This window comes from Dermochelys coriacea, chromosome 3 (assembly GCF_009764565.3).
Source record: "Dermochelys coriacea isolate rDerCor1 chromosome 3, rDerCor1.pri.v4, whole genome shotgun sequence".
Classification (NCBI taxonomy): domain Eukaryota; kingdom Metazoa; phylum Chordata; order Testudines; family Dermochelyidae; genus Dermochelys; species Dermochelys coriacea.
The window spans coordinates 23,464,646-23,536,734 of NC_050070.1; the positions used below are offsets into that span (position 1 = coordinate 23,464,646).

The 72,089-nt window shown below is 41.3% G+C and overlaps 1 long non-coding RNA gene across 1 annotated transcript; it reads right to left on the reverse strand.

The window, feature by feature from the left end:
• Positions 1-27,403: 27,403 nt before the first annotated feature.
• Positions 27,404-45,085, reverse strand: LOC122459620. The gene is made up of 3 exons (XR_006280425.1): positions 44,969-45,085; positions 35,768-35,773; positions 27,404-27,414 (listed from the first exon to the last, which is right to left on the reverse strand). It is a non-coding gene; the product is annotated as an uncharacterized LOC122459620 (long non-coding RNA).
• Positions 45,086-72,089: the final 27,004 nt, after the last annotated feature.

Here is a 72,089-nt window from a genome sequence, read left to right on the forward strand (position 1 = left end):
ACAGCTGTTTGGCAGCAGGAAGCACTGGGAGGTAGGTGGAGGAGTGGGGATGAGGCATGCCTGGGTAGGGGTTGAGGGCTGGGGGGAGTCGGAGCATATGGCGGACTGCAGGAAATAGCTCTGTGGGCTGCATGCAGCCCACATGCCGCGTGTTTGAGACCCCTGAACTAAAGAGACATAGCCTTAGATGAAATTGGGCCCAGACCTCCTTTCCCAGGCAGATATACCCTTGTTTGGTGTAAGATGGAAGGCAAGGCTGCTCCTGGACATTGTAAATGGGAGAGAGCCCAAAGGCAAGAGAGAGTTCAGGACCCAGTCTAGAGAAGGAGACAGCTCAGAAGAAGAGCAGAGCTGGGTCGACAGTTTCAGGGAGGGGATACCCCTGAGATAAGAATTCCCTAGTGAGCAGTTTCACTAATTGTTTCCTTATTTGTCCACCTCTCAAAGTAATGTCAATAATGTGCATTATTTCTCTGGAATTTAAGGAATTTCCTGCTCTACTGTGCTATGAACTTGCAGGTACGATAACTGACAATGTGGATGCAACTTCCTGTGTGACAGCGATCAATAACCCAATTATCCCGCTACGTTAAATTTAAAACCATGCATCGATGTTTCACGACTGGTGGGTTTCTACATCTTAGAAGACAAGGGCAAGAGGGCTGGGACTAAAAGCACTAAATCTTTAATTAAAGAACTCCTAGTGATGCCTACTAAGTTTATAAATAACAAAACATTTATCAATGCCTTTTATGAAAGCTTTTATCTCTTCTTGCTCTCATCAGACTGTATTAGATGATGACAGTGTTTACGATTTATGCTTCAGATTTTTTTCATGACCAAATGCCGCAGATGCTATTATCAGTAGAATCTTATATGATTTAAATCTTGGGTCTTTTTGCTGCTTCAGCAATATTTTAAACCACTTTTACAAGTAATACTGGATTAGTATGAGAGATGAGGGCTGCCTATTGGAGCTGCTTCCAAGTAAAAAAAAATTGGAGGGGGGAGGGGGTTCCTGAAGAGGGATAGTGTTTACAAAAAATACAATTACAATTACAAAAGTTACAAATCCTAAGTTATTGGTTACTCTATTTGTTAACTGTTACTCAAATATCTGTGACCAGATTTCTGCTCACCTTAAAATATGTATTAAGAAGATAATGGTCTTGATTCTCCACTCTGTCCGAGCTCTGCTTACACTGAGTGGAAGGCAGGGACCCACGATTCAGAGCTTCTCAGCCTTACTGCAAACAGGGCTGAAGAGGGGCAGCCCTTATGTCATTGGTGTAAGGTCTTTCACTTACATCAATGGAGGACTGGGGGTAGTGGAGCTCTCCTCTGCCATGCACCCTCCCTCCCTGTTTTTAACCCATGTTACAATCCCTCCTTCTTACACTGGGAGTAGGGAAGCAGCTGGTGGAGGAACTGTCTCCAATAGCTTTCTACGAGCAGATAGAACAGGAGTACTTGTGGCACTTTAGAGACTAACAAATATGCTCAAATAAATTTGTTAGTCTGTAAGGTGCCACAAGTACTCCTGTTCTTTTTGCGGATACAGACTAACACAGCTGCTACTCTGAAACCTACCAGCAGATAGATTCTCTATGCAGGCAGAATTCTCTACCAGCTATTGCCAAACAGTTAAGGCCTGCTTTGTGCTGCTTATGCCATGCAAAATGGCTGCAAGTGACTGGAGAATCAGGCGCAATATATGTGGCCATAGAGGGGACTGCCCCTGCAAACACTCCTGTAACAATATCATCAGTGCCCTACCTCTGAGTGGATACAGTAGGTAAACCTGCTGCTGTCATTGTTTCAGTGACATTGCTGATGTTTTAACACTTCAGATACACACCTTGTTGCCTCTTGAAACTCTGGGAACTGAAAAGAAAGTTGCTTGTCTTGCAATAAGTATTTTCTCCTGTCCCTAAGTCCCCAGCTTTAATGGGAACATCCACATGATGTTCCCTGAATCTTTTAATTACCTTTATTTTTGCTCCTTGCCATAGCTTTGTTTTATTGGATTTCTCCAGAAGAACAGAAATAATATAAATACCTTCTCATCAATACAACCTTCTTTCTCTCCTCCTAACAACAACCCATTTATTTTTTGAAGAAGACGATGTAACTTCAAACTCCTCCAATCTGAACAACAAAAAATACAACTGAAAATTAGACTTATTCAGCCAGCTGCAGCAGATTAATTTTAAGAGTTCATTTTGCTGTACCTTTATATGATTTCTCAACTCTGTCCAACTCCTCTCCAATGTGGATCTTCATGTTGTTGATCATGTAAGTTAAGATTTAGCTTAGTTTATAAAATAATTATAAAATAGACCAAGTGGAACTGACCCTTTCATTCAGCTCTGATTATATCTGGCAGAGAAAAAGAAGATTTTATTTTACTGAAGTCTGTGAATTCAGTATTATTTCAAATGTAGCCAAGGCAATAACAAACCAGCTGAGACATCAGACTAAACTCACTGAATCCAGATTTTTTTTATTTTTTCTGAAAGAGTAAGCATTATAGCTGATGCTTCTTTACTATACCATGTTAAACTCCCAGTAACCTCTGAGGGAGTAAAATATATCTTTTTTTTCAATTATAAATTCAAAAATATCTGTCTTGGATAGACATGAAGAAATACCAGTGAACAATACAGAGGAGAATATGTAGAGACTCATTAATGAATTCTTTCCATGACTTTTTGGGGTCAAAACCAAAAAGAATTAATCAGAATAATGAGCAAAGGGAATATGTAAAGAGATTTTTCTTTGTGGTTTTTTTTCTTTGTTAATAGTTTTCAATGTGAATTTGTTTTTCACTTTCTTTTTTGTTTTTATTTTTCTCCCCAATCACTGCATTTCATCCGGGGATTTTGAAATAACTATGAACTATTAGAACTACTCCTAGGAAATCATTGAGCCAATTAAATTATTATTTATTATTTGTATTTCAGTCGCCTCGAGAAGCTGTGGTCATAGAGCAGAACCCTACTGTGCTAAAAGCTGTACAAACAGAACAAATACTGTCTCTGCTCCAAAGATCTTACAGTCTAAGCGTAAGATTAGAGGCCATTAGAGGTAGATACAGATAGCTAGGGGAGCACAAGGAAACAATAAGCCAACATTTGATGGCATGGTAGCCAGTGGTCTCAGCACACTAGCTGCCTAGCCATTGTCAAGTTTTGTGTAGGTATCACAGCAAAGGAGAATTTTCAGGAGGAATTTAGAAGAGGACTATGGGGTGGCCTTGTGGGTTATAGTAAGGACCTTCCCCCAAACATGAGAGGCAGCAAGCGAGAGATCCTGAAGGTGCTTGTTTGAAAATCTAATGAGTGTATGATTGAAGACTGGCACCATTGGCCTGAGGTGGGAGTTGACATCATGACAGGTAGTGTGGGGACAGGCTGTGTAAGGCTTTGAAGGCGAGTATCTTCTATTTCATACACTGGAGAAAAGGGACTCAATGAGAAATGCAGAGAGGTGGCATGGTCAAAGTGAAGGAGAAAGGATGGTCCTGTGGTTAGGGTAATACCTAGTACCTTGTACAATTCTCTGCTCCACTACAGAATTCCTATGTGACATCAGACAAGTCACTTAGCATCTCTGTGCCTCAGTTCCTCGACTGTAAAATGGGGATAATAGCACTTCCCTACCTCACAGCTAATTGTGAGAATAAATACATTGGAGATTGTGAGGCACTCAGGTACTACCATGATGGCAGCCATACAAGTATCTTAGGGCTTGTCTACATGGTGCCCTACATGGTGGCTGGGCTTTAAATTGTAATGAGCACCAGAGTGGCATGCACTAATTGGCCCACGTGGACTCTGCTGGCACACACTAAAAGTTCTCTGGTTTGCATTAATGTTGTACACTTTGAAATGGGACTATGTCACTGTGCACTAAGGGATCTTTAGTGCACATCTATAGGGTCCACATGGGCCAGTTAGTAAGCAACATGCTGATGCACATTATAATTTACACCCCAACTGATGTGGACTAAAGTACATGCAGACAAGCCCTTAGATAGAAAGCAACAAGTTAAGGAAATAATCTTTGCAGCAGCATTATGAATGAGTATGAGTAGGTCTAGATTACATTAGTCAAGGTCAGAAAAGAGGATTCTGCAGTAATTGAGATGTAAGATGATAACAGCCCAGAGAAGAGTCTGAAGAAGTTGTGTGGATGGATAGGAAAGGTATTAACTTAGAGATGTTATGTAGAAAGAATCAGCAGGATTAGGCACAGCCTACAGAGAGAAGCAAGCTGAAGATGACACCTAGGTTACAAGCTTGAGTGACAAGGAAGATGAGAGTGTATCCACAGTGATTGAGAAAGAAGAGAGAGGGGGAAGTCGTGGAGAGAGAGAGATTAGGAATTTAGTTTTTGTTTTGTTTAGGAGTTTAAGCTGACAGCTAGTAGAGATGTAGATCTGGGAGCAGTCAGCATACAGATATACTTGAATTTGTCTTTGCAATTGAAATTACTCAGAGGCAAGGTGTAGAGGGAGAAGAGAAGGGACCAATGGTGGAATCCCATGCACCCCCACCCCATAAAGATGTGGGCAGGCAGAGGAGTTGGATCTTCCAAATGACATGCTGAAAGAACAATTAGACAGGTCGGAGGACTAGAAAAGGGTTGAGTCACAGACGTTAATGAAGGAGAAGATCTGAAGAAGAGCATGGTTGATGGTGTCAAAAGCCGCTGACAGGTCAAGGAGGATGAGGGTGGAGTACTGATTCTGAGCTTTAGCCAGGAAGAGGTCATTAGAAACTCTGAGATCTGTCTCAGTGGAGTGCAAGGTGTGGAAGCTGTGATGGATCTAGTAAGAAACAGGAGGAGAGCAACTCCACATAGTGTTTCTAGATAGTGTAGACAATGAGTTTAAAGGTGGCAGGGAGGTCTCCATAATAGAGGGTGGTTGTCGAGGCACGTCAGATGAAGAAATACAAGTTTATGAGAGCCAGAAGTTCCAGGGATAGCTGTGATCCTTCTAGAAATAGTGTGGGCTTTCCAAAGACAGTTGGATAGGAGTGCATATGAAACGTAGTGACATTAGTGCTATGCAAACCTTTCTCTCTCCTTAACAAATTTTTCCCTACATGTCTTGATTGAAGAAAAACAGGGAAAGGATACGTTTGAAAAAAGAAAGAGTAGTGGCTGCCTGGAACAGCTGGAGCATTTCTGAAATGCAGTTCTCTTATTTGCCACCTTTCTTATGTTTCAGTCAGGGGCGGATTAACTCTCCACTGGGCCCGGGGCTATTAGATTTTGTGAGGCCCCTGTATAGAAGTCTTTTTCCTAATTTAAAACAAAATTATCACAATTATGGCATTGAGACTATTAACGCTATAATAAACTTGTCTTTTAATTAACATAAAGCCATTCTGTGATTACATTTCAGTCTTAAAACATGTAGAATATAGTTGAGTTCATTCAAAATAGCCTACTTCTTACCTTAGAACAACTGTTATATTAGTTTCTTTCTGGAAGGGAGTTTGGGTGCAGAAGAGGGCTCCAGGCTGGGGCATAGTGTTGGGGTGCAGGAGAGGGTGAGGGGTGCAGGCTCTGGCTGGGAGGGGCTTACCACAGGTGGCTCCAGGCCAGTGGTACAGCAGGGCTCAGGCAGGCTACCTGCATGCGTGGTCCCACACTGCTCCCAGAAGCAGCCGGCTGCTGGCACGTCTCTGTGTGCCCCTGGGGGGAGGGCAATAGCATGTCTCCATGTGCTGTCTGCACCTGCAAACACCACCCCTGCAGCTCCCATTGGCTGGTTTCCGGCCAATGGAAGCTGTGGGGACAGTGCTGGAGTGTGCTGGCAGTGTGTGGAGCCACCTCCCCCTCCACCGGGCACCATAGAGACGTGCTAGTAGCCGGTTGCTTCTGGGAGCAGCGTGGGGCCACAGCATGCAGGCAGCCTGCATGAGCCCTGCTGCTCTGCTGGACTTTTAGTGGCCCGGAGATTGTGATCAACTGGCAGAGGCTCCAGGATCGATCAATCGATGGGTTGGTGAACTGTATATAATTATGGATTTATTTTTATTTTTGCAGGGGCCCCCTTAGCCAGAGGCCCTGGATTGCAGCCTCTAAAGCTCCTGCGTTGATCTGGCCCTGGTTTCAGTGGGAAAAGAATATTTTTATTAAAGCTCTAATATTTTTATTGAACAAAATCTGCACAAAGCCCTGCTCGTGGGAGTATGAGAGTAATGGGGATTTAAGGGATCTGTCTGAATGCCAGTTTGTGATGTTAAACCCTAATGCACTCTTATCTAAGGCATGATCCAATACTGTGTCTTGCCTTGGGTTCTCTTTATATACCACCCTCCCTTCAAATAAATCTTTTAGACGAAAATACACAGAACATTAAAATTATGTTACATTATTTTGTTTTATAGTGTTATGGCAGGAACTGGCCGGTTGCACTGTTACACATAGTCCTCCAAGTTCTTTCTGTTTGCATGTGAGCAAATCTTCAGACTAGGGAAGACATGCTCTGTTGTTAGCTTCCGGTTACATGAGGTTCTGCTTAAAGGTAACTCCTGAAGAGGGAATTGCGCAAGCAGCAAAAATTTGTTCTCTGCGTTGGTATCTGATTACCATCCATTTTTGAGGCAGATGTGCTCCCTGGGAACTGGGCATTGGCATTGGACTAATATTCCTAAAAGAAAGGATTGCCTGCCTGCTGACTGACCACCTCTGCTCAAGGACTGGTGTACACTTGTAAACCAAGTTAAACTTCATAAGTACCCAGGCTCCGTTACTGATTTCTCATCATCTGGGAAGCTGATCTGTAAGGCCCTGTATATCTGCTACCACTTGACAGAATACAACAATATAAATTTTGTCTATAAATACTATTATAAGTGTATTGTACATAAAGAACATTGCATAGGAAACTTATCTGTCGATTTAAGAAATAACTAGAGGTATAATTCAAATAACTTCTACCATGAGTTTGCTGAATTAGAAACTGAGCTCCAATTCAGCCTGCTGCTATTCTTTTATTGTGCACTGTTTATGTATATTTGTGCAGAGAAAGCTTTATTCATATGTTTCAGCAAAGCAAATTTCAGGCCAGTAACTGAGATTCATTTATTCAAGAAAACAAAATTCATTTTGTGATTAAACACACCTAATCCTGTGACATATTTAAATTGTACACTATTTGTGCTATTTTAATATAGTTAGCAGTAGCTTTCTTATTGGATGCATTTTTTTACATTTGCTCTTTAGGTAATAAAGTGTACAGAATTTAAGATTAAAATCATCACTGAAAAATGGGAGTAAAATACGGTAACATCTTATGTAATCGTATCTTACATACAGCTGTTTCAAATTACTTTACTACTTCATTGATGTGTCCAGAAGTCTTTTCTTGCAGTTTAGACAGGTGGGGGCTTTTAAACATTCACAGTTTAGCAAATTGCAGATGAATTGGTCCATAAGGGTAGTTTAAAAACATGCCTCACAAGGTATATTGCTGAAATTATAGCGTGAAAAAAAACCATTGATGCTGGAGGAAACCTTGACCTAATGGAATGAGCATTGAAACTACTGTAACAGTAGTCACATTATGAAGTCAAAACCTTAACACCTTTCACCCCTCTGCCCCCTTTTCATTGAGGTTCTGTTTTAGGTAAAACAGACAGTGCTAAGAAATGTTGATGCCTATTTGACCACTTAAGATGTTTCTTTAAACAGTAATTCAGACCTTGTCTTCATGGCTGAAGAGTGTATTTTTTGTATCTCAGTAACTAATGTGTAAGAGCAATCTTGAGGCAAAACACAGTGAAGAAAAGACACTCTAGTTTTACTGCATTGTAAACTAGACAAGGTCAGCACTATACCCTCACCTGGGGTTGAGCTCACCTCATTTACCTTGTGGTAAAACTAGAATTGCCTTATCATCACTGTGTTTTTCCCTCAGGATGATTCATGTATGTCAGTTATCCTGAGGTAAAATATGCACTTTTTTTTTTTTAGCAGTGAAGACTAGCCTCCGAAGAAGCAGTGACTTCACATGCCTCCAACCGTCATGTATTGCTGGCTTGCCCACTAAAATTCTACAGCATCATTTTTATAATTTTCTATACTTAGGGCATGTCTACACCTACCTCCAGAGTGATCCACCAGGGGTCGATTTATCATGTCTAGTGAGAAATCGACCACCAAGCGCTTTCCCGTCAACTCAAGTACTCCACCGGAGCGAGAAGCATAGGCGGAATCGACAGGGGAGTGGCAGCAGTCAACCTACCACAGTGAAGACACTGCGGTAAGTAGCTCTAAGTATGTCAACTTCAGCTACATTATTTTCGTAGCTGAAGTTGCGTAACTTAGACTGACTTAGCTTACCCCCCGCAACTGCCGCATAGTATAGGCCAGGACTTCAGCTAAGAGATCTAAAGTGATTGACCATTGTCTTCAACACTTTATCATCCAATCAAGTCAGGCTACCATTTGTGACTTTTCCATGATATGGTTGTGTGAAAACATTTACAATCAACATAGTAAACTATTAAATAGGCATGGGCATATAATATATAAAATTTGGCTTTTCATTACAGCTGATTGAAATGTTTTGAGTAAAAAGCTTCTTTGTCAGAAACGTTTTTTCAAAAACTGAAATTTTGTGGAAAATTGGTGACATGGTTGAAATTCTTAGTTTTAGGCAAAACTGTATTTAATTTTATTAAATTATTGACATCTGTATCACCATTATTAATATAATGAAAGCTGAATTTTGGTAAATAAAAAAATGTCACTGCAACGATCGGTGTTTTCACAATGGTTTTGATTAAAAGTTTGATCATTTTTTTAAATAATAAAATGTGCCCTGTTTGAATTCTTTCACATGAAAACAACTTCAACATTTTTCACAGAACTTGTTTTTGATTTTTCAACCAGATCTTCTTTTCACTGATGTACAGGGCAAACAGATTAAAAGAATTATATTTTACTGCAGTGCACTATTTTACTAAAGTTGCTTTAATACTTCTTATAGGTCCTGGATTAAGCTTCTAAACACCAGCCAGATATAGCATTGGTAGCAGAAATTCAAGTTCCCATGTTCCTAGTCAAAATGTCTCAATGCAGATACGCCAGTGTCATCTCTAAGGGCGAGCAGGTAATGCAGTCCCTATTCCCATTAAATCCTTAAACTTTTTTATTGATTATGGCCCCATTTCAACGCAACACATAAATGTTGACACTTGTGGGATGACTATTAATTATTTGTATTAAAATATTATCTAGAGGCCCCAACTAAGATCAGGCCCTCACTATGCTAGGTATTGTGCAAACACATAGAAAGAGACAGCCCGTGCCCCAAAGAATTTACAATCTAAATTGACAAGACAGACAAACGGTGTGAAAAAGGAAGTAGCATCCACATTTCACAGGTGAGGACAGAGGCACAGAGGTTAAGTGATCTTCTTAGGGCCATACAGAAATCCTGTAGCAGAACCTGGAAATAAATCCAGTCCAGTGTGTTAACAACAAGGCCATCCTCCCTATTAAATACTACGTACTAACTGTCGGTAAAATATAATGTTTGCTTTTCTACCTATTCATCTGCTAGCCAAGTGAGTTTGAGTTATTCATAAGACAATTATATTCCATTGTTTTTTTACATACAGAAAAAGTCTCCCAGGTTTACTATGGGACTCCTACCTTCAGACCAGCCTAGAATTTGTAATATAAAAAATAAGGTTTCTGGAAGAGATAGAAGCCTGATATACACTAGAAAATTAGGTCAGCATAACTACGTCGCTCATGGATGTGAAAAATGCACACCCCTGACAGCATAATTAAGCCGAGCTACCTCCATAGAGATCATGCTAGGCTGAGGGAATTCTTCCATCTAGCTATGGCTTCTCAAGGACGTGCATTGCCTAAGTCACTGGGAAAATCCTTCCAGTTGGTATAGGTTGTATCTATTCTAAAGTGCTACAGTGGTGCAGCTATGCCATTGGAGTGTTTTAAGTGTAGACAAGTTCAGAGACAAGCTTTTGAGTTATACAGAGTTTTTCTTCAGGTCTAAGAAAGGTAATCAGAGTGTCACAGCTGAAAGCAAGGTGGAACAGATTGTTAAGCATAGGAGTTGGCATGCTGCAAGGGACCATTTAGTTAACGGTCCACTTCATTTTGAATGATCCCTTGCAAAATGTGTTGATTCAATAGAAATATTACCTTACCCACTTACTCTCTCATATCCTGAGCCCCACATTGCTACAACAACATTGCAAATAATAAAAAGGATTTCAGGCACATGCACATACAATGTCTTTCTACTACTTTGAATATTTGTAGTGATTCTTTGATATTCCCCACAATATGTGTGGGAAATATTTCTCAAACCTGTACACTTTCAAACTGGTTGAAGCATTGCAAGTGTGACCAATGTATTGTACACCCAACTACTTGTGCCCACATCTGCCATATCAACCACTTAAAATATCTATGGTTTGTTTGAACCTTGGTGAGAGTGGTTAGTGCAGAATAAAAGCATCATTGCAGTGAATATCTCCCCAGTATGGAGTAAGGATATTTCAGATCTTATCTGTTGGTTGATGTTGCTGTTTGGGGGGTGGGAGGGAAGAGTCTTCCCAGATTCATGGCTGCTGTTGACCACCACTGAAATATACTGTTCCTAAGCATTCTGAAATTGTACTTGGCAGAGTGATGCATGATCTAAAACAGGCTGACAAGAGCAGGGTCATGTTCACATTACCACAGATATGTGAAGCAGTGGTTTTAGGGCTGATTACATGCCCATCACAGTGCATTTGGAAGCCTTCCAGACTTCTGCCAGCTTTGCCAAACTAAATAGTAGCAGTGGGAAACACACTGAACCTATGTCTGAGAGGTTTTGAAAAAGGGAGTTTACATGACCTATGGCAGCATTTGTAATACAGTTAAATGGCTGACTTACCCTTAAGTATGAGTACAGGATTCATGTTTTTGCATGTTTGTGATGATCTACAGTATTCTGTTCAGTATAGGGCAATGGCTGCACACACTTACCATACTGTACTGAACTTGATGCTCAATGAATTCTTGCATGATAAACATTGGATATAATTAAGATGTCCTGACACTTTTCACTAGCGATTCCTGATTCAAAAGCAGGGGGGAAATCAAGCTAAGCAGGAGGTTGCAATATGTTACAGATCCATGTTATCTCTGTTTGTGTCTTCTGAAGAAAATGCTGCAATCACACAGTTAGTTATTTTGTTAGTTTATGAGTTGTCTAAAAACTCCAGAACCAAAGGGTTGGATGAAAGTGAAGAATATGTAATTGGCAACATTGATCTATATCTCTTAAATGCAGAAATCTTAAATCAGGGACCTGATTTACCATTGTGTGATGCAAGTTTTATGCTGATGAAGGTCCACTGACCTAAATTCATTAGAGCCGAATGGGTAAAAAACTGGAGTCACACAGCCTGTCTTCCAATATCTGATTCTATCATGTCTTCTTTCTCCTGAGTTTCTAGGTTAAGAACTACCGCTTGGGAACCAACTATCTTTTAGATATAAAAGGCATGAGAAAAATATTACTGTAACAGTAATAGCTATATTGAGATAATCAGAAATAAAGATATCAGTAGATTCTCATTTACATTAAGACCACTTTTACACCACTCTGGCAGTGTAAAGGGTCCTTAATATCAGTGGAAAATACATTTGTACCCACTTTGAGGCCCCTTTACACTTCCTAAGTGGAGGCCTTAGTGTAACTGAGAATCAAGCCCCAGTGTGTCTCATGCCAGTTTTTGGTTCTGTGGACTACAGAGATATTTTGATGCTGGACTTTTTGTCTTCCCCATAGAGTATGAGAAGATTGTTCTCAGTCTGATTTTCTACTATTGGAAAAGGATTTTATTTGATTCAAGGTCTTTTTAGTTTATAGGTGCATCTTTTACTGAGAACCAGCAATGGCAAGCTGTGGGAAAATGTTGTTTTCTATGTGTATAGTCACCAGTCACACTATATTCACTAGCACAGCTATTCTGTTGGCGGCATGGGTATAGGCCAAAGAAACTTTCTAAGTACAGCCATCTTCTTATTTTAAAAGGGTCCAATCATTTAAAATATACCAAATTATATCTCTGCTTGTCTTAGGCAGACACAGAAGATAAGGATGGCTTGCAAGGCAATGTGGACAGCTAAATTTATGAAGACCACTTTCTCACTGTAGAACATCTGGTTGAGGATTCTGCCAAGAATACATTGTTGGCTGGCTAGCTAGTAATTACAAGCAAACATGCTGTACCTGTATGTCAAATATAAACCAGCTGTTTGTGCACCACTGCTGCTTCATCTGCTGAACATACCAGAGGCCAATTGTTTGACTTACAGTGAGATGGAGTGATCGGTGATCTAGAGAAATGAGTGCACTAAAATCCTGCTATTCAGCTGTACCTTCTACTAAAGGTCTTTCGATGGGAAAACACACAATCTGTTGTGCTATCACTTACTTATAGTGATTTTGAAAGAGTGAAGAATCAAACCACACAAATTTGTAAGACACATTTAGCACAGTTAACTGTAATCCAAAATCAGCTTTTCTAAGGCTCATGGAAAGCATGAATCTATGGTAGTGCTTACAACAATCACAATTTTAATAATCAGCACTGCATTTGTTGCTATTAGCCAGTACTGTTTTAACGTGGTCTGAGCTCTTCAGGGCCGCAGTGTAAATCCTGTTGTGACCTTTAACTCTGCAGGACAATGGGCTCACAGAGCTCTCACCAGAGCAGAGGACAAAGTTGCAGTGTTGCAGGGTTCTCAAGCTGAAACCCTTAAAAGAGCTCTCATCCTGTAGGGCTTTTGAGCCATGCAGGAACAGAGCTTCAAGACAAAAGTATTTTTCCCATCTTCTCTGAACTTAATCAGCTCATCAGTTTCTGCTCAGACTTTCCAAACTAATAAAATAAATACATTGTCCAGCAGAGACCAAATATGGCAAATTTCAGCCTCAAAGATCAGAACTGCTAGTGGCTGCAAATAAAGGGTTAGAATGGAAAGCGTTATTCAGCCTTAACTACTGCGGTTGCTGTTGCTATAATACAGGGAATAGATACACAATATAAATAGCTTTGTTCATCTTAAGGGAAGCAGTCTAACGTTCTGTCAAGCTCTGCTAGTGCTAACCTTGACTGATTACTCTAACAGCCAGAGTTTTTACTATCTCTATATAATATCTTTATAATGGGACCCCCATTGATTTCAAAGGATTTTGGATTAAGTCCTACATGTCTTAATCTATAAAGCCTTCACTGCTTCCCTTGGGAGATGATAGTTCAATCAAACTGATCTCATTGTCAGAAAATTTCTTTTCTTTTCCCAAATGTTTCTCTTAAAATTTCCTCTCTTAAGTTTGTCTTTTTACTCCCGTTATATTCCTCTAAATAATTCTCCCCCATGTAAATGTTTGCCCTTGGAATGCACCAGGTCCCCTCCTTAGCCACTGCTTTCCCTGAGCTATACCTGTTTAGGTTTATTAATCTTTTTAGGTACCCTTTCTCCCCCTTGATTTTCAGATTGTGCCTCTCCACACTACCAGGTTTCAGCCAGAGTTGGAACTAGAGTTGTTGAAATACCATGAGTATTTATGGTCTGTCTGGAAGTTCCTGAAATACTGTGAGAAAGCCCATTCTTGTGAGATTTCCAGCCCCGCATTTCTGAGTCCTGAGATTCAGCTAAGATTTGGCTAAGTATCCAAACTTTTTAGTGATGTTTAGCCAGTCTTTTGAGGTTCACTCATCACCATTAGAAACATATACCTCATGTAATCCGTGCATCACCCTAGTGCTCTGCACCCTCCACTTGATCCTCATCATATGCTGCCTCCAATTCAAGGCCATGTTCCTAATCTCAAAGTCTTTAATGAGATGGGATCAGGGTAACCCATTGCTTGTGACCCTCAAGACCTTTCCTACTTTCCAAAGAGAAATAGAAACTGGATCTGTCCAGACTACGGGGAGTTGGAGACAGGGTGATTTTGATGCTGGTCCCTAAGCTGCTAGGCTGTAGAACAGCCTTCCTCAGAACTCAGAAAGTAATCTGGAGGAGGAACTCAGAAAGTAATCTGTTCCTTGGGAGCCCACTGCAAAACTCAGCTTTCAACAAAAGCCGACCCGCAATGACAGGAGTTATGGAGATAATTAAATTATGCCCTCCCATCTCACCTCTACACCTAAGCAACTGAATCTCAGAAATGTGAAAGCTGAGCCCCTGTTTAAATCTGATGCCCTCTTAGTATCTCATTGCCTTAATACTATAGTGATTGGCACTCTATAAATACCAAACAGTCTGACAGTTAATAATGCATAAGGCACTTGTCTTAACAAGTAGGTCCTTGGAGGCAAAAGTACACCATGGAAGATAGACCTATACATTTCTACCATGATCAACTGCTTCAGGAAAAGATTTTTCAAAACTAAACTGCAGACCCATGCGCCATCATCACTGTGCCAGCCCCCTGCTGTGATCTCTGTTGGCTCTTTTCCACTCAGCTGTTATCAGCATTCTTTGACAAATAGGCACAGTTAGCAGCCTAAATGTCTTATGCTGTCCTGCTTATTTTTGGCAGCTTTTCTCCATGTTGAAGAGAGACAGGGAATTTTAACATATCAAGTATCTTTTTGCATCGTATTCTAGTGCAGTGCATTGTAAATACTTCAGTTTCTAAAGTTGATTCTGAAGAATTAATACTCGTATTCCTGGCCTGTGCATACGGGTGATATGTTCCCTCAGACACTGCTTTTCAGTAAGATAGATTGTATTCTACAAAGCAAATGACCTGAGCAGAAATGTAAAGTCTGGGTCTAATGTGGGGTTTTGCAGGAGTTTGCAATCGTATAATGTATTGTTCATATGATTGAAAAAGCATCCTAAGGATCTTGAATCTTCGATGCTGAAGGGTGGACCTGGACAAGTTTGGAGGTTCACTTCATATAAGTGAACACAGAGGTTTAGATACTCGCAGTATCTATCTGCTCAGTCCCCTTCAGTCTTTTAAATAAGTGGCCTGTAAATCTCATGTGGACAAGATTTAAGTGAGATTTCTGGTACACATTGATGTTAGCTTGATAAGTCTTGTTCTTAGTCTCTCATCCCCATCCCATCGCTTCACATTCCTCCCGAGCCTCTGACTTTGATTTAGGACTTCCCTGCATCTGGGTTTTGGGGGGAGGCCGGGGTTCCAACCTCAAACCTTCTGATGTTCAAGCCAGAGTCTGCACCTCCCCTCCCCTAATCTGGATACATGGAATCTACTTCCTTCCGCTCAGACTTCATTCCTCCCAGGCAAAACAGGAATCAACCATTTTAGCAGCAACATCCCACATTCTAGGAACTTATGCAGAGCCCTTTGTGGGCTCAGGATCCATGCAGGGGAGGTTGCAGGGACTACCTTGTGTTACTTGTTACGTAGAGCCCCTCCATTGAGGGATTATCCCTTTAAGTGGGATGAGGGTTGTCAGGACTGCTGCAGACAGGAGTCCCTTATAATTCAACTCTATTGGAGCGGAACTGTCAGAAAACCAGGAAGAAAAGGAGTACTTGTGGCACCTTAGAGACTAACAAATTTATTAGAGCATAAGCTTTCGTGAGCTACAGCTCACTTCATCGGATGCATTTGAAGTGAGCTGTAGCTCACGAAAGCTTATGCTCTAATAAATTTGTTAGTCTCTAAGGTGCCACAAGTACTCCTTTTCTTTTTGCGAATACAGACTAACACGGCTGCTACTCTGAAACCTGAGAAAACCAGGAGAGGAGGATCAGCATAGAGGTGCAGGGCATCAGTGTGGATAGCCTGGGACCCACTCTGATCTTCAAAATGAATTCAAAGACCTCTACGAGGCTGCCTGCCCCTCTCTTTATTCCATGGAGGGGAGCTCTGCACCCTGTTAGCACTGCCGAAGCGATTCCTCAATGGAGGCTACCTCTTAACCTCCTCCCATGGATTTGACCTTGGCCTGTCTTTGCTGCCTGTCTATGCTAGCTTCATACTCCACTGCTGCACTGTATTACAACCCAGGTTAGTATTCCAGATCAACACTACTTGTCCATGCAACATTTTGCCGCTTCTGCTTGCCTTCCGCTTTACTTCTGCTGGCCACTATAGTTTAGTTGACGTGCTGGGACTCGGTGAGTGAATGTTGAGTTAAACTCCCCCTGGTGGCTAGAGGAGTCCAGGAACAGCCCAGCAGAACTTGAGCGGAACAGAAGCATTAATAGGCCAGCTCCAATGGGATATTTGAAACTCACAAACTTTAAGAAGGTTCAGAATTTCCAGAAGTGAATTCCCATTGCCATAAATCATTCAGTGACATAGGTTCAAGGTCTGATTTAAATGATGTTTTCCTTCTACTTTTCAGCGGTTGCCAATGTTTCTTTACTTATAAATGAACATTTCTCTGGTTTTGCATTTATATGGAGAAAATCTAAAAGAGAAATTTCCTATATGCCTCTGAAATTATTATAAGATCACACAAAGTGGAGAGAATCTCAAAAACAAAAACAAAGATCAAAGCTTAGTTTGCAACCTTGTAGTCATCTATACCATTTGCAATTCATTTATCATTATTATTTGCATTGCACTAATGCCTAAAACACTCAGTCAGAAGTGGGGTCCAGCCTGCTAAGCAGTGTGCAAGCATCTGAGAAGTCATAGTCCCTAGCCTGATGTGCTCATACTTTGAAACGAGATGCAACAAATGAGTGTAACAAACAACAATGAGGAGTCAGAGGTAATGGTAATAAGGTCATGCAATTACATAGAAAAGCTATGGGTAGAACTTGCTGGTTCCAAGTTACCCCTGCTGCGTGTTGTTAGCATGCTGCAGACATACCACATGTAACGGGGAAGATTCTCTCCTGAGCTCAGAGCTCAGCTCAGTACAGAAGAAAGATAGAGGCATCAGGGAATACATCTCTGATGATACTTAGGGCTAGTTTCACCACTGGAATAGGGCTTAATGGATACTGTGCCAGTAGAAGACTGGTGTAATGTAATAAAGCTCCTCCATACCCCTCATGCCCTTATCATGCCCACTACTCTGTAACAGGGGGTGGAGGAGATGCCCTGCAAGGCAGTGACAGATGCAGGACATTTCCACTTCAACAGGGGACTGCTCTGCTGTGCCATTTGTAGCTTGGTTATGGTTCCTTATGTTGCTGAAGTGGTGGAAAGGAGCTGCATCCGGGCTTGTGAACCTGGTCCACTAGATGTTTCAGAGATATTCCCCAATCTTAAAATGGGGAAAACTGCTAGAGCTGATAATAACTATAGAACTAGAAATAACTTTTTAAGTGAGCCAAGTGCAAACAATCATAGTACCCCTCCTTCCCACCAACACACAGACTTTTCACGTCTGCAACAAACTGCACTGCACCTCCAACATATAACCAACCACACTGCACACACCAAATTCCTCTACATCCTGTTCAGACACCCAGCAACTCTGACTGCCCCTGGAATCTTTCTGTATACATACACATGTAATGGTAAAGTCTCTTATATGTGTAGCTATCTGTTTTGTTCTGCCATCCATATGAGCATCTTCCACATAATACAATACATTAGCAATAGCAAAGCTGTTAGTGGACTTCATGGCATCTTAGGCTCTTCTCCCTTATTGGGTTATAGAAATCTCTGCTTGGAGTACGGTTTATTGAGGGGGTAGGATAGTCATTATATTCATGAAAGTCATTATAGTCATGCTAAAAATGTTAACAAGAGAAAGTGTCGCAGAGTTTCCCAAAGATGGTCACACTCTAGATTCATCTAATCTCCCATAGAAGTTAACTCCATAGCCAGATCCCTTTAATTGAGAATACTTTGTCCTTTGCTTTCACATGCTTCATTCTGGGCTTTGCAATCTAAATTGTCTCTGAGGAGCACAACTATCTTGGCAGTTCATAGATGGAGATGCAGTCTCAAATGTAGCTGGGACCTGATTCAATAGCTTTGAAGACACGTAGATTACAGTTGGGAAATGGCAGAGAAGTATGAATTCTTTACAGAAAACAAACCTGGAAGATAAATAAGATTGATAGGTTTGTTTTGATTCAACAAAACTGGAACTGACCCTGAATCTAATAGGCAGCCTCATTCAAGATAATTACAAAATCTATTTACATATTGCCCAGTGTATCATGCTATTTATATGCTTTCCTTGTTAGAAATACTTCATTTCTTATAATGGCAAATCAGTTAGGCCTGAAAATGTAATGCAAATTGAAAACCAGCATTCATGTTCTACTTTCCTACTGTGTATTATAAAGAAATATTAAAGCTTTTCCCAATAAGTTAGACCATTTAAAACAAAAAAGCTGTACTCCATTATCGATGATAAGCCATGCTCTTTTGACCAAAAAAAAAAACCACCTAATGTCATAGATTGTTCAACACTAGTGCAATAATTCTTAACAAACTGAGCACTGGCAGTCTTAATCAAAAACTGATTACTTTGATCAAATGAAAGCTTCTCAAAAAAGTTTTTAAAATTAAATATTCACATTTATATTCCCTCTGAATGCTAAAATCATTTTAGTAGCACATTCCTATTTCATGAACTTTAATGAAATAAAAACACAAATAAGCACTTTACTCAAAATGGGGAGAGGAAAAAAAAAGACTTCCACGCTGCTAATGGTTTCCAGTGAGGAATGAATATATTGCCCTACATTTTTTTAATAGTGAACAGTTTAATACGCAGTTGAAAGATGTATTATGGAAGCTAGTGGGAGATGTACATTTTAGGCCGGATGACTTTAGGCTCTTATTAAAATTTGCATAATTTATAGCAGAGGAAAGACCCTGTTGATCATCAATTACTATGTAGTCATGCCTTGCCTTGTATTTGTCCAAACATTCTTCTGAATTATCTGACTGTTAAACTATTTGGTGTCAAAATGTTGCTGGATTGGTACTTAGAGGTTTTCATGCTTCGTGCTTACCTTTGGTCTGTAGTTTCTACATACATAAATATATCATGCTATATTGAAAACAGAGCCTTTATCTGCACAAGGGGCTTGGGGAGTAACTTTCCCTTGGTCTATAGGAGAAGAAAAATCATTGTTTTCCCTTTGATTTAGAGATTTGATTTATAAAGGTTTACTTTAAAAGCTTCTGTTTCAAATGTGCTAACTTAAAAAGTTTTTATGTACTGCCCAGATTTACTTACCCATTTTTAGGCTTTGATTTATAAACCGTGCACTCTCTGACTCAGCAGGAATATTTGATTTAGGACAACATATTGAAGGTAACTTTAAAAAAAAAGCCAACTATTTAGTTGAGTGCAGCCTCAATTAAGCTACAAACAGGGAAATTTCAAAAAAGAGATCTTTTATCCTGTTTCCTTTATCATACGGTTTAATATTGTGCATTATAGAAAATCATAGTGAAGAAGACTGAAAATCATTGACTAATGTTTTGAAAAAAGCCTAACTTAGAATCCTATGTTTCAGAGTAGCAGCCGTGTTAGTCTGTATTCGCAAAAAGAAAAGGAGTACTGGTGGCACCTTAGAGACTAACAAATTTATTAGAGCATAAGCTTTCGTGAGCTACAGCATCCGATGAAGTGAGCTGTAGCTCACGAAAGCTTATGCTCTAATAAATTTGTTAGTCTCTAAGGTGCCACCAGTACTCCTTTTCTTTTTTAGAATCCTATGTCTCCTTGAAAGTCAATAGGATTAGACTTCTATGTCACTTCAGCACTTTTGAAAACTGTACCCTTTGTTGTAATGCCTGTAGCCATACTACCAAATTGACACGTGGTTCAAGTGATCATGAGCTAATTCATTTCAAACTGAATGGAAGGATTAACAAAAATAAATCTACAACTAGGGTTTTTGATTTCAAAAGGACTGACTTTCAAAAATTAAGGAAATTAGTTAGGGAAGTGGATTGGACTGAAGAACTTATGGATCTGAAGGTAGAGGAGGCCTGGGATTACTTTAAATCAAAGCTGCAGAAGCTATTGGAAGCCTGCATCCCAAGAAAGGGGAAAAAATTCATAGGAAGGAGTTGTAGACCAAGCTGGATGAGCAAGCATCTTAGGGAGGTGATTAAGAAGAAGCAGAAAGCATACAGGGAGTGGAAGATGGGAGGGATCAGCAAGGAAAGTTACCTTATTGAGGTCAGATCATGTAGGGATAAAGTGAGACAGGCTAAAAGTCAAGTCGAGTTGGACCTTGCAAAGGCAATTAAAACCAATAGTAAAAGGTTCTATAGCCATATAAATAAGAAGAAAACTAAGAAAGAAGAAGTGGGGCCACTAAACACTGAGGATGGAGTGGAGGTTAAAGATAATCTAGGCATGGCCCAATATCTAAACAAATACTTTGCCTCCGTCTTTAATAAGGCTAAAGAGGATCTTAGGGATAATGGTAGCATGACAAATGGGAATGAGGATATGGAGGTAGATATTACCATATCTGAGGTAGAAGCGAAACTCAAACAGCTTAATGGGACTAAATCGGGGGGCCCAGATAATCTTCATCCAAGAATATTAAAGGAATTGGCACCTGAAATTGCAAGCCCATTAGCAAGAATTATTAATGAATCTGTAAACTCAGGAGTAGTACCTAATAATTGGAGAATTGCTAATATAATTCCTATTTTTAAGAAAGGAAAAAAAAGTGATCCGGGTAACTACAGGCCTGTTAATTTGACATCTGTAGTATGCAAGGTCTTGGAAAAATTTTGAAGGAGAAAATAGTTAAGGACATTGAAGTCAATGGTAAATGGGACAAAATACAACATGGTTTTACAAAAGGTAGATTGTGCCAAACCAACCTGATCTCCTTCTTTGAGAAAGTAACAGATTTTTTAGACAAAGGAAACGCAGTGTATCTAATTTACCTAGATTTCAGTAAGGCGTTTGATACCATGCCACATGAGGAATTATTAGTTAAATTGGAGAAGATGGGGATCAATATGAACATCGAAAGGTGGATAAGGAATTGGTTAAAGGGGAGACTACAACGGGTCCTACTGAAAGGTGAACTGTCAGGCTGGAGGGAGGTTACCAGTGAAGTTCCTCAGGGATCAGTTTTGGGACCAATCTTATTTAATCTTTTTATTACTGACCTCGACACAAAAAGTGGGAGTGTGCTAATAAAGTTTGCAGATGATACAAAGCTGGGAGGTATTGCCAATTTAGAGAAGGACCAGGATATCATACAGGAGGATCTGGATGACGTTGTAAACTGGAGTAATTGTAATAGGATGAAATTTAATAGTGAGAAGTGTAAGGTTATGCATTTAGGGATTAATAACAAGAATTTTAGTTATAAGCTGGGGACACATCAATTTGAAGTAATGGAAGAGGAGAAGGACCTTGGAATATTGGTTGATCATAGGATGACTATGAGCCATCAATGTGATATGGCTGTGAAAAAAGCTAATGTGGTCTTGGGATGCATCAGGAGAGGTATTTCCAGTAGGGATAAGGAGGTTTTAGTACCGTTATACAAGGCACTGGTGAGACCTCACCTGGAATACTGTGTGCAGTTCTGGTCTCCCATGTTTAAAAAGGATGAATTCAAACTGGAACAGGTACAGAGAAGGGCTACTAGGATGATCCGAGGAATGGAAAACTTGTCTTATGAAAGCACACTCAAGGAGCTTAGCTTGTTTAGCCTAACTAAAAGAAGGTTGAGGGGAGATATGATTGCTCTCTATAAATATATCAGCGGGATAAATACCGGAGAGGGAGAGGAATTATTTAAGCTCAGTACCAATATGGACACAAGAACAAATGGATATAAACTGGCTACCAGGAAGTTTAGACTTGAAATTAGACTAAGGTTTCTAACCATCAGAGGAGTCAACTTTTGGAATAGCCTTCCAAGGGAAGCAGTGGGGGCAAAAGATCTATCTGGCTTTAAGATTAAACTCGATAAGTTTATGGAGGAGATGGTATGATGGGATAATGTGATTTTGGTAATTAATTGATCTTTAAATATTCATAGTAAATAGGCCTAATGGCCTGTGATGGGATATTAGATGGGTGGGATCTGAGTTACCCAGGAAAGAATTTTCTGTAGTATCTGGCTGGTGAATCTTGCCCATATGCTCAGGGTTTAGCTGATCGCCATATTTGGGGTCTGGAAGGAATTTTCCTCCAGGGCAGATTGGAAGAGGCCCTGGAGGTTTTTCGCCTTCCTCTGTAGCATGGGGCATGGTTCACTTGAGGGAGGATTCTCTGCTCCTTGAAATCTTTAAACCACAATTTGAGGACTTCAATAGCTCAGAGATAGGTGAGGTTTTTCGCAGAAGTGGGTGGGTGAGATTCTGTGGTCTGCGTTGTGCAGGAGGTCAGACTAGATGATCAGAATGGCCCCTTCTGACCTTAGTATCTATGAATCTATGACAGTGTATCTTCATATCAATGGTCTGTCTGCTTCTAAGCCATCAAAATTTTACAGACTGACTGCTTATCCAACTGGAGTTAGATACATACACTTATTTCTCATTACTGGTACAAAGAATCTCTGTCAGAGATGTCTGAGATGAACATTTATAGTGACTGCCCAAAGTGATGGCTTTGCTTATTTACATATAGTGGGACTCAAGGCTGCTTTGTGACTGAGAAATACTGTCATATGCTGATTTTCTGTGTGTGATGTGAGCTAAATAAATAATAGCCTGTTAGGTGAATCTTTTACACAATAACACTTGCTCTTCCAACCTTTCCTGTCTACTAATACAGCAGCCTCTCCTAATTCCTATTAGCATAAACAGCTTCCAAATATGCATTATCTGCCCCTTGATTTTATAAAGCTATTCAGAGTATAACTATAGCACTTCTCAGTGATACATGGAAATAACAACTTATGCACTAGACTTAATTATTTCTTATTTTTATTTTGATGAACAAACTTTTCAAAAACTTTGAAGTTTGATTGGATTTGAAATTTACTTGAACTCATTCTCCCTTAACTTGCAGTGATCAAAACTGAACATAATTATAAAAGTCAGTTTCAGAGCATAAGTTTGAGCCAATTAGAGGAAACATCTCCACCTAGTGGTATTTCTAAATGATTGTTTTAAAAGTGTAAGGGCTTGTCTGCATGGGAAAGTTATACCAGTATATAAGGTAAAATTTGAACGTAAACCACTGTATTTATACTGGAGTAAGAATGTCCACATGAGGAGTTATCCCAGTATCGGAGTGCCTTTTTCAAGATTAAATTATCTTGCTTCGAAAGCAGTGTAAACTAAACTGGAAAAAGTCAGCCTTAACTATACTAGTATAATTATCCCAGTATAACTGGTGAAACTTTCCCGTAGACAAGTCCTAAATCAGTGGTGAGAAAAGTTTCATATACCACAAGTGTCTCTGTGATAATGATAATCTTCCATTTACTTAGGGAACTACAGCCCAGAAGCCATGTAAATTTAAGGAATCTGATTCTTATCTCACCCTAGTTTACACCTGTGTAACACAACTGACTTCACTGGAGTTAATCCTGATAGTTATTCATACAATTGACAGAGCCTCAGGACTAAAATCTAGATTTTAGTTCTCTTCTTTCAAAAGTTCTGATCTCAACTTTAAGGACATTTACATGTAGACAACACACTGGCCTTCATACATACACTGGTATAAATCAATAGAAACTCTAGTGAAGTAAATGGATTTATGCTAGTGTAATATCAGCACAAGTGTGACCAGAATAAGGCCCTTTATGTCCTTTTTGAATGACACAAAGTCTGAACACAGAATGAATTAAGAGAAGACAAAGTACATCAAGCTGCTGTTTATGATCTGGAGATTGCAGAGGGAGCAAGGAGCCTCTGAATTTAATTCTTCAGCCTGTTTTAGGCCTGGACTTTCATTCCTTTGATGTCTTCTGCTGCTCCCTAGCATTATTGGTGCTATTAAATCCCAGAGTAGGATGCCTGTCTACTTTGTTGGCAGTATTTTTTTTATTCAAATCACTGTTCAGTCTCCAGAGCCAATAAGTTCTGGGTAGAAGGAAACTTTGAAATAGATGTACCAGTTCCAACAAATGCATAATTTCTCCCTGTAAACAAGCATTAATGTATACCAGGCAAGACCAGGAGGAATCTGTCTTTCTGTCTTTGTAAAGGTGGTTTGACATACTAGAAAAAAAACCCCAGAATGACTCCAAATTCAGCAGAGATTCTCAGGATTTACTAAAGAATAATAGATACCTGTATGTGGCCTGTACCTAACCAATGTTCTCCTGGATGGGTGACCTCTCTACTGGAGTGAATCATCTGGACGCCGCCGGGGAACTCTGCGGAGACAAAGGGGCAGAATCATCTTATTTGGATTGCAGAGATACTTTATCAGATACCATGATGATGAGTAATCTTCTAAAAACCTGGATAAATAGAGTAGCAGCAGAGAGCCACTCTGATGAGGTTATTCCAGCTCAATGATTGGAGTAGCCTCCATAGATATAACCTTCCTCCTTCACTGGGAGGGGATAGACTGGGTGATGCATATACCATTAAATCCAATAGGAAGTCCCCGCTGAAATGGATTCCACATCATTCAGAGAGCATGCATCTCAAATCCTGCCCTCCTACACAGAATGGGATTGTCTCCTGAGTAGAAGAACAGTCCAGAGCTACAAGGCTACAGACAAAGGTCCATATAAAAAAGGAGAGTGGGGAGGAAGAGCTCCCTGCACCATTGCCTGTATTTAATCAGAGAAGCTTTAAAACAGGGCTGGGGGGAGGATGGAAATTCCAAATTGCAAAGGATTTTAAATTGGAACAAAACCTGAAAATTTCAAATTTCTCTATGAAGGAAAATCTGGAAAAAATAGTTTCAAAATGTTTGGTTTTTATTTAGACTTTATTTTACAATATAATGTATGATACAAAGTAAAAGTAATTTGAAATACCAAGTAATTTCAAAATGAAAACTTGAAGTGTTTTGTTTTGAAAATGTCAAAACAGACTGTTTCAGCATTGTCAGAACACTTTCCAGTTCTTCTCCTAAGCGTAATTTTGGCCTACTTGACACGATTCTGTGAAGTGCTTCGACTTCAACAGAACTGCATTTCCGATGGAAAATGGTTCTAAGTTTTTCCAGCCAGCTCTTGTTTTAAACAGATTTTCCTCAACAGGAGATGTAGGGTTAGTAATGATGCAGCACTCTCCTCAGATACTGCTTTCCTATGCATGACAAGAGGAAACCTTCTTCAGCCATCAGCTGTGTTTCTAGTCAATGTGAAAAGATCCTCCAGCTATTAAGCATAAGCCTTAGTCAGGGGGCAGGGCTATCAAGAAGGCCGGGGCTTTATAAAGCAGTGAGCAAGCGATCAGGGAGCTTTGAGAACAGGGAGTTTGGAAGGGGAGTGGGAAGAAGGCGAGGTACGCTTGCCAGTCTTTAAAACCTTTACACTAAACTGTAATCAAAACTTCTTGATTTAAACAAAAATCCTATCATTAACCTAGGTAGCTGTAGGAGAAAATGCAGGCAAAAGCCCAGCAGCAGAGTGGGGGCTATCCTGTTTATTGCACACAGTGTAGCATGTATGATTACCTGCCCTGTGGGCAGGTGGTGTATGTGTGCATTCAGTGCAAGGAGCTCCTGGCCCTCAGAGACTGTGTACAGGCTTTGGAGGCCAGGGTGGCGGAACTGGAGGCACTAAGGGAGGCCGAGAGGTATGTTGATGAGGCTTTCTGGGACACTTTAGATTTGTCCCACCTCTGGTCAGACAGCCCCTGTGCTGTTAAGGAGGATGAAAGGCCCAGAGAAGGAGAGCAGTCACCGGGAACAGAGGGAGACCTTCCCATAGTTGGGATCCTTCTTCCAGATGATGTTGGGGTATCCTCTTACACTGAGGTTACCTCTTTAGGGGAGGGAACTCCAGTCATTAGGAAAAGGCAGGTGTTATAATGGGAGATTTGATCATTAGAAACATAGATAGCTGGGTTTATGATGACCAGGAGAACTGTATGGTGACTTGCCTGCCTGGTGTGAAGGTTGCGGATCTCTTGAGGCATCTAGATAGACTTATGTGTAGTGCTGGGAAGGAGCCAGTGGTCGTGGTACATGTAGGTACCAATGACATAGGGAAGGGTAGGAGAGACGTCCTGGAGGCCAAATTTAGGCTGCTAGGAAAGAGACTGAAATCCAGGCCCTCTATGGTGGCATTCTCAGAAATGCTACCAGTTCCACATGCAGGGCCAGGTAGGCAGGCAGAGCTTTGGAGTCTCAATGCGTGGATGAGACGATGGTGTAGAGAGGAGGGGTTTAGCTTTATTAGGAACTGGGGAAACTTTTCAGATGGGGTAGCCTATACAGAAAGGATGGGATCCACCTAAACTAAAGTGGATCCAGACTGCTGGCACTTAACATTAAAAAGGTTGCAGAGTAGTTTTTAAACTAAGAGATGGGGAAAAGCCACTTGCTGCAGAGGCGCAAGTGGATCGGACAGAGACTTCTCTTAGAGGAGAGTCTATTGATAGAGATTCTCTAGGTTTTAGTCAGGAGGAGGGGATGAAAGAGGACAAAGTATGGGCCAGATCAGACAAGAAACATTCACATAAAGAATCTGACACATCAGAAAAGAGGAGACAAATAAACAGTGACAAGTTTTTAAAGTGCTTGTACACAAATGCTAGAAGTCTAAACAATAAGATGGATGAACTAGAGTGCCTCGTGTTAAAGGAGGTTATTGATATAACAGGCATCACAGAAACCTGGTGCAGTGAGGACAATCAGTGGAACACAATCATTCCGGGGTACAAAATATATTGGAAGGGCAGAACAGGTTGTGCAGGGGGAGTGAGTAGCATTATATGTGAAAGAAAATGTAGAATCAAATGAAATAAAAATCTTAAATGAATCCACATGTTCCATAGAATCTCTATGGATAGTAATTCCATGCTCTAATAAGAATATAACAGTGGGATCTATTATTGACCACCTGACCAGGACAGTGATAGTGACGATGAAATGCTAAGGGAGATTAGAGAGGCTATCAAAATAAAAAACTCCAGAACAGTGGGGGATTTCAATTATCCCCATATTGACTGGGTACATGTCACCTCAGGACAAAATGCAGAGACAAAATTTCTCGATACTTTAAATGACTGCTTCTTGGAGCAGCTGGTACAGGAACCCAAAAGGGGAGATGCAACTCTCGATCTAGTCCTGAGTGGAGCACAGGATCTGGTCCAGGAGGTAACTATAACCGGACCACTTGGAAATAGTGACCATAATATAATAACATTTAACATTTCTGTGGTGGGAAGAACACCTCAACATCCCAACACTGTGGCATTTAATTTCAGAAAAGGGAACTATGCAAAAATGAGGAGGTTAGTTAAACAGAAATTAAAAGATACAGTGACTAGAGAAGAGAACCACTAACCCAGGAACCTCTCCTTGCAACAAAGCCCTTTGCCAACTGTGTCCACATGTCTATTCAGGGGACACCATCATAGGGCCTCATCACATCAGCCACACTATCAGAGGCTCGTTCACCTGCGCATCTACCAATGTGATATATGCCATCATGTGCCAGCAATGCCCCTCTGTCATGTAGATTGGTCAAACTGGACAGTCTCTATGTAAAAGAATAAATGGACACAAATCAGACGTCAAGAATAATAACATTCAAAAACCAGTCGGAGAACACTTCATTGTCTTTGGTCACTCGATTACAGACCTAAAAGTGGCAATTCTTCGACAAAAAAACTTCAAAAACAGACTCCAAGGAGAGGCTGCTTAATTGGAATTAATTTGCAAACTGGATACAATTAACTTAGGCTTGAATAGAGACTGGGAGTGGATAGGTCATTACACAAAGTAAAACTATTTCCCCATGTTTATTCCCCCCCCCCCCCGCACTGATCCTCAGACATTCTTGTCAACTGCTGGAAATGGCCCATCTTGATTATCACTACAAAAGGTTCTCTCCACCCTCCCTCCTCCCCCGCTCTCCTGCTGGTAATAGCACACCTTAAGTGATCACTCTCATTACAGTACAGTGTGTATGGCAACACCCATTGTTTCATGTTCTCTGTGTATATAAATCTCCCCACTGTATTTTCCACTGAATGCATCCGATAAAGTGAGCTGTAGCTCATGAAAGCTTATGCTCAAATAAATTTGTTAGTCTCTAAGGTGCCACAAGTCCTCCTTTTCTTTTTGCGAATACAGACTAACACGGCTGCTACTCTGAAACCAGTGACTGGAATGAAATCCCTGCAAGCTGCATGGACACTTTTCAAAGACACCATAATAGAGGCTCAACGTAAATGAATACCCCAAATTAAAACACACAGTAAATGAACTAAAAAAGAGCCACCGTGGCTTAACAACCATGTAAAAGAAGTAGTGAGAGAAAAAAAGGCATCTTTTAAAAAGTGGAAGTCAAATCCTAGTGAGGTAAATAGAAAGGAGCATAAACACTGCCAAATTAAATGTAAAAACATAATAAGAAAAGCCAAAAAGGAGTTTGAAGACAGCTAGCCAAAACCTCAGAAGGTAATAGCAAAATGTTTTTAAGTACATCAGAAGCACGAAGCCTGCTAAACAACCAGTGGGGCGTCTGGATGATCGAGATACAAAAGGATCACTTAAAGACAATAAAGTCATCACAGAGAAACTAAATGAATTCTTTGCTTCAGTCTTCACGGCTGAGGATGTTAGGGAGATTCCCAAACCTGAGCCATCTTTTGTCAGTGACAAATCTGAGGAATTGTCACAGACTGAAGTGACACTAGAGGAGGTTTTGGAATTAACTGAGAAACTTAACAGTAACAATTCACTGGGACCAGATGGCATTCACTCAAGAGTTCTGAAAGAACTCAAATGTGAAATTGTGGAACTATTAACTATGGTTTGTAACCTGTCTTTTAAACCAGCTACTGTACCCAATGACTGGAAGATAGCTAATGTAACGCCAATATTTAAGAAAGGCTCTAGAGGTGATCCTGGCAATTACAGACCAGTAAGACTAACGTCAGTACTGGGCAAATTAGTTGAAACAATAGTAAAGAATAAAATTGTCAGACACATAGAAGAACATAAATTGTTGGGCAAAAGTCAACATGGTTTCTGTAAAGGGAGATCATGTCTTACTAATCTATTAGAGTTCTCTCAGGGGGTCAACAAACGTGGACAAGGGGGATCCAATGGACATAGCGTACTTAGATTTCCAGAAAGCCTTTGACAAGGTCCCTCACCACAGGCTCTTATGTAAATTAAGTTGTCATGGGATAAGAGGGAAGATCCTTTCATGGATTGAGAACTGGTTAAAAGACAGGGAACAAAGGGTAGGAATAAATGGTAAATTTTCAGAATGGAGAGGTATAACTAGTGGTGTTCCCCAAGGGTCAGTCCTAGGACCAATCCTATTCAACTTATTCATAAATGATCTGGAGAAAGGGGTAAACAGTGAGGTGGCAAAGTTTGCAGATGGTACTAAACTGCTCAAGATAGTTGAGACCAAAGCAGACTGTGAAGAACTTCAAAAAGATCTCACAAAACTAAGTGATTGGGCAACAAAATGGAAAATGAAATTTAATGTGGATAAATGTAAAGTAATGCATGTTGGAAAAAATAACCCCAACTATACATACAATATGATGGGAGCTACTTTAGCTACAACTAATCAGGAGAAAGATCTTGGAGTCATCGTGGATAGTTCTCTGAAGACATCCACGCAGTGTGCAGTGACAGTCAAAAAAGTAAATGGGATGTTAGAAATCATTAAAAAGGGATAGAGAATAAGACAGAGAATATCTTATTGCCGTTATATAAATCCATGGTATGCCCACATCTTGAATACTACATACAGATGTGGTCCCCTCATCTCAGAAAAGATATACTGGCATTAAAAAAGGTGGCAACTAAAATGATTAGGGGTTTGGAACGGGTCCCATATGAGGAGAGATTAAAGAGGCTAGGACTTTTCAGCTTGTAAAAGAGGAGACTGGGGGGATATGATAGAGGTACGTAAAATCATGAGTGGTATGGAGAAAGTGAATAAGGAAAAGTTATTTACTTGTTCCCATAATATAAGAACTAGGGGCCACCAAATGAAATTAATGGGTAGCAGGTTTAAAACAAATAAAAGGAAGTTCTTCTTCACTCAGCACACAGTCAACCTGTGGAACTCCTTGTCTGAGGAGGTTGTGAAGGCTAGGACTATAACAGGGTTTAAAAGAGAACTGGATAAATTCATGGAGGTTAAGTCCATTAATGGCTATTAGCCAGGATGGATAAGGAATGGTGTCCCTAGCCTCTGTTTCTCAGAGGGTGGAGATGGATGGCAGGAGAGAGATCACTAGATCATTACCTGTTAGGTTCACTCCCTCTGGGGCACCTGGCATTGGCCACTGTAGATAGACAGGATACTGGGTTGGATGGACGTTTGGTCTGACCCAGTATGGCCATTCTTATGTTCTTATCATAGAGTTAAACAGGCCAACTACTGCACAAATGGGTGACTCCTTGTGGTTTCTCATCTGTAATATCTTCTTCATCAGGAAGTTAGGAAGATTTTATTACTTAATGAAAACAAAATATTTTGCAGTTTTTGCAACACTGCAGATGCTAGCTTCAGTGTCCTGGCTGAATGCCAAGTAGGAAAGCAGCATTTTACCTATAATATAATTGCTAAGTATTGCATGGTATTTTCTTCCAGAGGGTAATGCTCATGAGCAAGTATTGGTTGAAAAATGATTTGGGAGACTTAAAGGCCAGAGGCACATTGTAAATGTGAGATATTTGACATCAACTGATCACATGCTGCTGATACCAATACAACTCAACCACATATGGTCTGAAGTAAATAGGATGAAATTCAATAAGGACAAATGCCAAGTACTCCGGTTAGGAAGGAACAATCATTTGCACACATAGAAAATGGGAAATGACTGCCTAGGAAGGAGTACTGTGGAAAGGGATCTAGGTGTCATAGTGGACCACAAGCTAAATATGAGTCAACGGTATAACACTGTTGCAAAAAAAGCAAACATCATTCTGGGATGTATTAGCAGGAGTGTTGTAAGCAAGACATGAGAAGTAATTCTTCCGTTCTATTCCGCACTGATTAGGCCTCAACTGGAGTATTGTGTCTAGTTCTGGGCACCACATTTCAGGAAAGATGTGGACAAATTGGAGAAAGTCCAGAGAAGAGCAACAAAAATGATTAAAGGTCGAGAAAACATGATCTATGAGGAAAGATTGAAAAAATTGCATTTGTTTAGTCTGGAGAAGAGAAGACTGAGGGGGGACATGATAACAGTTTTCAAATACATAAAAGGTTGTTACAAGGAGGAGGCAGAAAAATTGTTCGTCTTAACATCTGAGGATAGGACAAGAAGCAATGGGCTTAAATTGTAGCAAGGGCAGTTTAGGTTGGACATTAGGAAAAACTTACTAACTGTCAGAAGGTTAAACGTGGAATAAATAGCCTAGGGAGGTTGTGGAATCTCCATCACTGGGGATTTTTAAGAGCATGTTAGACAAACACCTGTCAGGGATGTTCTAGATAATACTTAGTCCTGCCTTGAGTGCAGGGGACTGAACTAGATGACCTCTCGAGGTCCCTTCCAGTTCTATGATTCTATGTCTGAGATGCGATCACAGGAGTTCACTTTTTGTTATTTTTTCTAAAATAAATAATATCCTGCAAACACATAGAAGGTGAAATCCTGCAGTCAGTGGCAAAACTCCCATAGACTTAAATAGGATCAGGATTCCACCCAGAGTGTCCTATCCTGAAGGATCCAAACTGCTTTACAAACTCCTCACTCTTTTTAAAAATGGATTTTACTAATGTAATAATTAAAGTAAATCCTCATGCAATGGAACATACGGACACATCAATAATCTAATATGAATCTATGAATGCAAAGAAATATAACATTAAGGTTGGACTGATTCCACAGGGCTATCTAATTTTATTTGCCTCTTTTTATCTCTGAGAACTTTCTTCTTTGTGGGTTTGAATCAGACTATTCATTTTACTTAAGCATATGTTGCTGTAGCTGAATATAAGTAACAGGAGAGGGCAGCAGAGCACATATCACCTGAGATTAGTACTCAGCCTAGAGCCTCTTTTAATACACAGGTTTCAGAGTAGCACAGTATTTGCATGCTTGTCTGTTTTTAGTATTTTATTCCTTTCTGCTCAGGGTTCATGAATGACTGAAGCTTGGGCCTATTTAATTGTGGTCATTAATTGCCTAATAAATTCCCCTGGCAATTTTTGCAGCATTGCGGGTATTGGCCTCAATGTCACAGTGATGAAGTTCTGATTACCTAAAATTTACCCTGCAGTTTCAATTGATTCACAGATTGCAAAGCCAGAAGGGACCATTGTGACCATCTAGTCAACCTTCTGTATAACACAGGGCACAGAACTTCCCCAAAATAATTTCTAGAGTGTATCTTGTATGTAACTCTTCTGCCAGGTGAAGTCAGAAATAACAAGGTTTTGGTTCAATATCTAGGGGTTGCTCTGAATTACACAATGAGCCCCCCCACCCAGTAATCTGGGAAAACTGAACACCAACCCAGGATGCCTCTAAGAGCCAATACTTCCCAACTCACAAGCATTGAGTCTGTGCTCCTCTTTATTAAAAGGAAAAGAGAACCCAGCATTAATTTGAGAAAACACCACAACCACAATTCCAACTCATAAAACCATAATCAAACACCTACCCCAGCGTACATTGGACAATGTCCTTTGCCTCAGTTTCCCACTGTGCAGTGAGGAAGTCTGATGAATGAATGCCCTTTTAATACACCTCTCCCCTCTCCATCCACTGGATCTCACTTGTAGTAGGTTGTCCTTAGTCATTGAAGACCCAGAGTCCAGCAGTGCACTCAACGGGGTCCACCTCCCACCCCTGAAAAGTGCTACTGTGATACCACCGCTTTGCAACTGGCTCACTGCCGGCGCTCATGACTGCTGCTGTCTCTGCCATTTGCTGGCATTCTGAATTGTAGCCCAAAACAAGCCAGAATTGATCACTATGGCAAAGCAGTTCTGTCTGCTGAATGTCTAGGCATAGTGGGTGTGTCTATGCAAATACAGTCTGCTCCTGAAGTCTTTTCCCCAGTGCACCACTAGATGTCAGAGGAGAGCTCATTCAGGCCCCGCCTACATGTAGAAAAGCATCTGATCTTGATTTTAAAATTGTCAGAATTCTTAAAATGGATAATCCACCCTTGATAAATTTTTCCTGTGGTTAATTACCGTCACTGTCAAAAATGTATGCCTTATTTCCAGTCTGAATTTGTCTAGCTCCAATTTTCAGCTGTTGGATCATGTTATACCTTTCTCTGCCAGACTGAAGAGCCCATTATAAAATATTTGTTCCCCATGTAGATACTTATAGACTGTGACCATCACCCCTTAACGTTCTTTTTGTTAAGATAAATAGATTGACCTCTCTAAGTCTATCATATACTGGCTAAGCGCGGGGGCAGTTGGGTGCATTGTTAACAAACATGGCAGAACCAGGCAGGAGTAGCAAGATTACACTTACCTCCTCTCTCCCTCCCACCCCTTCTGGGCAACTCTCATCTTGGATTTGATACATGATCCCCACAATCGCTATTCGGGAAAACTTTAGAGGGCCTGATCACTCCAGCACTTCCACACCTGATTCCAATGATGCAAGTGAAATTCCAAGCATGTGGTTGCTGGGACCAGGCAGCCCTCCCCCTTGTTTGCATTGAAAGAATATTTTTATTCATGTTGGGGTGCATTTTTGTGCTTTATTTTAATCTTTAATTTTCTTTTTTATGAGACATTTTAGTTTAATGCTTCTTTGGTTGGGGACAGAATGCAAATGAAACACACCTACACTATGAGGAGCAGTCTTTACAGGGAAAGCTGCCTGTTCCCAGCAACCACATGCTTGTAATTTCATGGGCGTCATTGAAATCATAAATGGAAGTGCTGGTGTGATCAGGCCTCTAAAGTTTTTCTGAGTAGCAATTGTGGGATCACGTATCATACTAATAAAGTTGATTACTCTTAATTTGGGCAGTATGCTATTGTTTGGAATAAATAATGTAATTAATTTTGCCTGTCACTGATATATGTAGAACAAAAAGGTGGTTAATAAATTTCCCCTGCAAACACCAATCTCTGCACCACTTCTTATTTATCTTATTGATGATATCACTATTTATAGTATTGTACATGTGGGTTTGTACCTGGAGTTCTGACAAAAAAACCAAAACCCAATAAACTGCTCTTTCTGGCCAGCTCTTGCTCAGTTTTTTCTTAAATTACGTCTCTCGGGTCAACATGTGAACTGCCAGCCACGGCTATACCTGATGGCTCTATTCAGAATCTATCGGATGTATTTCACTGCGACTGTGTTCCTAAAGAGCAGCCTGCAGCATGAGTTTATCGTCCTCAGTCCTGAATTTTTAGTACCAGTGAATGCAGACTCTGGATTAAAAGCCAGCTAACTGATGGATCTCAAAATGTAATTGTAAACAGGGAATTGTCACCGAGAAGGTGTGTTTCCAGTGGGGTCCCTCGGGGATTGGTTCTTGACCCTGTGCTATTTAACATTTTTATCAATGATCTGGAAAAAAAAAACCCATAGAATCATCACTGATAAAGTTTGCAGATGACACAAAAATTGGGGGAATGGTAAGTAATGAGGAGGACAGGTCGCTGATTCGGAGTGATCTGGATCTCCTGGTAAACTAGGTGCTAGCAAACAGTATGTGTTTTAACATGCCTAAAAGTAATTTTATAAATCTAGGAACAAAGAAAATAGGCCATACTTAAAGGATAGGGACTTTAATCTGAGAAGCAGTGACTCTGAAAAAGCTTTGGGGGTCATGGTAGATAATCAGCTGAACATGAGCTCCCAATGTGATGCTGTGGCCCAAAGAGTTAATGCGATCCTGGGATGCATGAACATAGGAATCTCGAGTAACAATACAGAGGTTATTCTACCTAGCAGCTGAGCATTTAATAATCAGAAATAGACTTAGCTTATTCTACCTCTGTATTTGGCACTGGTGCAACCACTGCTGGAATACTCTGTCCAGTTCTACTGAACACAATAAGAAGGATGTTGATAAGTTGAAGATGGTTCAGAGAAGAGCCAAGAGAATAATTAAAGGATTAGAAAACATGCCTAGTAGCAACAGACTGAAAGAACTCAATCTATTTAGTTTAACACAGAAAAGATTAAAGGGTGATGTGATTACAGTCTGTAAGTACCTACATCTGGAACAACTATTTAATAATGGGCTTGTCAATCTAACTGGAAGATGAAGTTAGACAAAGTCAGATTGGAAATAAGGTGTGCACTTTTGACAGTAAGGGTAATTATTCCTGGGAACAATTTATCAAGGGTCCTGGTGGATTCTCCATCACTGACAATTTTTAAATCAAAATTGGATGTGCTATAGGAAATTATTTTGGGGGCAGTTCTATGGCCTGTGTTATGCAGGAGGTCAGACTAGATTATCACAATGGCCCCTCCTGGCCCTGGGGTCTATGAATCTATGACTAGGCGTCAACGGTTCCTAATAGATCTTGAACAGGATGCTTATCAGCACTAATATATGGGGCTTTGCTGTTTGTGTTCACAGCTTTATTAACTAAGTTTAGGCTTGTTGTTCAGCAGGATAGCTAAGAAACTCTCAAAAGAGCACACATCTGCTTCATTCGTCCGCCATGTACTGGGTCTTGTAGTGCAGCTCCCTCTGAGAAGTAAGGAAAGACTCAAAATACTGAGAATGGCAAGCAGGGGCACAGGCTGCTGATTTCCTCTCTCTAATCCACAAGCTGTGTTTCATCAGTTTATTACTCACCGTTGCACTTGTGAGATGTCCAGTTGCAGAATATTTCTGCTGGTCAACATTTGATCTTATTTTGATTTTAGGTCATGTTTATAGAAATTAGACATTCTCTTCCCATTTGCCATCAGTTTAGTGTAAGGAGTGCACGGGGTCAGCTAGAGCTACTAGCCATGCTAACCATCCTAGAAGGGACATGTAGGAAAAGGAAAGGGGGCAGTCATGGCACAGCACCCCCTTGCATACTGGGCAAATCTTTCTTGCACATCTGTGTTTTCTTGTAAGGCAATCTATTTTTCTATCACCATGATCTATTATAGGTACTTACATGGCCTCTATTAACATAGCAGCTGAGCATTTAATAATCAGAAATGGACTTAGCTTCCATCACCCTGTGAGGCAGGGAAATGCTAGTCTTCCCAGCAACTAGCTCATAGTCACCTAGGATAGTTGTAGTGGACCACAGAATTGAACTCTGGTCTTCTAAGGTCCAACCTAGGGCCTTAGCAGCCAGACCATCTTTCCACTGCAAGTCAGTGTTGTTCATTTACTTTTTCAGAAGTGCAGTTGCCTTAAAAAAAAACCAGAAGACAAAAGGTTATATTTTATTTTCTTTCCAGGAAAACCTTCCTTTAGACAGTGAAAGATTCATACACTGTCTCACTTTTTTCTTTACACTGAGTGGAAATTATGCCTGTGGAGCAATGTTCTGCCATAAATTACACTTCATGCAACCCAAAATGGGAAGAGGTCAATTGGGTTTCCAAAGAAGTAAATCAAAGCAGCAGTTGGCCTCTTCTCTATGCACAAGATAGTCATTATACAAGCTTCTATGTGCCTGGGGCAGGGCATGGTTGCTCCTCAGGAAGTAGATTATGACTAAAAGAATTAGCATTGCAGTTTAGATTTTGAAAATATTGAAAATAGTAGAGAAAAACTCATTTTAGAAGAAAAAAAAAGCTCAAAGTGAGCAAGGCAGAGGTTGTGCATGCTCTGACTTCCTGCTTCCGCATGTCATTAATGGGTTCTCAGAACTGGGCTTTTTAATTATACTGAAATGCAAGCTATGCCCACACATATTACCAAGCTCCCTAGCACCAAATTCTGCTCATTTACAACCCATACTTTCCCACTGACTCCTCTGAGCAGAATTTGGCCCCTTATCTCCAGAATGTTAGGTTGTGAGCTGCATGGAAAAAGGTTAATCACTGTGGGGACTTGAGGCAACAGACGAAGAAAGTTGCATTCCACTGGAAACATGCAACTGTCAACCAATAGCGGGATAGTGTTTCGTGTATCGCATCCGGGGTCATAACAAGAGACTCTATGCTTGTAAAACTCAACCGATCCTTTATTGAGAAAACTATTTACAGAGATGCTGCAACTGCACCTAGCATTCTAGCCTTATGCAAGTAGACTGACAATGCGGTGCCTTCTTCAAACTCTTCCTCCTGAAATATGTGCTCCTCTCTGCAAGTTCCATGCAGGTTGCTCCAGAGGGCAGCTTTGACCATGGGAGATAGTTCCTTCACAGGAGCCTTACGAATTTTCCCATTGGCTTCAATGGACTTTGGATCAAATGTTGAATGGAAATCCCATTTTTTACCCAGGTTTTCCTGCAATAGTACCTAGGAGGTTTCACTCCATATTCTTTATGAAAATATGCTTATGATATGAATATGATGTAATTGAGATGTAAGATGGGTCTTGTAAGATATCATTGGAAAAGTTATAATTTACTGAATGTAATTATCCAATGTGTATGCCTGTATCATTTCTGTATCTTAAGTTAGGACTATTGATTATGTATCTGTATTTCAACTATGCTACTTTGGGTGATGCCCACTGCTAACACTTCAGGTACAACAATGAAAAGCCAGGCAGGGCGGATGGCCCATCAGTGAGGACAATGGCCTGGGAAAAGACTTGGACTTCCTGCGAATGCTCCATACTGCCACTGACTCATGGAGGCTTTGATACTACAGAGTCAGGTGGTCTTGTCACCTGATGCTAAACATTACCTGGAACTTCTTGTAACTTTCCACTGGAAGGGAAGGGGGGGTCAAGTTTGGGAACCAAAGGATTCCCACCATATGTAAATCCTATTTAAGGGTGGGGAGGAAGGCAAACGGGAGTCCTCCTCTCCGCCTGTCTGACCAAGAAGAAAGGCTGCTAAAGCCACCTGAAGGGAAGGCAAGGGGGAAGTTCAGACTGAGATAAGGGTCCAGTCTGAAAAGGAATATAACTGGAACTCTGAACCACAGAAACTTTTTAACCTGCCTAAAATAACATCTATAGTGAGAATTTACATTTTGTAACCTGTTTCTTAAGCATATTGAGCTTAGCTTGCATATTTTGCTTTATTTGGTCACTAATCTGCTTTGTTCTATCTGTTATCGATTATGTTCACTTAAAATTCACCTTTTGTAGTTAAACTTATTTCTTGTTTATAATATAACCCAGTTTATGTAATTTCTAACTGGGCAGGGGGCAAGAAGTTGTGCATATCTCCCTCCACATTGAGGGAGGGGGCGAATTTCATAAAACCTTTGGGTTTGAACCCCTTAAAGGGAATGGGCACCAGAGTGTTGGGGCAAGTCCCTAAGGCTGAATCTTTCCAGAGCGGATCTCTGTCTTTCAGGGTGTGGCCCTGCCTGCGTGCTTGGATGGAAGAGGCTTGTGAGCCTAACCGAGCAAGGCCAGGTAATGGGGACCCAGGCTGGCAGCATAGGCCGACTCAGTAGCATCCCAGCACATCAGGTGAACCCCAAAGGGCCCAAACCCATCACAGTACTCTCATCTTTAGACTTTTTTATCACACACCTAGGTACAGAATTAAAAAAATGCTTTAGCCTGTCCTTTGCCAACAGGGAGAGAAGAGCAAGAAATTTCTATTTTCTTTTACTCTGCTCTTGGGAATTGTTGAGATACTACAGTGATAGGGTACATCTAAGAACACAGATACAAAGATGTAGGAAGAGTAAAAAGCACTGAGGCAGTCTCACCACCAAGGTGAACTAGGTCATTGAGAGCAGAGCTGGGCAAAAACAAAATGGTTTTGGTTTAAATCAAATCAGATGTTTTAAATCAAATCAGTTTGGTCCCCAAATTAAAAAACCAGTTATTCCCTCAGCTCCAAATGTGAGACTTATGAAAATGGGTTGGGTTCATAGGCACTGACTTCATGGGTGCTCCGGGGCTGGGGCATCCATGTGGAAAAATTAGTAGGTGCTCTGTACCCACCAGCAGCCAAGCTCTCCTCCCTCCCCACTCCACCTCCCCTCCTCCCCTCCTCTGCTGCCTCCTCCTCCCCCGAGTGCGCCGTGTCCCAGCTCCTCCACCTACCACCCAGCACTTCCCGCCTGGCTGCCGCCAAACAGCTGTTTGGCTACTCTGGGAGCAGGGGGAGGAGCGGGAACATGGTGCACTCAGGGGAGGAGGTGGGGCCAGGTTGGGGATTTGGGGAAGGAGTTGGAATAGGAGCAAGGAGGGGATGGAATTGGGGCGGGGACTTTGGGGAAGGGGTTGGAATGGGGGTGGGGTACAGGCAGGACCTCATGGAAGGAGTGGAGTTGGGGCAGGGCTGAGGGCAGAGGGGCATCGAGCACCCACCAGCGGGAGCAGAAGTCGGCACCTATGGTTGGCTTTGCTGCTGAGCTAAGCACAGCCTTTAATCACCTTATTTATCCAAATCCTTTCATGGCTGCCTTTTTAGATTGAGGAGATGAGTTCATTACCAACTGGCAGGAGTTTTTAGTAGACGAGTCATCCATCTGTCTGTACGTGCTGCACTGAGGAAGCACTTTTCCCGGGCAAAGTCTACTTGGCATTGTACTTCGCTCCATGTCAATAGGTTAACTACTGACAAAAACACTTACAGTGGTTATCAGAAGAACTTGTAAAAGAACAAGTGATTTTGCTAGGTTGTCATTGAAATATGGGCCCTTTCCTGCTCCAACTGAGTAAAGGGCATGATCCCTTGAGTTCAATAGACTGGAAGTAGACCCTATAACCTACATTGCAATCTGAATATCTGTTTAATATGAACCTCTTTGTGAACCTACAGGGTGAGTTTGCTTCCATTGCTTGTGAACTGAGCTGTAGAGTTCACAGAGTCCTAAGGGCATAACTCATCTATTAGTGGTTGGTATAATCCTCATAGCATATTTAGCCTGTCATCGTTTCTAGATTAAGAAGGCAATTTCTCAGCCTGTGTGTCTTTTCAGGCATTTACATTATGTTCTCAGGCTCCTGTAACCTTTACAGAACGCAGTCTGATAAATGAACTATGCTTTTTGTGCTGACTGACATCAGGATGACTCTGCTTCCAGAATTCTAATAGTATGGTCAATAGCTTTGTGCTTTTCAGGTTTTTGAAGCACGATTTTATAGACCTAGATAAAGGAAGCATTTCTCTTCCACTGGCAATAGTAAGAAACAAATAAAAAAGGCATCTAGCTTTCTGCCTAAAAGTACAAAAAGCAGCACTATCCAATAGGTACTATAAATGTATTGAAAGCCAGCCTGCTGGCATGGTGCCCAGTAACTCATGTACATAGACTACTCCTGAGGGCATTCTGCACCAAAAAATTAAAAATTCTGCACCAAAAAATTAAAATTCTGCACACAATTTTTTAAAATTCTGCAAATTTTATTTGTCAAATAAATGTGGAGGCTCCAGCATGGCATTGGGGAGCACAGACTACTGGCCGCACAGAGGTGGAAGATCACTCTGCAACTTCTCCTGGGACACAGATTTAGTGGTGAGGCTGCACCCAACCCTGACACAGTGCAATGATTGGGCTTGCCCCCAGAAACACCCTCAGGGCCCTGCCCCTCTGTGCCAGATGCACCAGGTGTGGGCAGGCAGGCTCAGCCTGGCAGGATCCAAGTGTGGAGGTGCTTAGTATGGGGGAATCCAGGTGTGGGTTGAGAGGTTTCTGTGTGGGACAATCTGGGTGCGGGCAGCACAGTGGGGAATCTGGGTGTGGGGGGATCTGGATGCACAGGGGTTTGTTGTGGGGTTCTAGGTGCAATGGTAATGGGACTCCACGGGGTGGTCCACAGGTAAAGGTGGTTGGAGCTCAGTGGGAGAGGGGGTCTGGGTGTGGCAGGTATAGAGCTCAGCAGAGAGGCTTGGGGGGGATAGAGCTTGTCAGGGCGGTCTGGGTGTGGGGGGGTTACTGGGGCATCCAGATACTGAGGGAGTGGGGCTCAGTGGAGTGGGGATCCAGTGCAGGATCCGGGAGACTCATCAGGGTGGTCCAGGTGCAGGGGCAGTAGGGCTCGGCAGGGGAGGTTCTGTGTGTGAGGGGGTGGTGGTGAGGCTCGGCTGGAGGGTCTGGGAGTGAGGGATCTGAATGCATGGGGGTTGAGCAGATGGTGCAGCAGCTCCCCATACAGTGATTCCTCCACCTGCAGCTGAGGAGCAATAGGTGCAGGAAGTGGGGGGAGTTTGCAGGGCTTCCTACAGCTGGGGGAGAAATCTGGGAGTGGGTCTGACACAGCCCTGGATGCTGTGCAGGGGAAGAAGAAGTACCATCCTCCCTGGCCCAGGCAGGACTAGCAGCTGAGTCCGGCGCAGAATAGGAGCCACCAGCCAGGTCTTCGCCCCCTGCTCCACAGTGATTTACCTCTCTGCTGGCTGCCTTGGGCACCCAAAACATACTGCTGGGGAGGGTTGCATGACTGCTCTTGCGGCTTCCCTTTGCTTCCCCATCAGAAAGTTATTTTTCTGCAGGGAAGCAAAGAAATCTGCGTGGGAAATAAATTCTGCACATGAGCAGTGGCACAGAATTCCCCCAGGAGTAATAGGCTCAGAAGTGGATGTTGAGACTAGTTTAGCAAAGACCAGTCATTCTGTAGAAGCAACATAATTTACCTCCAGAGATAAGGATGCTGGCAGGTCCTTGTTCAATACTACTCTAATAGTTAAACCAAGGACCAATATCAATGGCAGTTGTTCATATTGCTATCTTTGTCAGACGAGTGGATGTTTAGTGTGGAGGAAAGTGCTATATGACTGAAAGAAATATGGGGATTAAAAAATGAGAATAAAATAGATGCGGAAAAATTGGTATCTCCCATTCAGGAAAAAAACTCTTTTCCTCAGCTTCAAGCTCTCCAGTACAATCTGTATAGTACAGCACATTAATTAAATAGCTAATAACCACAGGAAAATGAGTACTTGCTCTTCCCTCATCTCTAACTCTTCAAGCACAGAGTGGTCAAAATGGTTCAGAACCTCTGTATAAATTAAAAGCTTGATACAAATTATTCCTTTGAGGTTAGTCCCTTTTAAAAGACATGCTCAAAGTCATACAGGAAGTCTGTGGCACTAAAACACAGCAAGGGGGAACCTCAGAGTATCTAAGGTTTTGCATACCTTGTGAACTACTTTTTGAGTTCATAGTTTTACAGGGTTCATGATCCATCACCGCAGTGCAGATCTGGGCAAAGATTCAGGCCTGTTCTAAGTATATTGGGGTGGGGGGACATTTTGTCTCTTCCTATGTTGCTAAACTTTTGACAAATGCTTATGATCTGTTGCAATAATGATTTTTTTCTTATTGAGGAGTCAATGCATCATTCCACCCATCACTTATAGTGTGCTACTAGAACAGCCAAACTGATTTTCATCAAACCTTTATGGCTGTAAATCTCAGGGGCCAGTTCCTCAGCTGATGTTTGACTTCAATGGAGTGACACTGATTTATGCCAGCTCTAAATCTGGTCCAAGGTCTTTTAACAGGAATGATAATTTCTGGATGCCTGGAATAAGAGAGATGCAAAAGTTGAAATATTTGCTTCACACATGGGGCCAAGTTATAGCCCTGTAAAACTCTAAAGTACTAAGATAAGAAGAGTTACAGTGTGGGGAAGGAGATGTTATGGTAGTATAAGTCACAGTGCCTCCTGGATGCTGGAGGGGAATGTGCTGCCAGTGCTGGCATACTGTAAAATGTAACATCACCATTGCCCTCAAGCACTGCCCAGTATGCAAGGGGGTGCTGTGCCATAACCGCCCCCCTTTCCTTTTCCTACATGTCCCTTCTAGGATGGTTAGCACGGCTAGAAGCTCTAGCCAACCCCTTGCACTCCTGACTGGTTCTTGTGCAACTGCTCACATGTGATTTCTGAGAGGGGATGGCTGGGAGGGAGAAGTGCAAAGTACACGACATTATAAATATTCTTAAAGGTTCAGGCTAACCAGTGCTAAGGAGGAATGGGGGAGTGGAGTTGAGGAGCAGCAATCTATGCTTGTCTCAGCTCGGAGGCATTTGGTATATCTTACTCTCAGATGTATATGTAAGAGGTGTTACAATCACAGGCAAAGTCTTCGGGGCTATCAGCTTTTAATCATTTGAGGCTGATATGAGTCTGCAGTATGTCTTTGCCAGAGGATTAGTGGATTTGATTTTTGTAAACTACTAACTATTAAAAAATATTTTGATTTGAACACTAATAGCATTTACGTTGATGATTGCACCATGGTCATGACAGATCTGGTAAGTTTCTAAATAGTATTTCAATAAAGCAAATGAAGACTTTCAATTTTATTTTCACTTGAATATTATTGTGGATGTTTTACGGTTCAAATGAATGGATTATTTGACCTCAATTTTCAGTAGTATAATTTTATTATTTCTGGAATTAATAATTGCCATAGTTGCAGCAAACCAGATAAAACCTTGCTTGCATTATTGACAGAGGTAACTTAAATTTTTTTTTCATAACTTAGGTTACAATGATGATTATTATTTATCATTTAACTTTTGGTAGCAGCAGTAAGGTATTAGGTTCCATCTCTATACACAGAAAGAGGCACTTCCTGCCCCAAACAATTTACTATTTGAGAAGGCCAGCACAACAGAAAATGTGGATCAGAGGGATACACTTAAAATATTCACAATTTTTATACACATTGTAGCTCAGATTAATTTAACTCGGATTGACAGGTCCGTGGTGCATTGATTTCTTGTTACATGACTGGTTATTTAGTTTAAATGGTGAAAACAGATGCAACTTCAAAGAGCAACTGCTCCTTGAGGGACTTTTCCAGTTTCCTTTGGGAGTATTTCCATTGATGTCGGGCATTGTGTCAGGCCCTAAATAATCCTTTCTGTTTTCTACCAACTTTCACCCAATATCCCACAGTGTTTTGCAAATGTTAATTAATTACACCTCACAATACCACTGTAAGGAAGGCATTATTGTACCCATTGTAGAAATGGGTAAACTGAGGGAACAATTTGCTCATAGTCAGGTAACAAGCAAGCAGCATAGCCAGGAATAAAACCAAGGACACCTGCTTCCTTGTCTTGAGCTCTGACTCTCTTTCCGACTGTTTACAGTTTGTGTGCCTCATCAGTCTGTCTTTTACTTATTCGTTTCTTTGGATTTATGCATATTAGATTCTCATGCTGACTCCCTTACCATGTGCAGTACAACGACTCCCTTCTGCACACGCAGCCTCTCTGAGGCTGCTGCAATTCTGAATACTGTGCATGACAAAGATGACATTAATGTCAGACATTTCAGGCACTGCACAAGATGTGCATATACCTAAACAGAGCCACCATGTTATCCTATGAGTGTAACCCTTCTCTCCCCTTTTCCTTCTATTATTTGACCCCTCTCTTTGTGTATGTCTACAAATAAGCTCGTTGGTCAGTAACCTCTGTGAAGCATCAAACACATTTTTGTGATACAGTAAAATTAATTAGAATTAATAATTGCCCACTCTGTGTCAACTCAGAAATGTACAAATACTGCTGTGATTGAACACTGGACCTTAGCCGTTAATGATCTCCCTGTTTCCATCCCAATGACTTCAATGGGGTTGCACTTGAGAGCAGCATTTTGCCCTTTGATGTCAGACTCAAACACCAAACATCATTAATTCTTAATACAACTTTAAATTCTGTGCTGTCTTGTTAGCCGGGGTTCTTTCAACCCAAAGCTCTTGGTAACTTTTACTCAGTGCAACGTGGTGTCAGGAAATAAATCGGGGAGACACGGCCGTCCGACCGATAGATGGCTGGCACAAACAGGACAACCCCAAAGTGCTTTCACTTAAAGCTAAACTTTACTTAGTGTCAAGCACTTACACACATCCACAAAGAGTTGGTAAAACACCCCCAATCCTTGATAATTACCAAAGCTGAGTGTGGCTCTCAAGTGACACAGCGGCAGGTTTCCAGTGGCCAAATCTCCCGTCTGCCGGTGGGGACTGCAAGATGTATCCAGAGGGAGAGTCCAAAAAGAGTCTAACTATCTCAAACTTTTTCCCCTTATTTATACATTAGTAATACAATGACATGTCCCTTAAAGAAAACTTGTTAAGTAAGCAGTTTCAATAGTCAAGCAAGAGGTTCCTTCTGATTATCGATTAACCAGGTGTGGGTTTTTTCAGAGTGTGAAGCCTTGATGTAATAGACATTCTGCGGCACATCCTGCTCTTCTAAGATGCATGTATCAGCAACTTCAACACAATTCTTATCAGGAAGGATGCGGGGTCAAGCTGCCTTCTCTGTGGCACCCAAAAAAACCCCTCCCCTCCTGCCTTGGTTAAGCTAAGCCTGCTGACTTGGCTGCTTTTAGCAATAAGCCTAGTGGTTTCAGGCACTTTACTGGTTTGCCAAAGTCTCCCCATACAGGGTTATATACAGTCCTGCTACAAGGTAATGACTTAGAGCTCCATGCATGGGATAGACACTGATTTGCATGTGCATGCAATCCCTGTGCAATTGTCTGGCTGCATGAGCTGTGGAACAATGTAATATTTGGCCCTCTGTCTAATAGCATCAAGAAACTGTCAGTAGAAAGTATTAATCTCTTACTAAATCCCCATCTCATTATTTCTAATCATGATCCTCAGAAGCATGGATACATTTGTGAGTGACACCTTCCATTTGTCACCAGAACAGATGGGTGAAAAATATCATCTAAAGGGCTGTTTCAAAGAAAATCTTCAAACTTGTTTTGGATATAAAAATGTTATTGATGGTTCCATGAGCAGCTCCACAAACCTTTTAGTAGGCATCTTCCCACCGGGTGTGCAAACCAGCAGTGGGATGGTTCTAGGCTGAGGGGAAGAAAATGAGATGAGCACATCGAAGTGAAGAGAGACACTCCCTGAAAAAGGAAAGCCCTGACCATTTCCTGGCCTGTTAGAGAAGGGAAGAGCTCTGACACCATAAACTTCTGTCCTCATAGATTCATAAATATTAAGGTCAGAAGGGACCATTCTGATCATCTAGTCCGACCTCCTGCACAACGCAGACCACAATCTCACCCACCCACCCACTCCTACGAAAAACCTCATCTATGTCTGAGCTATTGAAGTCCTCAAATCGTGGTTTAAAGACTTCAAGGAGCAGAGAATCCTCCCTCAAGTGACCCGTGCCCCATGCTACAGAGGAAAGCGAAAAACCTCCAGGGCCTCTTCCAATCTGCCCTGGAGGAAAATTCCTTCCTGACCCCAAATATGGCGATCAGCTAAACCCTGAGCATATGGGCAAAATTCTCCAGCCAGATACTACAGAAAATTCTTACCTGGGTAACTCAGATACCACCCATGTAATATCCCATCACAGGCCATTAGGCCTATTTACCATGAATATTTAAAGATCAATTAATTACCAAAATCACATTATCCCATCATACCATCTCCTCCATATACTTATCGAGTTTAATCTTAAAGTCAGATAGATCTTTTGCCTCCACTGCTTCCCTTGGAAGGCTATTCCAAAAGTAGACTCCTCTGATGGTTAGAAACCTTAGTCTAATTTCAAGTCTAAACTTCCTGGTAGCCAGTTTATATCCATTTGTTCTTGTGTCCATATTGGTACTGAGCTTAAATAATTCCTCTCCCTCTCCGGTATTTATCCCGCTGATATATTTATAGAGAGCAATCATATCTCCCCTCAACCTTCTTTTAGTTAGGCTAAACAAGCTAAGCTCCTTGAGTCTCCTTTCATAAGACAAGTTTTCCATTCCTCGGATCATCCTAGTAGCCCTTCTCTGTACCTGTTCCAGTTTGAATTCATCCTTTTTAAACATGGGAGACCAGAACTGCACACAGTATTCCAGGTGAGGTCTCACCAGTGCCTTGTATAACGGTACTAAAACCTCCTTATCCCTACTGGAAATACTTCTCCTGATGCATCCCAAGACCACATTAGCTTTTTTCACTGCCATATCACATTGATGACTCATAGTCATCCTATGATCAACCAATACTCCATGGTCCTTCTCCTACTCCGTTACTTCTAATTGATGCGTCCCCAGCTTATAACTAAAATTCTTGTTATTAATCCCTAAATGCATAACCTTACACTTCTCACTATTAAATTTCAATTAAATTTAATTTAATTTAAATTAAAACTTCCTATTACTATTACTCCAGTTTACAAGGTCATCCAGATCCTCCTGTATAATATCCAGATCCTTCTCTGAATTGGCAATACTTCCCAGCTTTGTATCATCTGCAAACTTTATTAGCACACTCCCACTTTTTGTGTCAAGGTCAGTAATAAAAAGATTAAATAAGATTGGTCCCAAAACTGATCCCTGAGGAACTCCACTGGTAACCTCCCTCCAGCCTGACAGTTCACCTTTCAGTAGGACCCGCTTTAGTAGTCTCCCCTTTAACCAATTCCTTATCCACCTTTCGATGTTCATATTGATTCCCATCTTTTCCAATTTGACTAATAATTCCCCATGTGGCACGGTATCAAATGCCTTACTGAAATCTAGGTAAATTAGATCCACTGCCTTTCCTTTGTCTAAAAAATCTGTTACTTTCTCAAAGAAGGAGATCAGGTTGGTTTGGCACGATCTACCTTTTGTAAAACCATGTTGTATTTTGTCCCATTTACATTGACTTTAATGTCCTTAATGAATTTCTCCTTCAAATTTTTTTCCAGGACCTTGCATACTACAGATATCAAACTAACTGGCCTGTAGTTACCCGGATCACTTTTTTTTCCTTTCTTAAAAATAGGAACTATATTAGCAATTCTCCGATCATTCAGTACTGCTCCTGAGTTTACAGATTCATTAAAAATTCTTGCTAATGGGCTTGCAATTTCAGTTGCCAATTCCTTTAATATTCTTGGATGAAGATTATCTGGGCCCACCATTTAGTCCCATTAAGCTGTTTGAATTTCGCTTCCACCTCAGATATGGTAATATCTACCTCCATATCCTCATTCCCATTTGTCATGCTACCATTATCCCTAAGATCCTCTTTAGCCTTATTAAAGACGGAGGCAAAGTATTTGTTTAGATATTGGGCCATGCCTAGATTATCCTTAACCTCCACTCCATCCAGTGTTTAGTGGCCCCACTTCTTCTTTCTTAGTTTTCTTCTTATTTATATGGCTATAGAACCTTTTACTATTGGTTTTAATTCCCTTTGCAAGGTCCAACTCTACTCAACCTTTAGCCTGTCTCACTTTATCCCTACATGTTCTGACCTCAATAAGGTAGCTTTCCGTGCTGATCCCTCCCATCTCCACTCCCTGTATGCTTTCTGCTTCTTCTTAATCACCTCCCTAAGATGCTTGCTCATCCAGCTTGGTCTACAACTCCTTCCTATGAATTTTTTCCCCTTTCTTGGGATGCAGGCTTCCGATAGCTTCTGCAGCTTTGATTTAAAGTAATCCCAGGCCTCCTCTACCTTTAGATCCATAAATTCTTCAGTCCAATCCACTTCCCTAACTAATTTCCTTAATTTTTGAAAGTTAGCCTTTTTGAAATCAAAAATCCTAGTTGCAGATTTATTTTTGTTAATCCTTCCATTCAGTTTGAACTGAATTAGCTCATGATCACTTAAACCAAGATTATTCCCTACAACCATTTCTTCTATGAGGTCCTCACTACTCACCAAAAACAAATCTAAATGGCATCCTCTCTAGTTGGTTCAGCAACTACTTGTCCTCAGATCTTGGTGAAACCTCTCCATGGTTTCCTGGCACAGCAGATGGGGAGCAGTTGGGCTGTAGGAAGGAGGGGATGGGGAAAATTTGCAATGCAGGGAGAGTGAACTCCACATACAATTCCCCTCAGAAGTCAGTGTGGAACACTCTCAAAAAGTATTAGAGCTACAGGTTATATTTGCTGGACAGTATGGTGATGTTGGAAATACTGGGCCTAATTCTGCTGTGAACCGCCCTGGTATAAACCCCGAGCAGCTCCGATGACTTCATTCACTCCGTGCTTGCAACATTAATAGAAAACCAGCAAATTTTACGGGTGGGGATAAAGTATAATTTCTGCAATCGAAACTACAGACGAAAATGAAAGTAGGCCGGTGATTTTGTATAGGGAAAAAAAGAAAGAAAAGAAAGTAATATCTCAAGTAACAAAAGTAAGTATAAAATAAAATGAAAAGAGAAATCAGTCAGAGCTGCAGTTGTGCGGGTTTAGCTGAGTGTGCACTTATGGATAAATGATTTAATTTTACTGCTTATTGCTATAACAATATTTTGGTTGCTGGTCAGGCCTGCGGGAATAGTCTTCTTAGATTTTGAGGAGTTGCTACTCATAATCATTTACTACACTGGAAGAACTGAACCTTTGAGAGTCTTTAGATCCATGATGTCACTGACATCATGAAGATGTCAGAAGATGTCACTGACATGATGAAACCACAGGTATTGTCAGATCAATGAAACCATAATGTCATTTTATTATGGTAATGGGAAAATATCATCCCTGATATATCCCCTTTGATATCTAGGGAATTCTCCCAGGAATGAATTTGGCCCCTATTGTCTATCTTATGTGTTAGAGGATGCATTATCAAGATGTAAAACCTTCTTAACTGCACTTCTGTCTTCTATTCCGACTAGTACACATTTGTACTACTTTACATTCCAGGTGCCTGCAGAAAAATAAATATTTAAAGGCAAAAAACAAAACCCTCTGAGAGGCTGTCTGCTTCCAAAACATATGTCCTTTTGCCTTTGCATAATGATCCCACTGTTTTGGATGGTGAAGTTGAGGTAATTTCACTGTGTGAATGAGAGATCATCCAAGCATTTAGCACAGTCAGAAACAATAAAGGAAAGCATATACCAGCAGATATGATCACTCTTGCACCATCAGTGCACTCTTCCAATCCAGCAGCAGAGGGGTGGAAAGACTACTGCTCAGTGAAAAAAGCTGTTAGTTGCTAGGGGAACTTTTCAGTGGCTGAATGATTAGTCACATTGGTATGGTTTCTAAAGTATAATGGCCACTTTGACTTGGTTCTTGTTGGAAAGTTTTGAAAGCTCTGTGTAGAAAAGAAGGAAAGTAGGACATCCAGGGTATGATGCAGAATAATGAACCAGAAGTTTGGATAAAAAACAGAGCCAACCTGAACCTTCACCTCTTCCTGAAAACTGGAGGAAATCCAGACTTTTTTTAAAGTTCAGGACAGTCTAGCTCAGGGATCAGCAAGCTTTGGCACACAGCCCATCAGGGAAAGCCACTGGCAGGCCGGGATGGTTTGTTTACCTGCAGCATCTGCAGGTTCGGCCTATTGCAGCTCCCACTGGCTGTGATTCACTGTACCCGGCCAATGGGGACTGCAGGAAGCAGTGGCCAGCACATCCCTCAGCCTGTGCTGCTTCCTGCAGCCCCCATTGGTCAGTGGGAGCCGCGATCGGCTGAACCTGTGGATGCTGCAGGTAAACAAACCATCCCAGCCCGCCAGCGGCTTTCCCTGATGGGCTGCGTGCCAAAGGTTGCCGATCCCTGGTCTAGCTGATTCCCAATACAGGCAAGGTTCTGTCCTTTTCAATCCCTAAAATGTAGCTTCCAGCTTATCCTGCCTTCTACTAGCTCCTTCCCTCCCAGTGATTCTTCACATAGGCCCCCCAACTCTCCATCTGACTCCCTAATAGCCCTTGTCCCTTTCTTCATTTGCAACCCTTTGCTAGGGCTTCATTTGCTCTTTCCCATGACCCCCAACAGGCCATGCCTCTCCCTCTCTATCAGTAATGAGGCATGATTGAGAGAGGAATGAATAAATCAAAGTAAGGCTGCTGAGGCCAAGGATAGCTACACACCATTACTAAAGCAATGCAGCTCAACTGCTGTACTTGTAGGCCTTGATCCAGAAGGCCATAAAGTTTGTTGTTCAAGTTTTGGTTTGACTAGCTGCTCTTCCAGTAAAAATAGCACCTGAGCATTGCAGATAGAGAGTTGAGTAATGGAATGTCTGATAACTCATGTGGCATCAGATATACTTATTCCAAGAACTTGACATCTAGTGAAAAACAGAGTATTGGACGGGGGAGAAGAGGGTCTTGGAAACACAGACTTTTGATAGTAAAATGTGACAGCATAACAGGGCTTGTTGTAGAGTTAAAGAAGCAGCAGAAGCAATTACAAGCAATGTTCCCTCTAATTTTTGACAGAAATTCTGTAATAGCACAACACTACAAAAAGCAGGTTGGCTCTGACATTCTGACTGATCCAAGTCATGAAGTTTGTAGGGTCCCTTTTTTTACAAGACAATATACAGGAGATGCTAAAATTCTAGGATATTTCGGGGTTAGCTGTTTCCAGTTGTATAGTGTTATGTATATTTCAGAGTAGCAGCCGTGTTAGTCTGTATTCGCAAAAAGAAAAGGAGTACTTATGGCACCTTAGAGACTAACAAATTTATTAGAGCATAAGCTTTTGTGAGCTACAGCTCACTTCATCAGATGCATTTGGTGGAAAAAACAGAGGAGAGATTTATATACACACACACAGAGAACATGAAACAATGGGTTTATCATACACACTCTAAGGAGAGTGATCACTTAAGATAAGCCATCACCAGCAGCGGGGGGGGGAAAGGAGGAAAACCTTTCATGGTGACAAGCAAGGTAGGCTAATTCCAGCAGTTAACAAGAATATCAGAGGAACAGTGGGGGGTGGGGTGGGAGGGAGAAATACCATGGGGAAATAGTTTTACTTTGTGTAATGACTCATCCATTCCCAGTCTCTATTCAAGCCTAAGTTAATTGTATCCAGTTTGCAAATTAATTCCAATTCAGCAGTCTCTCGTTGGAGTCTGTTTTTGAAGCTTTTTTGGTGAAGTATAGCCACTCTTAGGTCTGTGATCGAGTGACCAGAGAGATTGAAGTGTTCTCCAACTGGTTTTTGAATGTTATAATTCTTGACGTCTGATTTGTGTCCATTCATTCTTTTACGTAGAGACTGTCCAGTTTGGCCAATGTACATGGCAGAGGGGCATTGCTGGCACATGATGGCATATATCACATTGGTAGATGCGCAGGTGAACGAGCCTCTGATAGTGTGGCTGATGTGATTAGGCCCTATGATGGTATTCCCTGAATAGATATGTGGACAGAGTTGGCAACGGGCTTTGTTGCAAGGATAGGTTCCTGGGTTAGTGGTTCTGTTGTGTGGTGTGTGGTTGCTGGTGAGTATTTGCTTCAGATTGGGGGGCTGTCTGTAAGCAAGGACTGGTCTGTCTCCCAAGATCTGTGAGAGTGATGGCTTGTCCTTCAGGACAGGTTGTAGATCCTTGATGATGCGTTGGAGAGGTTTTAGTTGGGGGCTGAAGGTGATGGCTAGTGGCGTTCTGTTGTTTTCTTTGTTGGGCCTGTCCTGTAGTAGGTGACTTCTGGGTACTCTTCTGGCTCTGTCAATCTGTTTCTTCACCGTTGCCAACTCTGTCCACATATCTATTCAGGGGATACCATCATAGGGCCTAATTACATCAGCCACACTATCAGAGGCTCGTTCACCTGCGCATCTACCAATGTGATATATGCCATCATGTGCCAGCAATGCCCCTCTGCCATGTACATTGGCCAAACTGGACAGTCTCTACGTAAAAGAATGAATGGACACAAATCAGACGTCAAGAATTATAACATTCAAAAACCAGTTGGAGAACACTTCAATCGCTCTGGTCACTCGATCACAGACCTAAGAGTGGCTATACTTCACCAAAAAAGCTTCAAAAACAGACTCCAACGAGAGACTGCTGAATTGGAATTAATTTGCAAACTGGATACAATTAACTTAGGCTTGAATAGAGACTGGGAATGGATGAGTCATTACACAAAGTAAAACTATTTCCCCATGGTATTTCTCCCTCCCACCCCACCCCCCACTGTTCCTCTGATATTCTTGTTAACTGCTGGAATTAGCCTACCTTGCTTGTCACCATGAAAGGTTTTCCTCCTTTCCCCCCCCTGCTGCTGGTGATGGCTTATCTTAAGTGATCACTCTCCTTAGAGTGTGTATGATAAACCCATTGTTTCATGTTCTCTGTGTCTGTGTATATAAATCTCTCCTCTGTTTTTTCCACCAAATGCATCCGATGAAGTGAGCTGTAGCTCACGAAAGCTTATGCTCTAATAAATTTGTTAGTCTCTGAGGTGCCACAAGTACTCCTTTTCTTTTAGTGTTATGTATGTTTCTCATTGCTACAGACATTGTTTATCACTTAGTCCTGAGTGATATATGGTTTTCAAGCATACAGCATAGCAGTGACATTGCACCCCATCATGCAATATGCTTGTGAAAGTAAATATGACATAACTGGAATATGTATTATGCTAGATAGGCCATGTAACATATCTCTGCAAAGGTTATGATCTACTGAATATATTCATCCTATTTGTATGCATGTATCATTTTTGTATTCAAAGTTATGAATATTGGCTGTGTACTTGTTTGATTTTAAGTAGCCTTAGTAAGGCATTTGGTCAGCTTCTTTAGAAAGGAATTTGCAAGTTAAGTGCCCAGTCAAGAAACACTTAACAGACAATGGATCTTGGAAGACTCCAATCCACATAAGAAGTCTACCTGAGGACGTTCAAGGTAGCATGGGAACAATGGATGCTACCTGCAAGTTCTGAGTCATGCATGGACATGTGACTTGCCCATGTGACTCCAAAACTCCATTTTGCAGCTGGATTCTACACAGGAGGAGGGAGGGGTGTCCACCCACAAGAGAAAGTCTATTTAAACCCCTGGGAGACCGCCTCCATTTGGACTTAACTGGCTCAAGAGATAGCCTCTCCACCCCCAAAGGGTACCTAAAAGAAACAGGAACAAAGGACAGTAACCACGGGAGTGTGAGTGATTGCTGGACCCAGACTAGAAGGAGGCTAATCTGTAAAAAGAAGCTTACTGGAACATCTCTGAGGGTGAGGTTTTCTCTGTAATCACTTTCTTACTGTATTAGGCATAGGCTTGCATGTTTTGTTTTATTTTGCTTGGTAATTCACTTTGTTCTGTCTGTTATTACTTGGAACCACTTAAATCCTACTTTTTGTATTTAATAAAATCACTTTTTACTTATCAATTAACCCAGAGTATGTATTAATATTGGGGAGGGGGGCAAACAGCTGTGCATATCTCTCTATCAGTGTTATAGAGGGTGAACAATTTATGAGTTTACCCTGTATAAGCTTTATACAGGGTAAAACAGATTTATTTGGGGTTTGGACCCCACTGGTAGTTGGGCATCTGAGTGTTGGAGACAGAAACACTTCTTAAGCTGTTTTCAGTTAAACCTGCAGCTTTTGGGGGACGTTGTTCAGACCTGGGTCTGGGTTTGTAGCAGGCAAGCGTGTCTGGCTCAAACAATGCAGGACACTGACCCCCAAGCGGGCAGGGAAAATGGGTTAGAAGTAGTCTCAGCACATCAGTTGGCAGTTCCCAAGGGGTTTCTGTGACCTAACCCATCACAATAGCATAGCAGTTTCATAGGAGAAATGAATTCTCTGCTAAAAAGGTAAATTACCAGTATCAGGATTTACCCTTTGGGGGTGAAAGTATCCCAGCTGCAGGAAAGCAGTGTTAATAGGGTATATTCCAGTGGAGAGGGGTTAGGACAGTGAGTTTCATCCCCAGCTCTGCCACTTACTGCATGCATGACCTTTGGACATTTATTTAACCACTCATTTGCCCCATCTGTAAAAGTGGGATAATAATATCTACCTACCTTAATAAGTCACTTTGAGATCATAATATATGGAAAAAATGTGATATACAACGTAAGTGCTAAGTATCTGTATTTATTATTAGAAAAGATAGACCATTTAGCTGTTTTCTGAGAAGACAAACATAAGGTTGCTTTTTTAAAAGTTGGACTGTCCTACCAAAAGCAGCACAAATATATATGTGATATTTGTGGTAAATGGGAGGAATCCCTCTACAGGATTGTCAGTGGGTTACATTTCATAAGCAGTCAGTTCACACGATAACTCTGCAAGAAGGAAAAAGATTCTAAAGGAAGATCCTAAGCTGGATATGAGTCAACAGTGTGTCCATGTTGCCAAAAAGGCCAATGGCATTTTGGGATGTATAAGGGCATTGCCAGCAGATCGAGGGACGTGATCGTTCCCCTCTATTCAACATTGGTGAGGCTTCATCTGTAGTCCAGTTTTGGGCCCCCACATTACAAGAAGGATGTGGAAAAAATGGAAAATGTCCAGTGGAGGGCAACAAAAATGATTAGGGAACTGGAACACATGACTTATGAGGAGAGGCTGAGGGAACTGGGATTGTTTAGTCTGCAGAAGAGAAGAATGAGGGGGGATTTGATAGCTGCTTTCAACTATCTGAAAGGGGGTTCCAAAGAGGATGGATCTAGACTATTCTCAGTGGTAGCCGATGACAGAACGAGGAGTAATGGTCTCAAGTTGCAGTGGGGGAGGTTTAGGTTGGATATTAGGAAAAAACTTTTTCACTAGGAGGGTGGTGAAGCACTGGAATGCGTTACCTAGGGAGGTGATGGAATCTCCTTCCTTAGAAGTTTTTAAGGTCAGGCTTGACAAAGCCCTGGCTGGGATGACTTAGTTGGGGATTGGTCCTGCTTTGAGCAGGGGGTTGGACTAGATGACCTGCTGAGTTCCCTTCCAACCCTGATATTCTACGATTCTATGATCTATTTAATTGCCGTCACATTTTCTCTCCATTACAGTGTTGCCTCCTGTTGTCACTTGACTGATAAATTAAAAGGCATTACCTGGCTAAATAAAGTTATTGTGCTGTGTAGCTATCCGTATTTTGTTACAAAGCATCTAAGAGTCTGGCATGAAAAATTCAGCCAGTTCATAGTACAGTGAGGATAGAAGCATGCCTGCTTCCCTTTCTATCGCATATCTCTGAGGGTTGTTATTCTTACTTCTTGCTATTTATATTGCAGCAGTGCATAGAAGCCCCAGTTGTGAATGAAGACCTCTTTTTACTCATAACTCACAACTAAAAGATGGTCCCTGTTCCAAAGAGTTTGCAATCTAAGTCCTGGAGCCACCCCTTCCACCTAGCTGTGCTCAGCATAGCAGAAAGCCCTACTCCTAGAAATGTCAGTGAAAATTGCCTGTTATGAGAAGGTACTATAGTTCATGTGAACTGAAGCATTTTCAATGAAACAGCATCACACCAGTATTTACCTGGGGAATTATAGACAACTCACACTAACTTAAATACCTGAAAAGAGACTGGCGCAAATTATTAAACAATCAATTTGTAACCACCTGGAGGATAATAGGGATAGTCAGTATGGATTTGTCAAGTACAAATCATGCCAAACCAACCTAATTTTCTTCTTTGACAGTGTTATTGGCTTAGTGGATAAGGGAGAAGCAATAGATGTGATGTATCTTGATTTTAGTAAGGGTTTTGACACAGTCCGACATGACGTTCTCATAAGTAAACTAGGGAATTGTGGTCTTGGTGAAATTACTGTAAGGTAGGTACACAAATGGTTGAAAACCCATACTCAAACAGTAGTTATTAATGGCTCACTGTCAAATAGGGAGGGTGTAACTAGAGGGGACCCTTGAGGTCAGTCCTGGCTCTGGGACTATTCAATATGTTCATTAATGACTTGGTAATGGAGAGGAGAGAACGCTTATAAAATTTGCAGATGACACCAAGCTGGGAAGGGTTGCTAGCACTTTGGAGTATGGGATTAGAATTCAAACCAAGTTTGACAAATTGGAGAATTGGTCTGAATTCAACAAGATGAACTTCAATAAAGACAAGTGCAAAGTACTTCTCTTAGGAAGGAAAAATCAAATGCACAACTACAAAATGGGAACTAACTGTCTAGGTGGTAGTACTGCTGAAAAAGATCTTGGGGTCATAGTAAATCACAAATTGAATATGAGTCAATAATGTGATGCAGCTGCAAAAATGGCTAATATCCTTCTGGGGCGTACTGACAGGAGTGTGGTATGTCAGACATGGGAGGTAATTGTCTAGCTCAATTCAGCACTTGTAAGACCTCAGCTGGAGTATTGTGTCCAATTCTGGGTGTAGGGTGACCAGATGTCCAATTTTATCCCAAAATTATCCCACCTATCTGGGTCCACACTTTAGGAAAGTTGTGGATAAATTAGAGAGATTCCAGAGGAAAGCAACAAAAATTATAAAAGGTTTAGAAAACCTGACCTATGAGGAAAAGTTAAAAAACTAGGCATGTTTAGTTTTAAGAAAAGAAGACTGAGTAGGGACCTGATAACAATCTTAAAATATGTTAAGGGCTGTTCTAAAGAGAAAGGTGATCAATTGTTCTCTATGTCCACTAAAGGTAGGACAAGGAGCAATGGGTTTATTCTCTAGTAAGGAAGATTAGGGTTTGATATTATGAAAATCTTTCTAACTATAAGGGTAGTTCAACTCAGGAATAGCCTTCCAAAGGAGGTTGTGACAGGTTTCAGAGTGGTAGCCGTGTTAGTCTGTATCAACAAAAAGAACGAGGAGTACTTGTGGCACTTTAGAGACTAACAAATTTATTTGAGCATAAGCTTTTGTGGGCTAAAATGAACTTCATCTGATGCATGCAGTGGAAAATACAGTAGGAAGATATATATATATATACACACAGAGAACATGAAAAAATGGATGTTGCCATACACACTATAATGAGAGTGCTCGATTAAGGTGGGCTATTATCAGCAGGAGAAAAAAACCTTTTGTAGTGATAATCAGGATGGCCCATTTTCAACAGTTGAGAAGAAGGTCAGAGTACTCTGAAGAGAGGTACTGAATCTAAAGAAGATGACACTGCATCTGACAAAACAAGGTTGAGGGAATGGCAGCTACAAGGCATGAAGAAAGCTCTTGGAGTCAGCACTGTTTCTTCACTTCATGTTCATGCTGTTGTCGTACCCTTGGCCATGGAAGTCCTGAAGCTTTATTTTATTCTCATTCAAAATGTTCATAAACATTTCTGTTAGTCCTTCTCCAGTAGAGTCATCCACAGACCAGAAACAGATAAAGTCTTCCTTTACTTGGATACAGCCATCCTCCTCATCAACAAATCTTACTGTAAATGACATCTTTTCACTGTGACTAATGTTGGGAGTGCAGTTCTTTATTATGGCACTTTGCCAAGCCGCATCAATATGTTATCAAGCACCCTCCTTGCCATAAGGTCAATCAACTTGTTTTGAATTGTTTTTCTTCAGCAATGGGCCATAGCTTCTTTATGAACTACTTGACGTAGGTGCTCACACATGGCATCATCGTATTTCTCAAGGAGCTCTATTAAACCAAGGAAATTACTGTTATGTTCAGCGAACAACTTATCCAACAAATCCCAGAAAGCCAAATTATTCTTTGAAAGGAAGACTGTAATTGAGATGAGACACTAGAGCACATTCCTCCAATGCTGGGTCTCTACATTAATAATGTGCAGATTTTCTGCCTCTATGCATTTATTCAGCTTTTGGAATAGGCCGTAAAAGGGCCAGTGACTTTTCATGTTGCTTCAGAATATCAGCTAAATTAGGCCAATAATTGTATCTGGAGAGTGCAAGCAATGATTTGGCATTTTGTCAAATATTTTGCAACAAAAACAGAACACTTGTTCAGTTGATTTTGAGTAAACCCAGATTCAACACCGATTCAGTTTCTCATCATTCTCGAGCACTCTTTCGTAATGTGACTTTGAGAAGTGTCAGTTTTGCTCATTTACTGGACAAATCATATGCTTGATTTTGCCTGGCCCATTCAAAATTGTAAATGGTCAATATTGGCAGAGCTTAGGATCGCAGCCATAAAGCAGGATCTGATTATCCATTTGGTGTGTGCAATTTTTCCTCACTGCATTTCTGCCATGATGCAAGCCTGATTCTTCTTTATCGTTTCTCTTCTTTTCATGTAAACCAAATTTTTCTTTATCATCATTCTCCTTTTCATGTGAGCCACATTCTTCTTTATCATCACTCTCCTTTATGTTGCCAGGAAAACTGGAGGATTCTCCATCACTTTCCTCACATTTCCATTCCTTATCTTTAGGTAAATCTGCTAATTCCTTAGGAATGCTAATTCCATCATTTATGCTTCAATCCTCAATTTCTTCTTCTGGGATGATGGCTACTGCCTAAATCCCGGTCTATTGTTCTGTTTCAGATATTTTCCCATGAAATTTGCCCCTTGCTGCAAACTAGATTGCAATTGAACTTTTCACTTCCTATACTGAGCCCCTGAAGGCTTCTTCGGGGGCATCTTTTATTTTGTACAGGGGAAAACAGACAGTATTAGGGAGAGCAAAAGTCTATGCTCTGCAGTCTTAGAAAGTCATCAAACATTATGTGTTAAGCATGGCAAAAGAAATAACAGTATTTCTTTTATATTGTTGTGTAGATAGGGATTCAATAGATATCTCTGGTGTCTCACTAAATATGTCCTTTATGAGTAGCTACTTATACTCTTCAGGTTTTAAAACACAAGTATGCTTTCACAATGATTCACAATATTGCAACTGGGTTCTCACTTCACTTCAGTTTGTTCTTGTATCTCACCGACTGACTGGCTCTTTATAAACCCATGAGGGCATGACTGACAACATTCTAGGAGGTTTGAGGAAAATGTAGTTCTCAGAAAGTCTGGAAGGTTCCACAAGATTCTACAAAGGTCCAGAACATTCTAGGAGGTTAGTGAAAAATGAATCCACATACGGAATACCTGAAACATTTTACTTCAAACATTCTATTTTCCCTTTTGTCACTAACAACAAAAACAGCACCCAAAGCCCGGCACCCCCCGAGCCCGGCAGCCTAGGTTGTCACCTGGGTTGCATGCTCCTAACTCCAGCCATGCAAATGATATTGTCTCTCTGTCTTCAGCAGTCATTTACAATAAATTATTTACATACCATTGCTTTGCGAAAAGGCCCGTTTTCCTTCAAAATGGCTGTCAAGGCTCCTGGGGATAAAAATATAGCGGTGGTAGTTGTCACCACCTGACCTCCTTATATAATTTGTTTGACTACCAGTTCCACCGGGTATGACTGTACCAAGTTATACTGCCATATCTGGGTTTCATTATTAAACCAAGCTATTAACACTTTACCATCCTCGTCAACACTTCTACTTCCACTTTTTAATACTTTCACACACCCCAACTATTTAGTTCCTTCCATGCTCTGCAGTGTGAATTTGTGCAAAAGCTCCTTTTATCTGCACATACCTTTTCCTTAAATCACTTATTTATCTCCCAAAATGAACATTTCTCAGTGGCTCTGAGCTTATCTCTGTGCTCTTTAGCTACAATTACTGTTCTCTCTCTCTGTCTTATTCTTTAAAGCTTCAGTGGTATTCAACAGATCTGTGTTGTGCTCTGTCAGTAATTCTTTTATATAAATATCCAAAGCTCCTCCCTCTATTATGTTAATGATATTTTTCTTTAGGAGAGAACAACATTTTCCCTTTTAATTTAAAACTCCTTAAAGGAGTCCTTTGTTCACCCTGCTCTTGTTGTCCCCTGTCACTTTTCTAGGGAGGGTTATAGGGTCCATCTTTACATTTAATACAACTCAGCACTGACTTCATCACACTTAAACTCTTTTAATACCATTTTCCTTACTACTAGGTAGCATAAGAACCTGCAGGACTGGAACCTGGGTCTACAGGGGTTAGGAGCTACTGACCTGTCTGCATTACCACTGAAAGTTTAGAGTGGGCTCCTGCTGGAGGACCAAATAAAACTAGACTCAGCAGGAATTACTACCAGCAGGGTCTGAGTGGTGGCCCTTCATAACCCATTGATTGGCTGATGCTAATATTTAAACCAGGAAGCCAGCTGGGGAGCTGTCTGAGCAACAATGTAGACTGGCTGCCTACTTCTGCTCCAGAACCTGCTTGCTGTAGACTCTCAAATCTGGCTTCTGATTCTGGTTTGTCCTTGATTTTGCTATTTGCTTGCTGTCTATAACCTGGCACCTGACTTTGATATCCTGAGTTGGCCCAACCCTGCTTATGCTATCTGCCTGCTATCTGCAACTTGGTGCCTGATCCTGATTTCTTGGAGTTCTAAACTGACTTCTCCTGACCACAATTTAGCAGCTGACTGGTGCGCACCAACTGCCCATGGCCCATAAGTGCTGGAACTAGGGGTGTTGCAGCACCCCCTGATTTGAAGTAGTTTTCATTATATACCGGGTTTACAGTTTGGGTCAATGGCTGTCAGCAGCCCCACTATACAAATTGTTCCAGCACCCCTTCCACGGCCCAACCTTGACAGTTTGCTTGGATTGCCTTCAAAGCGCCGCCCATCCAACTCCTCCACAGATAATGGAAGCGGTGGACCTTTCTCCAACCAGCAGCTCCCTGTGGGCCCAGAACCTCCAGGACCAAAGCATCTATCTGCAGGCAGAGAACCTTGCACTACAGACCCAAGCTATTCAGTGTGCAATTCAAGTGCAGACATGGCATGAGCAGTTAGCCAAATGGTTTGACAGGGATTGTCAAAAATTCTGGGGGTTCATGAACCAGTGCAGGTTGCTCTTTGTGCTCCACCCCTGAACATACTCCTCACACCGAACTAAGGTGAGGCTAATAGTCAGCCTGCCCTCCAGTGAAGCTCTCAGTTGGGCTTCCCCCATTGGAGCAGAACACCCCAGTGCTCTCCAACTGGGAGCCCTTTCTGAAAGCTTTTGCAACCACCCTGGATGACCCACATTGCGTCCGCTTTGCAGAGGTTACCCTGTGGAAGTTTACCTGGGGCAAGGGTCAGCCATCTCCTACACTGCTCATTTCAAATAGCTTATGGCTAAGATTGAATGGGATGAGGCAGCCCAACTATATCAGTTCAAGTGGGGGCTCAATGGAGAGGTAAAAGATGCACTAGACTGAGTTGAAAACCCCACATGACTAGATGCCCTTATTGATATCTTCTTGTGCATCAACTCTCAGATGTGCAAGTGGAAAGAGGAAAGAAGGGGTGGCCTGATGCCCCTATGCCCACCCTGTAGAACAGAGTCCTGAACCCATGAAGGTCGACCTGGGTCGACCTGACCCCAGAGCAACAGAACATTGATGGCAGCCAAACTTCCATTTTTACTGTGGGATGCTAGGACATGTCCTTGCCTCCTGCCCAGCTTGAAAGAATTTAGGAAATGGGCCATCTCAGGCCCCACAGGGGGATACAGCCTGGACACCACCAGAGCTCCGTTCTCTGGAACCAACTACCTGCCCTCAAGTAACACCTGGCTTGGGAATCATGGGTCTCCTCACATTTCCAGTTGCTACTGTGGTTGCAGGTCTTGCAACAGGCACAGGAGATTCTCTCCCTTCTCCTCCAGCTAACAATAAATGACTCTAGGACTGCTGCCAACCTTTATAGATGGTAAGGCAGTTCAAACCCTCTTGATTCCTCTCTGGCCAAAAACCACTCTGAACCTGAAGATAATTGATGTCTCACCCCTATCGTTGAGAAAGTTGACTCAAGGGACCATCCTCTTAGAGGTCATAGTGGAAGGCACCAAGAAATAATATGCTTTGATTTGATCTGCTCTCTATTCTCCCCAATAATTCTTGTCATTCTTTAGTTGGAGTGACATTACCCATGGATCTCCTGGTGGCAGAGGAGCATTAGCTTGTCCTCCAAACACTATCAGAAAGAGAGCCTTTTCCAACAAATCAACCAACCCCCAAGTGGCCCACACCCAGGGCCCCAAGTTTGGAAAAGACCCTTGAAAGCAAAAGCCAGGATGGTGGTGTTTAAACAGATGGGAAAGGCTTCAGGCCAGAACTTCAGCCTCACTAACAAGTACCGAGACTCCCTATGTGTGTTCAAAAAGAAAAACGTGGAATCAATACCCCCACACAGGGATTATGATTGTCCAATAGACCTGTAAACTGGGGCAAAGGTGCCCTATGGATAGATTTATACCATGTCTGAACCAGATCTGAAGGGACTACCATTGTATATCCAGGAAAATCTTTCTAAAGATTTCACTCAGCGATCCACCTCTCCAGCAGGAGCACCAGTCCTTTTAATGAGGAAAAGGAATGGGTCACTATGCCTCTGTGTAGGCTATCACTTATTGAATCAAGTGACTATTCATAACAGGTACACCTTGCCCTCATTCTGAAACCGTTGGACTGCCTGAGGACTGCCAGGTATGTAACTTGTCACTTAAATCAGCTTCTGTACCAGATGACTGGAGGATAGCTAATGTAATGCCAATTTTTTAAAAGGGTTCCAGACACAATCATGACAATTACAGGCTAATAAGCTTAACTTCAGTACCAGGAATCTTGGCCCAGAACCAAAAGGCCCTGCTTACAAGCGAACTCACTCACCAGGCAGGAAGACAACTCAGCTAATGGATGAACCTGAAGCTGGACCCAGTTGCACTGAGACCAATCCTGGGTGCAAAATGGCACTAGGTCCCCAATTAATTTCATTTGGGGACCCATAGCTCTTGTGTTATGAGGAGGAGTAAATAACTCTTCCTTATGTACTTTCTCCACACCAGTAGTGATTTTATAAACCTCTATCATATCCTCCCTTAGTCGTCTCTTTTCCAAGCTGAAAAGTCCCAGTTTTATTAATCTCTCCTCATATTGAAGCTGTTGAATACTCTAATAATTTTTGTTGCCCATTTTGTACCTTTTCCAATTCCAAAATATCTTTTTTGAGGTGGGGTGACAAGATTTGCACAAGGTATTCAAGATGTGGGAGTACCATGGATTTATATAGAGGCAACATGATATTTTCTATCTTATTATCTAACCCTTTCCTAATGATGTTAGCTTTTTTGACTGCAACTGCACATTGAGTGGATGTTTTCAGAGACCTACTCACAATTACTCCAAGATCTCTTTCTTGAGTGGTAACAGCTAATTTAGACCCCGACGTTTTATATGTATAGTTGGGATTATCAAACCTTTTAGTTCATTATGACAGTCAGAAAGAACTAGTATTGTCTGGTGACACGTCACCATACAGGGTGTGTGCACTACCAGCCCACCAAATGCCAGATGGATCTCAGCATCCCATCAGTTATGCACCATGGTCACAAGCTACAGCAGGAAAAAAAAGATTGCCAACTAGAATAAGAAGGGCTAGCTGTGGTTTGTGGGGTAAAGAAGTTCCACTCTTACCTATATGGCAGGCTTTATGTTATACATTCAGACCATTGACCTCTGAATGGTCTATATGGCGAGAGCAAACCTGTACCCTGATGGCATCTGCCAGAATCCAGAGATGGGCTAACTTATCAGCTTATGACTATCGTTTGGTTATAAACCTGGAAAAGCATGAGTAATACGGGTTCTCTAAGCAGACTTCCTTTACCGAAGGTACTTTACCAAAGGTACTTTACCAAAGTACCTCAGCCTACAGAAACCATCCTGCTGATTGCACCACTATCCACTTCTGTAAGTGATGCCGCACAGATAAGAGAGACAGAAAGAGACCCATTATTGTCTCAAGTCCATAGAATGGTTGCAAATGCCTGGACAGAGAGGGTAGGCACAGAGCTCCAACCTTATTATGCCCAAAAGGAGTTTTTAAGTGTCCAGGATGGGTGCTTATTGTTAGGTTCCTTGGTGATCATACCTCCCGTGAGTAGCTCAGTGGTGCTAATGTTGTTACACAAAGCACATCCTGGCCTCGCATGCATGAAGGGGTTTGAATGCACTCACGTATGGCGGCCAGGCATGGATCAGGAGAGCGAGACTGTTGTACAGTGGTGTGGGGTTTGCCAATCCAGCCTCCATGCTCCACCGAAAGTAAATTTGCACCTGTAGGAGTGGTCTCAGCAACCCTGGGCAATGTTTCCTGGAGACTGTGCTGGTCCATGTATGGGGAAAAATTTTTTAATAATAATTGATGCCCATTCCAAATGGATTGAGGCACACAGAATGCCCTTCTATACAGCCAAGGCTACAGCTGATAAACTTTGATTTACTCTTTTCTATCTTTGGATTGCCTAAGACAGTGGGGACTGACAATGGTATCCAGTTCACTGGTGCTGTATTTCAGTACTTTATTTTAAAAAACCAGCATCAAACATGTTAGATCTGCACAGTGCTGCCCTTCTTCAAATGCTCTAGCAAAAGCAGGCAGTGCAGAATCATAAGAGATGGAATGAAGAAGATGGTATATGGTGGCATAGAAACCAGACTGGCCAGGCTCCTTTTCCAGGATTGCACAAGCCACAAAAGGAAAGTCACCTGCAGAACTCTTAATGCAAAGAAAACTGAGAACTTATCTGGACACTGTCCTGATGTAGCTGCTAAGGTGAGGGAAAAGCAGGCAGCACAAAAGTTATATTATGATGTACAAGCATTACCAAGAACATTAGGTGTAGGTAATGCAGTATATGCTCTTAATTTTCACAATGGCCCTGACTAGTTATCAGGTCGCATCATAGCACAAGCGGGACTACTTTCTTGGGTGATTGAGATACCAGATGGGAGGCACATTCATAGATGTCATAATCAGATTTGTCTGCAGTACCATGTGGCGTTACCAGTAGAGAATTCTCATTCAGATGTTGAGGTAGCAGGAGTTACTAAATCAATAGACTATCTAATTGCTACATCCAGAGACAGTGAGATTGCTGAGACTACAGAAGACTTGAAAGTTACGTCTGCAGAAATGATTGTATTGTCAGAAAGTCCTTCTGCACCTGCTACTTATCAAGGAGCACCGGTGTTTCCACTGCACCATTCCAGAAGATCTCCCAAACCTAAAGACAGACTAGACTTGTAGTACTGTAGTAAGGCAATTGTGCTAGAGAGGGCAGAATAATCCCTTGTAATTTTGTGACAGTGAGGATAGTCTATCCCAACCTCTTAGTTTGGATATTTTGTTTTGTGGTTATAATATTAATGTTTTAAGTTGATTCTTACTAATAATTTACAAGGGAAGTGTAATGTTTTAGGTATTTTTGTTATACTTATTGCCACCTGGTGTCCAATGTGAGACTAACTCTTTGGTGTTAGAAGCCCTAAGGCTGTACTGGACATGCTCCAGTGGCCAGGTGTGAAAAGTTTTTCAGGCTGGAGGCTGCTTTATTGTCTAGGTGAACCTGTAGCAGAATAAATGATCTCCTCTGTCAGTTCTAATCTGGTTTGGGTCTTCATATATAATAGATTTCTATGCTTTAAAGGTTTTGCTTTCAGAAAGTGCATAGATTTTAGGGCCAGATGGGACCACTGATCATCCAGTCTGACCTCTGTATCACACAGGCCATAGGACTTCCATGAATTAATTGCTTTTCAAGTCCAAAAGTTGTGATTCATCTGGAGCACTTTTTTAACTACAGGTATTAGAGTTGGTGCAGTGTGTCTTGATGCAAAGTGTAACAGACACTAAACAAAGATTTTTTGTTTTTAATGCAATTGAGGTGAGAAAATGTGCTCTTTTCACTACTGTCCCAGGTGAGACCAATTGCAGATCAACTGATACCTGCAGCAAAGAGTGGCATGTGTTGGGAGGAAAGTCATCTTTGGGCCTGACAGAAGCCTGCTGTGTATTTTAAGAGTTGGCTCTGATAACGTTTAACAGCGTAAGCGGAACTGAGTATATGTGAGAAGTTGCAAAGTAATCATGTTTGTGAGAAAAATAAAAGATAAAGTAACAAAAAAAGCAAGAAAAGACCAGTTTGAAGTAACACTAAAACTGTACTGACATGGGAGGAGAGTTAACCTGGAAATGGGAGACTAATACATATGTATAATATAATAAAAAGTTATAAAGGTTCTTGAAATAAAGGGAGGTTGAAGCTGTATTGTCCATTGTTGGAGACGACTGATGAGATCATCCCAGTGAGCATCCTGCTTGTGAGTAATTGATCACTACTTGCTCAGTGTTTTGCCAGAATAAAGATTTCTTAGACCCACCTGCTGAGTGAACCTCAATCCAACAACAGGAACAGTTAAATTGAAAATTTCTTAGTGTGACCAGATAAAGTTAAGGATTATGACCTAGAAAAATCTTCCCTCTCTCTGGCCCAATGACTGTTCTACTATTTATAAATAAACCCCCTTCATATTGAAATTGATGAAGGACCTATGTGTGAAGCTGCACATTTGGGTCCTGCGAATCTGTCTATCAGACTGACAGCCTCGTCGAACATTTTAACAGGACACTGAAGAACATGATACCGAAAGTGGTGAGTCAGGATGGGAAAGACTGGGATAACCCATTACCTTATCTGATGTTTGCTGTAAGGCAGATTCCCCAGGCTTCTACTGGGTTTTCCCCTTTTGAGCTGCTATATGGTTGCACTCCGTGGCATACAGGACATTGCCAAGGAGGACTGTGAGGAATAGCCTAGCCGGGGAAGAATGTTATTGAGAATGTGATGCAGATGCAGGACAGAATAGCTCTAGTTACCCCCATAGTGCAGCAACACATGGAAAGGGCACAGAATACCCAACAGATCTATTACAATCGCCAAGCGAAAGTTCAGAAATTTCAGTCAGGGCGATCCAGTAATGGTGTTGGTGCCAATCGCTGATCTACCACGTCAAACTACTGAAGCCCTGGCAAGACCAAGAAACACCACCCCAAGAAAGTAAACTTCAAGGACAGGTAAGAATATCTCCCAAATTGACCCTGGAACAACAGGAAGAGGTCATCAAAAAGATTGAAAGAAACCATGATGTGTACTCAGAGAAGCCAGGCAGAACCACAGAAGTTCACCATCACATCATCACCAATCCTGGATTAAAGGTGAAGATTAAATCCTACTGAATCCCAGAGATAAAAAGAGAAGAGATCAGTACTGAAGTTAAGAGGATGCTGGAGCTGGGAGTCAATGAGGAGTCAAGCTGCTGAGAGACAAGCTGCTGCAGGGAGAAAGCCTGTTCCAGGGTGAAGGGCTGCTCTCCTCTGTACCGGGAAAGCTACAAAACAGATTGCCTGTTTAAGGGCAGGACTGGCACCCCAGGGCCAATAACAAGGTCACCCACCCTCAGAGTGAGAGTAGGGAAAGGTATTCTCCTTTGTTTTCAGTTGGAATTGGTTTCTCTTTTTTTCCCCCTTTTGCTTGGCAGAGGGGCACTCCTCGGGCCTGCCCCAGGCTTGTCTGGAGAATACTGAGAAATAAACCTCCAAGTGGGAGAGTGAACACCGTCCAGAGTGGGGACTGACTTACTCTAGGCCCCCATCCCCAGAAGAGAAAGCACTGAGCCTGCCAAGACAGAGGAGGTGCCTTGCCACAGTATGTTATTAGCTTTCTGTTGATATCGGTGATGACACCTTTTAGATACAGGTTATGACATTAGTGAGTTGGGGTACACTGAACTGGTCAGGCCAGCTGAAACTCACTACCAGATACCAGTGAGTCGCTTGCCTTATTGCATAGAGTCACAGTAGTACAGTGACAAAAAGAGCACAGGATAACTTAAACTGAATAAATGATGAAAAATAAATTAGATACTTATCCTTTTAGGACATCCAGGAAGTCATCAGTAACACATGTAAGACATTTTTTAATGTTTGATTTTAGTCTTCACAACATCTTTTCAAACATAGAATGCTTTCAGGTTTCTGGGCATTTCACATTTCTTTTTGAACAATAGTTATGGGAAATGAGTCTTAAGAATGATTGATGCATTGCATTCCAGAGAAATCTCTAATGGAACTAATGGCAGTCCATGTAAGCAATGGTACAGGAGTTAAATCTTTTTCATTTATATTCTTTTCCTTTTGTAGAATGTGTCAGGGAATTATTGATTAGCTCTACAAGCAAATACTTCTCTTGTGAGTTCACAGATTAGCTCTTTCATACAGTAGATGGAAGAATTAAAAGAGAATGTTGTTTCAAGGCCATAGGGCTGGGAGTTTTTTTTCTGCTTGCCTGCTTCCCCTTGTTCTTTCTGGAGTATGAGCCTGGTGTGAATAATAATAAAAAAACCCCACTATTAATCAGTAAAGTTATTTGAGAAATATCATAAAATTAAAGTAATACATTATAAAAATATTACTCAACTATGTCTGGTTTGCACTAAGGCATATAAGAAAAATAAAAATTGCTCTTTTCAGAGTTTGATTCAACTACATGAACAGAGAGGTTAATTCAAACAATGCAATCAAGATCAATGGCCAAGGATTTTGCTCCAATTTACATCTAGACCCAAACTCTCCTATATGCATAAGCATATGTATCTGATGAAGTGGGTTATATCCCATGAAAGCTTATGCCCAAATAAATTTGTTAGTCTCTAAGGCACCATAAGGACTCCTTGTTTTTACTGATACAGACTAACACAGCTACCCCTCTGAAACTTGTCTCCTATATGCATGACAAATAAGCATACCCATCAAGACATTTAGCAATAACTCAAAACACTCAACCAGTAAACTACTAGATGCCCTGACGACATTAAACTATTACCTGAGAGCTTGCTTTTACAAGTTAACCCAGTGATAGATTTCAGGTGTGTGGAATTTATTTTTCTAAGAAAAGACTGGTCCCTTGAGTTTTGCTGCTACATATCAACTGTGCTTTAATTAATTCACACAGAAATATCTTATCACTGATAAGGACTCTGTAGGTTTCAGAGTAGCAGCCGTGTTAGTCTGTTTTCGCAAAAAGAAAAGGAGCTCACTGTAGCTCACGAAAGCTTATGCTCTAATAAATTTGTTAGTCTCTAAGGTGCCACAAGTACTCCTTTTCTTTTTGCGAAGGACTCTGTAGTCCCACAGGCAATTCCTGTAGAGAGGGCATTCAAAACACTTTTGTGTACCTATTACTTAATTGAATCCTTTTTTGGGGTATCTCACATCACCCCAATCTTCTGTTGCTGTCATGCTGATTGACACAGTGAAAAGTAAACTTTCTGCAGTCCTGCAACCTAGTCCACAGAAAACAGCTCCAGGGCTATGGCCTGTCTGCCCTTCATTCAGCATCAGCAGGCTGGGAAGTACTGCCAGTTAGCCTCACTGTCATTAGCTGGATTGGCCTTTTCAGTTGAGTGACGTCCCAAAATATACTCAGGCACCAGGATCAAGTCCACAGCAACTTTGTTATATTAATTAGTGTAGGAGAAAGAGTGCCTGAGAGATGAGGCCTTGTATTGAAGAGTGCCTGAGAGATGAGGCCATCCTGAGACCTGAACTAAAGTAGTGGTCAAGCCCTGCTAATATACAGCAAAGTTGGCTGACAGGCTGTGAGCAGAAGTCAGAATCTGGCAAGAACAGGGCTGGTATTGCAAAAACACACATTCCTGAGAAGTGCTAGGCACAGGACACTCATGCAAGCAGATTCCAGAAGGGTGGAACCACAACATCCCAATACCAAGTATGATATGAACACACTCCTCAAAGATGATACAAGGACACATTGATCCCCTCCTAAAGATAAGGTCAGGATGACAGGGTGATGGATAGAGATGTTTTGACTGAACCAGCATGTACAAGGTAAAGGACGGCAACCACCATGCCAGAGAAGCAATACATAATTTGTATGGGGGTATAAAGAGGAATATGTTGAATAGGACTGGTCAGAGTACAGACCCCTGGGGGACACCACTATTTACGTGTCTCCATTCTGAAAACTGACCATTTATTCCTACCCTTTGTTTCCTATCTTTTAACCAGTTACTGATCCATGAGAGGACCTGCCTTCTTATCCCATGACAGCTTACTTTGCTTAAGAATCTTTGGTGAGGGACCTTGTCAAAGGCTTTCTGAAAATTTCAGTACACTATATCCACAGAATCACCCTTGTCCACATGCTTTTTGACCCCCTCAAAGAATTCTAATAGATTGGGAGGCAGGATTTTCCTTTACAAAAACAATGTTGATTCTTCCCCAGCAAATTGTGTTGATGTATGTGTCTGATCATTCTGTTCTCTGCTATCCTTTCAACCAGTTTGCCTGATACTGAAGTGAGGCATACCGGCCTGTAATTGCCAGGATTGCCTTTGGAGCCTTTTTAAAAAAATTGGTGTCACATTAGCTATTCTCCAGTCATCTGGTACAGAAGCTGATTTAAATGATAGGTTATATACCACGGTTAGTAATTCTGCAATTTCACATTTGAGTTCCTTTAAAACTCTTGGGTGAATACCATCTGGTCATGGTGACTTATTACTGTTTAATTTATCAATTTGTTCCAAAACCTCCTCTAATGACACCTCAATCTGGGACAGTTCCTCAGATTTGTCACCTAAAAAGAATGGCTTAGGTTTGGGAATGTCCCTCACATCCTCAACCATAAAGACAGATTCAAAGAATTCATTTAATTTCTCTCAATGGCTTTATCGTCTTTAGCATCTCGGTCATCCAGTGGCCCCACTGGTTGTTTAGCAGGATTCCTGTTTCTGAGCTACTTAAAAAGAAATTTTGCTGTTATTTTTTGAGTCTTTGGCTAGCTGTTCAAGTTCTTTTTTCACCTCCCTAATTGTATTTTTACACTTGACTTGCCAATGTTTATGCTCCTTTCTATTTTCCTCGGTAGGATTTAAATTCCACTTTTTATAGGATGGCTTTTTGCCTCTCACTGCTTCTTTTACTTTGCTGTTTAGCGACAATGCCACTTTTTTGGTCCACTTACTATGTTTTTTAATTTGGAGTAAACATTTAAATTAAGCTTCTGTTATGGTGTCTTTTAAAAGTTTCCATGCAGCGTGCAGGGATTTCACTTTTGGCTCTGTACCCTTTAATTTCTGTTTAACTAGCTTCCCCATTTTTGTGTAGTTCTTTTTTCTGAAATTAAATGCTACCGTGGTGGGTTTCTGTGGTATTTTCCACCCACAGGGATGTTATATTTTATTATGTTATGGTCACTATCACCAAGAGGTTCAGCTATATTCACCTCTTGGACCAGATTCGGTGCTCCATTTCGAGCTAAATCAAGAATTATCTATCCTCTTGTGGGTTCCAGGACTAGCTGTTCCAAGAAGCAATCATTTATGATGTCAAGAAACTTTATCTCTGCATCCCATCCTGAGGTGACATGTACCCAGTCAATATGGAGATAGTTGAAATCCCCCATTATTATTACTATTATTGAGTTTTTTATTTTTATAGCCTCTCTAATCTCCCTGAGCA